Raw genomic sequence first — 72,089 nt, 5'->3', positions numbered from 1 at the left:
AAATTCCTAAGTATTCTCTAGTTGGAGAGTGAAAAAAATGTGTGAGTAGTCAAAAGTTTTGAGAGAGTGCTCTTGGGATTAGGGAGATAATTGTTCTGTGTGATTGTAACAAATTCTCACATAATGAATTTCTTTCTGGTGGGCCATGGTTTTTTTTTCGATTTCTTCAAGTTGGGAGTTTTCCATTGTGTTTCTAGTTTTATTGCTTTCTTTTAATTTTTCTGTTATTTTCTAATTATTTCTGCGGTAGAAGTAGGAGGTTTTTCCCAACAAATTTCCCCACCTCCTCTTACACCAAAATGATAAAGGAGTAATCATATCTATATATTTGAAAATATATAGTCAATTTTTAACCAATTTAATGTTGGATTTTGTCCTTTTGTGGAGACAACTCCTTTCAAAGAAATTAACCCTTATGCCTCATGTTGGATTTAATTAAATTTTATTTGTGAAAAGTTGTTGGCCGAAATCATTTCAAGCCCATTTACTTTTTAATTGACCATTGTAAGCAACCATTTTAACTGGTTAATTGAAGGCATTTTGGAAAGAGAAAAATCAAAAGCGGTGGAATTCATTTATAAAAGAACCAAATTTAGAAGGAAAAATTGAAGTCAGTCGTTAGGAGCAAACTGAGAGCATTAGAGTAATTTTTTTCTTCAGTATTTTAGAGTGACAATAAGCAAAAAAATACAGTGTGTATTTCTTGTTGGGTTGACGGTTTCTCTTATTATTTAATTTCAAGTTATCGAATTGTGATATTGAAATTTAAATAGTTCATATCAGGCTATTGGGAAGAGATTTATAAGCGAGTTCGAGAGTTCTTTGCAATCTCCATCATAGTAGAACCTGTAGTTATAGAAAGTTGGCCGTAGTCCTGAGTTTAGGGCAAACCCAGTATATTTTTCGGTGTTCTTCTTCTTTTTCCCTTTGCTTTATTATTTGTTATTTTATGATTTATTACTTATTTAGCTCTAACCCGTGAAGTGGGAGTTTGAGATATAATTTAGTTTATTCCGCATTTATTTATATCTCGCATAAATTTTCAACACGTAGTATCAGAGCTTTTGGTTCAAAAGTCATGAGATCATTAGAGCCAAGAGGTTTCAAGAGTATCATAAAATTTGATGGGAAAGATTTTGGGTATTGGAAGATGCAGGTTAAGAATTTCTTAACTTACAAGAAAATGCACAAAGCATTGAAGAAGATACCGAAGGGGATGTTACATAAAAATTGGGAGAACTTGAATGAAGAAGCAGTTGCAGTCATCAGAATGTGTTTGTCAATGAATGTCGTCAGTCTTGTAGCTACCGAGACTAGTGCAATCAAATTGATGGAAGTGCTTACAAACAGGTATGAGAAACCATATGCTAATAGTAAGGCCTATCCCCTTATGAAATATTTCAACATGCAAATGACTGAGGATGTTTCTATTAAGTTCTATATCAATGAGGTTACCACTTTAACTAATTATTTAAAGTATGTTAAGATAGAATTTACTAATGAAATATATGCTATTCAATTGTTAATGTCTTTACCTAAGAGGTGGAAAACCATGAAAACGATAGTATCCAATTCAATTGGAGATAATACTTTAAAGTTTTCAGGAGTGTGTGATTTGGCTATAACTGAAGAATGTAGGAAGGACAGTGGTAAAGAATCTACTATAGTTTCATGATTGATGTCAAAAAGTGCATGTTTTTACCATCTATTTTGGTACTTTTTTTTTATAGTAAAAAGATACTTTTTGTGATATTTTGACCCAATGATAACCTTAATTAGTTAAAATGAGTTTATGAGGCTTGATTGAGCTTAAAAGATATTATGATTTGGAGGTGATTTGGTGGGTTTTGGCAAGTGATTTTGGGTGGATTGCAAATTTCTGACTGATGCGGCTGCATCACTAGATTCATTGCAGCTGCATCACTGAGCTCTAATTTTCTAGAATTCAACCTAGTCAAAAGTGGTTGCGATTTTCATATTTTAATCAATTGAGCAGTCTTGATTTCACCTTGTAAACTCTTAGAACATAAATCTCGACCCTCATCAACCAATTTGGACCTTTAAAAGGAGGAGAAGCCTCCAATTTCAAGTAATAACTCTCTATCATCAAGATCTTCACATTCCTTCATCGTCTCTGCCATTCAATCAGCCCTTTGGGCTTGTTCTCAGCTTCTAGTAGCCTCAAGAGCGAAAGTTCTTCTGAGGTGTAGCGACTCTAGGTCATCTCATCCTGTAAAAGCATGTAGTGAAGAGCGGTTCTTCCTTGAAAAAGGGGAATCAACCTAAGGAAAGATTAGGAAATTAAGGATTTGTCCCAAGACCCCTTGAGTTGTATTTTTTCAGCATTTTATTCATTTATTTCTTGTTGTTCTTTTATTTTCTTTTCATCTGTTGAACATCATCTTCTAGCTATAATTTATGATTTAACGAAGGTCATTCTTTTATCATTAGTCATGAGCTAAATTCTCTAAGGGGTTCAGTTATATAGATACCCTAGGGTTTTATGGCTTGAGCAATGCTTATGCTTCATACCTCTTTGACTTACGCATTTCCTTAGTTGAGTTTATGAGAAAATATTGTTAAGTTAAATTGATCACTTAATTTAGAAATCTAGTGGAGTCCTAATGCTGAGAAGATTAGGATATAAACTGATGTCACAAAGGAATACTGGACTATAAGCCTAGAAATATAAGGGTCAGTCGCCTTAGAAATAAAGAACTGTTGGGTTGTATGTCCTAAAACTCGTGTTTTATAAACATTAAACATATTTTATTTTGCAATAAAGTTGTTATTGAGGTTTATTCAGTAAAGATGTCACTGAATACGTAAATTGCACCTTTTTACCCTAAATCCAATAAATTGCACCTTATTGAATACTAAATTGCACCTAATTCAGTAAAGATGTACTTAAACTTTATGTGGAGATATAAAAATGTTGGGGTTGATGTCCTAATTCTCCTGGTAGTCTCATAGTTTGCAAACACTTTGTGAATATATTGTTATTAAAATAAGTATTATTTTATAAGCATTTACTCAATCCAATAAACTAAGATTCATGGTTATTTTATGTAACTTAAACATGTATGTGGAGACATATAAGTAGATCATGCCTGAAGTAATAACCTAAATGGTCTGTTGTATAAGGATAAAGGAGAGATAATTTATCCTTGTGACACTACGGATACAACCCGCTTTGTAGATGTTACAAGTGTTGTAAAGTGCTACAAAGGGTCTGATCCTCACCATTCATGTGGAGACATGCGAGCGGGGGTATCTTATACAAAGAGTTTGTATAAGACCGAACCACGAGATGATTAGTCTCTTTATATAATGTTGTTGATAATTGAGACTTACATTTCATTAGGATGACCATAGGTGACATGACCTTAATCCTGAGTGAGTTGGAAACTCCTGCTCATGAGGGCGGTCCTTTGATTTGTATAGGTGAGAGTGGTCAGATTGCCAACTAAACAAGCTTACCATTTTGGGGATTCGTCTGATTGGGGAGCTAGGAACTCAGCTACATAAGATGAAATTCACTCCTTCCCCGAAGCAAGGGTAAGTAGATAAATTGCTCTCTTAAAGGCTGATTCTGAGTCTTGAACGTAGTGGCCACACTTTCTCTTTGAAAGAGAGGACTCAATCATAGTAGGACTATGACTTATTGTTCATTAGAGGAATCAGTGGTACTTAAGAAGTTAAATGTAACTACAGGGGCAAAATGGTAAATTGGCCCAACTGTACTTACGAGCGATTTGTGAAGGGCCATCATACTATTGATTGGTTATATCCAATGGACACAGAAATATATTTGTAGTACAAAGAATGCAACTGTCGGTCTTTAGTGGAGTGACCAACAGTTAACGGATGGTGGATCTCGTGATTAAAGAGTTTAGTCAGTTATTCACGTACCGTTAGAGCTTCAAGCTATAGGTCTATAAGGTCCTCTTGGTAGCTCAATGGGTTCAAGTTGAGAATCAGATGTTGGGTTAGTTTGAAGTGTTCAAATTAACAAGAGGAAATTTAATTATATGTGATATAATTAAATTGATTAGATTATATATGATATAATTGATTTGATGTATTAGATACATTAATTGGAGGAATTAATATAAATATGGTTTATATTAAACACCATAACATAGAAAAAGAACTATGGTTTATATGTTTCATATGATGAAATATTAAAACTATAGGTTATAAATATAATATGATAAGTTGGCTATCATATTTATTTATAATATATTAATTATATGATAATTATTCTTTTTCTTTAATAACCGATTGAGTGGAAGGTTATTTGAACAGTTATGGTAACTGTGAGATAAAAGGAAAATCGTTTTCCAAAAATATGATCATTCATTTGTGTCATTCGACAAAAGAAAGGACTATCGAATAAAAATGTTTTACTAAACGATAGTGTCTCATGGCCTACACGATCGAGTATCGAGTTTACTATACGATAGTTTTTTGTTTACTCATTGCTAAATGATCGAGTAGCAAATTCTATATGATAGGCTTCTTCATTTACTAAACGATTGAGTATCAAGTTTATACGATAGGTTTCATCCATCTCCCACTTACTTGATCATTTATCTCTTCCTTTCCTCTATTCAAAGTCACACAGAACCCACAACTCTTGGATTCTCACACCGAGAATACCAAGATAATACTTGTGGTGGTGTTCTTGCATTGTTCGAGGGTCGAGGATTGAGTTAGGCTCGATAGTAATCGAGGATTCATCTGTTCGTGTTGTTGGTTGTTTCGTTCGTTGAGATCGTGTTCTGATCGAGTCGCTGAACGATCGAGGGATACTTGAAGAAAGGTTCACTCTCCTCATTGTAAGAGTGGCCAGATTGCCAACTCAACATGCCTACCTTTTTGGAGACTTGTCTGATTTAGGAGCTGGAAACTCAATACACAAGATGGAATTCACTCCTTCCCTGAGCAGGGGTAAGTAGATAGATTGCTCTCTTAAGGGCTGATTCCGGGGCTTGAACATAGTGGCCACAGCTTCTCTTTGGAAGATAGGACTCAGACAAAGTAGGATTATAACTTATGTTCATTAAAGAGATCAGTGATACTTAAGGAGTTAGATATAACTACAGGGGCATAACGATTATTGGCCGAGCTGTACTTACGAGCGATCTGTGAAGGGTTTTCGCATTGTTGATTGGTTAAGATGGACACATAATATATCTGTAGTAAGAAGAGTTCAACTGTCGGTCTTTAGTGGAGTGTCTAGCAGTTAACGAATGGTGGATCCCGTAACTAAAGAGTTTAGTCAATTATTCACGTACCGTTGGAGCTTCGAGCTACAGGTCCACAAGGTACCCTTGGTAGCTCAATGGATTAAAGTTGAGGATCAGTTCTTGGTGTTGATTCGAAACGTTCAAATTGACAAGAGGTAATTAGATTATATTTGATAAGTTCGATATGGTGTATAAGATACATCAAGTGGAGGACTAATGTAAATGAGATTTACATTAAGTTCCATGGAATAGAAAAAGAGCTATGGTTTGTATGTTACATGAGATGAAATATTAAAACTATAGATTATAAATATATTATGGTAAGTTAGTTATCATTTATATTTATAATAATATTAATTATTGGATAATTATCTCTTTTTCTCTAATAACCAATTGAATGGAAGGTTATTGATAGTTTCATGGTAACCGTGAGATAAAAGGAAAAATATTTTCCTAATTTTAAAAGAAATTAAGTTTTGCGAAACTGTGAATTTGAGATTTCCTCTCTCGAAAATTACTCACGGATAGTTGTCAAGTAAATCAGATTCATTAAATGACATATTGCAGATTAGCTAAACAATCATGGAATTCTTACACGATAGACACTCAGATAGACGACAAGCTAAACGATCATATAGCTTTTGCTAAACAATCGCATAGCTTTTCCTAAACGATTGGGCATTAACCTATACGATAGGCTATTTTATCTCCTACTTGCTCAATCGTTTACATGACTGTTCTTCCTCCAGTTTTCTGCCTCTAACCAAGTCCACACAGAGCCCACCCTTTGGATATTCACACCGAGAATACCGAGGTAATCTTCTTGGTGGTGTCATACTCAACTCAACACAGTCAAGGTTCTGTGGAGGCCGTTCGCGGTGTTCGGGGTGTTCGTGACCTTGATGATCGCTTAGTTCGAGTTTGCTATGATCGTGTAGTGTAGCGGTCGTGTTGAACGAACGTTCTTGTGTTGTTGTGTTGCTATGATCGGGGTTCGTGATCAAGGAACTTGAAGATGAGTCTACAAAGTTTGTTGATTCTTCCCTTGATCTTTAGAGAAGCATGCTGTAATTTCTATTTTATGCATAACCGTATGTTTTCGTTTGTGATTGTAATTGTAATGTTCATATACGATTGAAATTTGGAAAGATCCTTCCACTGCTCATGGAAATCCTCATGTCCGATTTCCTTCAATTGGTATCAGAGCTAGGTTGTTCTGATATTCCAAATTTCAATTCTGTTTTGAACTTCTTTTACAGCCGTGATGGATTTTCTGCATTTGTGTTTAATTGTTAAATGCTTGTGTGGATGGAATTGATGAATGTTTTCGGGTTTCATTGCCTCTATTTAAAACTTTCTTTAAATTACAATTATAACAATTTATAACATAAATCCAATGCATGTAACATGCTTCCTATGGTGGGATTTTAAATCTACATGGCATACAATATGCATAAACATGTTTTCATTTAAATATAACATACATCACATGCATAAATAATTAAACAACATTGATATTGTTCAACTTTGGCATCCTAAGCAAGCAATAATAACTAAATTATTACAAAAAAAAGTAAAAAAAAAAAAAAAAAAACCTTCAAAACCATTATGAACCGCACGAATTGACCTGAACTGGACCCGAATCGCCCGAACCGAACCTCCAGACCTTCAAAAGATGTTGAACTGGTCCAAGGATGGTTGAACCGAACCGAAATAGTTGAAAATCGATCGAACTGGACCTCCTACGCGTACCAGATTACGAACGTGCACGTTGCTGGGCTTGGATGAGCAGTGTTGCAATGCTCATCCCAGTGTTGCGGCGCCTTGGGCTGCATATGAGCAACATTGCAATGCTGCCTAGCAGAAGCATCTTCTCCAGAATTCTGCTGTTGTGCTTGCTTACTTCAATCTTCAAATTATAACCTAATTTCGACTCTGTTGACTCCAATTAAGTTATAGACTCTAGAGCACACATATAAGTTCATCAATCAAGAGTCAATTACAAATTTAACTTAGGAATCAAAGAGAAATCTAATGCCAAAGCTGATTAAAGTACCATGCCAGTCCCCAAACATGTAATCATAGAAATTCACCCATCAAACTCAAATTAACGTTAATTGAGTTCTTAAATCATGATTTGATACCAACTGATGGAATGTATAAACATGCAACGGAAGCAATCATAATCAATAAGTACTCTAATTACATGGGTGCGAGTGGCTAGATGGCCGACTCAAACCTACCACTTTGGGGATTCGTTTGATTTGGGAGTTAGGAACTCATCTACACAAGATGGAATTCACTCCTTCCCTGAAGCAGAGGTAAATAGATAGATTTCTCCCTTAAGGGTTGATCCTGGGGCTTAAACGATGTAGTGCCACACTTCTTCTCATGGCCCGAGAGGTACCACACATAGTATGACTATGTTGTATTGTTCATTAGAGGGATCAGTGGTACTTAAGTAATTAGATGTAACTACAGGGACAAAATGGTAAATTGGCCCAGCTATACTTACGAGCATCTGTGAAGGGTTATGTACTGTTGATTGGTTATATCCAATGATCACATAAATATATTTGTGATGAGAAGAGTGCAGCTGTCTATCTTTAGTGGAATGCCTGACAGTTAACGGATGGTGGATCTCGTGGCTAAAGAGTTTAGTCAGCTATTCACGTACCGTTGAAGCTTCGAGCCATAGGTTCATAAGGTCCCCTTGGTAGCTCAATAGATTCAAGTTGAGAATCAGGTTTTAGGTCAGTTTGAAGTGTTCAAATTGACAAGAGGGGGTTCGATTATATATGATATGATTGAACTGGTTAATTATATATGATATGATTGACATTATGTATGAGATATATTATTTGGAGGAAAATGATATAAATATGATTTATATCTAGTGGAGGAGAGAAGGACTATGGTTAATGTAGTTCATATGATGTGATATTAAACCATAGGTTAATGAATATAATATGATTATATTTATTATTTTTAATTTGACAATTATAGGATAATTGTGCCGGCATTTTCTCCGTAACCGTGTGATAGTGGGAGATTTCATTCAGTTTTTGTAACTGAAGAATAAAATGAAAATCGTTTTCATTTTGCAAAAGGTCGGTCATTCGCTCACGTTGTGGTGTATACAGCCTATCGCATAGCGAACTGAGAGCCTACACGATAGCTCAATGTTTCTACACGATTGTATACAAGCGCGCAACTTACTAAACGATCGCATAGGATTTGCTAAACGATCATCTAGCTTTTTCCTAAACGATCGTGCGCCCGAGCGTTTATAAATGATCGTCTATACGATCGCGGCTATTTACTAAACGATCGTGTACTGCTTCCTAAACGATCAAGCATCGTGTATACAATAAACATCAGCCTTTTCCCACTTGTTTGGTCGTGGTATACGATTTTCTCCTCCTCTTTCCCTCTGCCAAATCCAACAGAGCCTACACCTCTTGGATTCTCACATCGAGAATATCGAGGGTTCTAAGTGGTGGTGTCCTCCCTGTTGTTGTGTTCGTGTGGAGGCTGTTCGTGGGTAGACGATCGTGATTTGGTGAACGACTGGAGTGGACATTCTCAGTGAGAGCGAGAGGAGCAGTCCTTGAAGAGAACGAGTTCTAAGACGAAGAAGGGTTCTTCAACTGGTATGTTTCTTGTACTCTTGTTATTTATTTTTAGAGCATGTCAGTAATTTATTGAATATTGCATATTTATTCTGTGTGATTATAAATGCGTTAATTCTTTATTCTGTGTGATTGTAAATGCGTTAATTCTACCATAATGTTTTTGGAACAATCTCGCTTCCGCTCAGAGGTACTCTTTGTATAAAAGTTCCTTCAATTGGTATCAAAGCCAGGTTCTGATATTCCAAATTCATTGATGCAAAGAATTCATTTTCTTTCTTGGTGGGTAAAGCATGTCTGCTCTCTGTTTAAGCGTTAAATAGTTTGTGGATGTGGGATTAATGGAGTTTCTAGGATGAAGCCTCTGGATTGTTTAAATTCTTTTACATTTGAAGTTAGTTGTAAGGGCCCTTGTGTTTTGGGCATATTAACTACTATCGAGTATGTAATTTCAAAGTTGTTTGAGTTTAGTCGTTCGATGAAGAAGCTTCGTAGGCAAGGGTTGTTGTTCTTCGAGGATGAAGACAACCAAGCGTTGTTCGTGTAAATTGTGGGATAGACGATCGTTGAGTATCGGATACTCGGGAGTAGGTTAACGCACGTGCACTAGACGATTGTGTAGCTCAGCAAGCTTCATCGCTTAGTTCCTGACTACACGAACGTGGAGTAAATCGTTTACTTAATCGCTTGTTAAGTGATCGTCTAGAGGATCGGGCTACATATGTTGGGCAACTTTAAATTCTAAAGTGACCTAAACTACCTATACGACTATTCCATAATTCCAACAGTGTTTTAGAAACACTTTTGGACGGAATAGAGTTCAAAATATAAACTGCAGTCATCACTACATAACCCCAAAATGAATTAGGTAAATGAGCATGAATCATAAAAAATTGAACCATGTCCAACAAAGTTCTATTTCTTCTTTCTGATACGCCATTCTCTGAGGTGTACCAAGTGCCAAGAGTTGGGATGTGATTCCATGTTCTATCATATAATCCTGGAATCCTAAATCTATATTCTCCATCTCGATCTGATCGAAGTGTTTTAATGGTTTTCAAGAGCTTCAAACTTATATTGCATTAGGTAAATATACTCATATCTTGAATAATCATCCATAAAAGAGATGAAATATTCAAACTCTCTTCTTGCCTTAACATTCATAGGACCACATAGGTCTGAATGTACAAGTTCCAAGGATTCTTTGGCTTTATGACGTTTTTCAGTAAAATGTCTTTTTGTCATTTTTCCTTTAAGTCATGACTCACATACCGGTAAAGAGTCTTCTTCTAAATCACTTAGAAATCCACTCTTAACCAACCTTTCAATCTTATTGAGATTTATGTGACCTAATCTTAGGTGTCAAAGTTGGGCATTTTCTTTAGGAGAAATCGTTTGTCTTTTATTTTGAGTTGTTGCAGTTCTGAACATTTCAGTATTTAGAAGCGCCTTAGTTGCTAATGACCTTAGCACATACAAATTACTTTCTAAGTTTGCAAAACTAATTTGAACATCATTCTTATAAATAAATACATTGTCTAGATTGAAAGAAGGAGAATAATGTTGTTCAAGCAAACATTTTATAGAAAACAAGTTTCTTTTTAAACTAGGACTACACAGATATTGTTCAATAACAAAAAAAGATTTATGTAAAAGTAATCTAACACCTCCCACTGCTACTCCTGAGACGACTTGCCCAGTTCTGACCCACGTCATCATCTCACTAGTCCTGAGCTACTCTAGGAACTAATTCCCTGAAAACAAGAACAAATATTATTAGTGGCCCCTGAATCAATTATCCAAACTGAATCATCATCCTCCACTAAAAGGTTTCTAGAACTATTAAATCATATTTACCTTGTTTGGCCTTCTTTTTCTCTGCCAAATACTTGGAAAAATTTTGTTTCCAGTGTCCTTCCTGGTTGTAGTGGAAACATTTTCCTTTGGCAACCTTGACCTTCATGCCCCTCTAAGCCGTAACAGGGTTAGCTTTATTTCCTTAACCTTCTTTCTTCTTCTTTTTAATACTAGATGAAGAAGACAGACTTTGTTCTAGAGGTCGGACCTCTGTAGAACTTCTCAGAGGAAGTGACAACATTTGCCTCTCCCTTCTGGTCCTTAACTTTCATCAAGGATTGGTGAGTCTGTAGTTCATTGAGGAGGGTGATCAGGTTGTAGCCTAGCTTGTTCATAACAACATTACTACAAAACTAAAGAAAACTCCCAGGTAGAGTCTCCAAAATAAAGCTAACTAGACCGACCTCATCGATGATAGCCCCATTCATTTCAGCCACATTAAAATGGACCATCATGTTGAGAATGTGTTCTTTAACAGATGTCCCTTCTTTCATATAGGCATTAAAGATGAACTTCAAAGCATCATGTTTGAACTTTAAGGACAATTGTCCAAACATCTCTTGCAGTGAATCCATAATCTCGCATGCAGTGGCCATGGATTCATGCTTCTTTACCAAAACTTCAGACAAGCTGGCAAGAATGTACGTTCGTGCCTTCTCATTTGCCTTTACCCATCTCTCATATGCATCCAAATATTTCGAGCTACATTTGAGTTGGGGCCTGAGGACACTTCTCAAGTAGCACAAACCTTAGGTCACCGATGATTAGCACAATATTGATTATGTTTTTCCAACTCATGAGTTCTCACGAGTTAACTTATTAGCACTTAAAAAGTTGATTGTAGCACTAGTCATATTTTAAGTTTGTTGAAACCATGAAAATTATTTATATTAGTTATATGCATTACCCATAAAAAACCAATCAAACTTAGCAAAATTCTAATGTACACTATATGACATCTATTTTATAATGATACTTCCGTGAGTTAGGATAAAAGCCACCATAGGGTGGACAGTCACCCTTTCACTAAATTAAGACATTCTTGACCAATCATTACACTAGAATAACTTTTATTCCTATAATGATTAGTAATTATTGTTCGATCAATAAATCATTAACTTGCTTAACAATTTTTTGTAAATGTAACCCTTCATTTTGTACTCTAGAGTTTCGCCCCAATGAGCCAACAGTAGGAAAAACCAATTGGGGCAAAAACTAAAGCAATCCTATCCATTACTCAAATTTGAGTAAAAATTTCATGCAAATACCTTCCTTAAGAGAGGACATAAGCAAATGGTGCTACGAAGCTAAGCATGAAACCTTACTGCAAACTAATGAAGGAGATCGTGGGATGTGTTGACACACGTCCCTCTCTCACTTACTATAAACACTTTCTCCATTCACCTAGATATTGATCTATGCAAACCCTTCCTTAGGAAGACACAAGCAAACAGTGCCACGAGGCTGAGCATAGATCTCATGGTGTGAACTTTTAGGAAGAATGTGAAAGGAAATTGACTTATCATATACATCATTTTTCCCTCACTAAGTGTTTTAAACTTATGATTCTTTACTTAGATATATCCGACCAATAATTTATCTAAGGGTATTGTTAAATTGGCCCAATATAGTTATTGTATTGGATAGTTTAATAATATATGATTTTGTTTGTTAAACACTTTCATAAACTAAATCATTTATTGCATACTTATAAAATACTTGTCTAATTCACCTTCCAAGTCAGTTCCCAGGTAAGGGTGTTCTGTTTCTATCAACTTAAATATCCCAGCCTTAGACAAAAGTCCCTTATAGATAATTATTTTATAAATTTAATCTTTTATTATTTCTAATGTAATCCTATTAGAAATAAAATAAAAGATCAACCTATTTCTAATCATATTAGAAATACTTTAACATAGGTCTGGGTGAAATCAATTTTAAACCATTTAAAATTAATTTAAACCTATATTTGCTTGTAACTTTTGATTATAGATCTTAATTCTAATCATCAAACTTATAACACTTATGAATTATTAAAATAATTAAGACCTATAATCATGCATCTAATGACATTAGTCAAATATAACACTTAATTTACTAATGAATGTCATGCTCAATACTATTCTATTTTCATTATATAATATAATATTTATATTATAAACTATGCAAATATAACATATCCATCATGCAAACCAAATAATATAACTTTTATACTATAGTACGATGCATGGACATGTTAGATATATATACAATCATATAATATAACATTTATACTCAATATGATGCATGAGCATGCTTATTATATCATGAAACTATATAATATAACGATTATATTAAATATGATACATAATAAAATGTTTATCCTATAGTGAGATTTTAAGCTATATGGCATACATTATGCAATATATAAAAATTAGTCATATATCATATATAAAATTAATTAAATAGCAAAATTAGACAAAAAAGTGGCACTCTTAAGATTTAACTAAATTGATATATTAAAAATAAAGAAAACTAAAAAAAAAATTACAAGTAAAAGAAATAGCTCCAAGCTTCGAAACTGCCTTGAACGCACTGTTGGGATTGGTGTTCTAATTCTCTTGGTAGTCTCGTAGATTGTAAACACTTTGTAAACATATTGTTATTAATAAAATAAGTGTTATTTTATAAGCATTTACTCAATCTAATAAACTAAGATCCGTGGTTATTTTATGTAACTTAAGTATGTATGTGAGACATATAAGTGGATCATGACTTAAGTAATAACCTAAATGGTCTGTAGTATAAAGATAAAGGAGGGATACCTTATCCTGATGACACTACAAATACAACACACTTTGTAAACATATTGTTATTAATAAAATAAGTGTTATTTTATAAGCATTTACTCAATCTAATAAACTAAGATCCGTGGTTATTTTATGTAACTTAAGTATGTATGTGAGACATATAAGTGGATCATGACTTATGTAATAACCTAAATGGTCTGTAGTATAAAGATAGGGGAGGGATACCTTATCCTGATGACACTACAGATACAACCCGCTTTGTAGATGCTACAAGTGTTATAAAGTGCTACAAATGGTCTGATCCTGACCATTCATGTGGAGAAATACAAGCGGGGGTATCCTATACAAAGAGTTTGTATAAGACCGGACCATGAGATGATTAGTTTCTTTATATAACGCCGTTGATAATTGAGACTTAATTCTCACTATGATGGCCATAGGTGACATGACCTTAATCCTAAGTGAGTTGGGAACTCCTGCTCATGAGGGTGGTTCTTTGATTTGTATGGGTGAGAGTGACTAGATTGCCAACTCAACAAGCCTACCATTTTAGGAATTCGTCTGATTGGGGAGCTGGAAAGTCAGCTACACAAGATGAAATTCACTCCTTCCCCGAAGCAGGGGTAAGTAGATAAATTGCTCCCTTAAAGGCTGATTCTGAGTCTTGAACATAGTGGCCACACCCTCTCTTTGGAAGAGAGGACTCAGTCATAGTAGGACTATGACTTATTATTCATTAGAGGAATCAGTGGAACTTAAGGAATTAGATGTAACTATAGGGGCAAAACGATAAATTGGCCCAGCTGTACTTACGAGCGATTTGTGAAGGGTCATTGCATTGTTGACTGGTTATATCCAATGGACACAGAAATATATCTGTAGTGCGAAGAGTGTAATTGTCAGTCTTTAGTGGAGTGACCAACAGTTAATGGATGGTGAATCTCGTGATTAAAGAGTTTAGTCAGTTATTCATGTACCGTTAGAGCTTCAAGTTACAGGTTCATAAGGTCCCCTTGGTAGCTCATTGGGTTCAAGTTGAGAATCAAATTTTGGGTTAGTTTGAAGTGTTCAAATTAACAAGAGAAAGTTTAATTATATATGATATAATTCAATTAATTCAATTATATATGATATAATTGATATGATGTATTAGATACATTATTGGAGGAATTAATATAAATATGATTTATATTAAATATCATAACATAGAAAAAACACTATGGTTTATATGTTTCATATGATGAAATATTAAAACTATAGGTTATAAATATAATATGATAAGTTGGTTATCATATTTATTTATAATATATTAATTATATGATAAATAATTCTTTTCTTTAATAACCGATTGAGTGGGAGGTTATTGCAGGTTATGGTAACTATGAGATAAAAGGAAAATCGTTTTCCAAAATCGGTGGTTGATTCATTTTATTGTATCGTTTCACGAAATGGAAACTATTATATAAAAGTGCTTTATTAAATGATAGTGTCTCATAGCCTAAACGATTAGGAATTCCAAGTTTACTATCCGATAGTGACTCGTTACGACACGATCGAGTAGTAAAGTCTATACGATAGGCTTCCGTTTACTAGACGATCGAGTATTTCTTCTATACGATAGACTTCATTCTTCTCCCACTTACTCGATCGTCTACCTTCTTCATTCCTCTAGCCAAAGTCACACAAAGCCTACGACTTCTGGATTCTCATACCGAGAATACCAAGGTAACACTTGTGGTGGTGTTCTAGTTCTGCTCGAGGTTCGAGGATCAATTTGGACTCGATAGTGATCGAGGTTTCATCAGTTCATGTTGTAGCTGTTCTGTTCGTTGCGATCGAGTGCTTCTTTGGACGTGTTGGAGATTGATTGAGGAATACTTAAAGAAAGGTTCTTCAAAGGTATGCATACTCTATCCCCTGTTCATTCTTTTCAGAAGCATGCTTGTAATTTACTGTTTATGCATAATATGTTTGTGTAGATTGTAATTGTTTGTGTTCATTCTCAATGGAATTTGGAACGATCCGCTTCTGCTCACTGGACATCTATGATTAGATTTCCTTCATGCACAACATCCAAACTGTTGGCGTGCACATGTGAATATCTCGAAGCGTTGCAATGCATGGCAAAAGTATAGCAATGCTGTTTTGTAAATTGTTTTAGTGTTATTACGTTTGGTTGGAGCGTTGCGATGCTAGTCTGAAGAAATTCCAGCGTAGCAATGCTCGGCTGAAGAGTTGCAACGTTGGCCTTTATGTGTTATAGCGTAAAGGACAACGCTCTGCCATTATGCTCTAGCACAGAATGCAAATTCTGCTTCAAAACCAACCCGTTCTTGGTCCAAAAAACTTCGAATCCAAGTCTCCTTCATGGCAAACTCTTCACCACGAACGACACAGACTTACAGACTCGATAGTAAGAATTTAATGCCTAAAACAACAGGCCCTTACAACTTTAAATGATTTAAAGCAGTAAATCTAAGTGCCAAATTTTTTAAAACATTCAATTTGCAAACCACAATCACAATGCAATGCAAAACCCATCATTTTTCTAATTTAAATTTCCAAGAAAAATTCAGAGACACAATTTGGCTCTGATACTAATTGAAGGAGTTAAATTCTTGATGCGGTAGCGATTGATAACCTATAGTTTATATTATATCATGTATAATATAAACTCATATAACCTATAGTTTTAATATGAATCATATTTATATTAATTTTAATCTAACATTTTTATATGAATCTCATTCATATAATTAATATTTGAATTATATTCAAATGTTTATCTCCCTCATTAAACTTTATATTATAATCTATCCATGTATTTTATATTAATTGCATCTCATACAATTAAATCCCTTTAATTAATTTGAACAATTCAAATTAATCAAAAATTAATTAATTCTCATTTAACCTTTATTGAGCTAGCAAGGAGACCTTATGGACCTACAGATTAAAAGCTCCAATGATACGAGATTAATTAATTAAACTCTTTAATTAAATTAATCAACATTCATTAATTGTTGGTAATTCCACTAAAGACCTATATAGCTGCACTTTTCGCACTATAAATATATTTATGTGTCCATTAGATATAACCAATCAATAGTAAGTTGACGCTTCACAAATTGTTCATAACTACAGTTGGGTTAAAATTACCATTTTACCTCTGTAATTACATCTAACTTCTTAAGTACCACTAATCCCTTTAATGGACAATTAGTTATAGTCTAACTATAAACTATACCTCTCTTTGGCTAGTGAAAGGGTGAGGCATCTCATTGTTCAAGATCTGGAATTAGTTCTTAATGGAGCAATTTATCTACTTACTCGAATCACAAGAATGAGTTAATTTCATCTTGTATAGTTGTGTTCCCAGATCCCTACTCGGATGAATCCCTAACATGGTAGGCATATTGAGTCCGTGAATCTGGCTACTCTCACTCATACAGATCAAAGGACCGCCCTGTAGGAATGTATCTACAACAGCGGAAGCAACAAGAATCATTTAAGCACTCTAATTCATTAATTTTGGCAAAATATAAAGCATGCTTTTGCAAAAACAAGTGAGTTTCATGATATACCTTTGTAAAACTTCTTCAAAGCTCGTTCTCCAACTGCAATCTTCTCCGAATCTTGTTGCAGACCACCTCAAGATTTTCTCCACTATTCTCTTGGTACTCTAGATTGAGTTGTGGGACTCAAAAGAAGCTTGAATCAAGGGATTGTGGAGAATTGCTCACAACAGCAATCTTGTTGAAGAACACATTCTTCAGCACGAATTTTCTCTAAAATTCTCTCTTGATTGCATGCCTCAAACTCACTCCAATCTCTTCAATATATTGCAGATCATCATGCAAGGAAGAGAGCTGCATGAGTTGTAGCTCATGCTTGGAGTTAACGAAGAAGAGGAAATGGAAAATGTGTGAGCATGAAGAAGATGAATAATGGAAAAACTTGTTTTTCCATTTGTATATATATTTTTTAAATTTTTCAATTTTATCTCAAAATCAAAACTTGATTTTTTAAAATCCATTTTGATTTTAAAACTGAAAATTTTAATTTTATAAAATTAATGTTTAAATAAAACTTAATTAATTTAATATCAAATATTCAATTAATTTTTACACACATCCATCTTTATATATTTAAATCATATTTAAATATAAATTCTCTTATTCCCTTTAATTCTCAAATTAAACACGTAATTATATCTCATATAATTACTAATTCCCTTAATTCTAATTTGAACGTTTCAAATTAACTTATCATGCTATTCTAGAGCTAGTCCAATTACGAGCTAGTAAGGGGACCTCGCGGACCTACAGATCATGGGTTCCAACGATCCGAGATTAATTGGCTAAACTCATTAGACCAAATTAACCCCCATTCGTTAACTAATGGGTCACTCCACTAAAGCCCATAGTTGCACTCCCCTCAATGTAGATATATTATGTCCACATGATTTAACCATAATCAACAACTCAACCCTTCACAGGTTGTTCGTAATAATGGTTGGGTCAAATATTTGTTTTACCTCCGAGATTATGTCTTATTCCTCAAGTTCCCACTGACCCTCTACGAACAACTGGTTTGTGATCGAATCACTAAACCAAACTCTCTCAGCCCAGTGAGAGGGTGGGGCCCCTTTTCAAGACCTGGATTCAGTACTTGAGAGAACAACTTTTCTCCTATCCCTAAATCGGGTAGGCACGAACTTCGTCTTGCACCCTATGTCCCCAGCTATCTATTAGGTCTTACCCCTGAAATGGGAGGCTTATTGAGCCTGCGCTATTGAGCCAACCCTCACCTATGCAAATCTAAGGATAATCCCACATAAACAGGAGTTCATAGTTAGCTCAAGATTAAGATCGAGTTACCTAGGTCATCTAGATGAAATAGTCAGTCTTATACAGTAAACAGCGTTATAAAGTAAGAGTGACATATTTCTTGGTCTAATCTTATGCAAACTCATTGCATAGGACGCCCCCACTCCTCATGTCATAACATGTACGAATTAGGATCACATCGTATGTAGCACTTTACAACTCTTTGTAATAACTACAGAGTAAGCCGCATCCAATGTGTCACCAGAATAAGGTACCCAACCTTATTCATGTACTATAGATCATTTTGACTATTTACTCGAATCTAATCCACTCTTATGTCTCCACATAAAGTTCAAGTACTCATATAATAGTCATGGGTCTTAGTTTATTAGATTTAGACTTTCATACAATTTATAAAATCAATAATAAGTTTATTGATTATAGAAAATGTTTATCATTTTACAAACTGCGAGTTTTAGGATATAAACCCAACAATACTCCCAATTGGACTAAAAACTCCAGTGGATCAATATATACAAATATATACAATATTGAATTTACATGGAGAGAATAAAATGTAAAAATACAATAAACTAGGGCATTACAATACCCATAAATTCTCCCACTTGTCCTAGTAATACAAAACTCGTAGACCTATTCCTACTAGGTGACCCTCGAATCTTTAGCCGAGAGGGCTTTTATAAATGGATCAACTAAGTTGTCTTGTGAAGCAATTTGGGTGATGATTACGTCTCCTCTATGTACAATCTCCCTGATGAGATGGTACTTTCGCTCGATATGCTTTCCTCTTTTATGGCTTCGTGATTTCTTTGAATTTGCAACTGCTCCAATATTGTCACAATAGAGAGTGACAGGCAGGTGTATATTTGGAACTACTTCCAGATCTGTCAGGAACTTTCTGAGCCATACTGCTTCTTTTGTTATTTCACTTGTAGCTACATATTTAGCTTTCATTGTGGAGTCAGCAATACAACTATGCTTGATGCTTCTCCACACAATTTCTCCTCCATTCAGAGTGAATACTGACCCCAAAGGTTATTTCCTCGAATCAATATCGGTCTGAAAGTCAGAATCAGTGTATCCAGTAAGGATCATATCCTTAGCACCATACACAAGCATATAATCTCTCGTTTTCCGAAGATACTTAAGAAAGTTCTTAACAACAGTCCAATGATCATATTCAGGATTGGACTGAAATCTGTTGACTATTCCTACGACATAGCATATATCAGGACGAGTACACAACATCGCATACATTAAACTCTCTACTGTTGATGCATATGGAATTCGATTCATCTCCTCAACCTCTTAAGATGTCTTAAGACTTTATTCCTTAAACAGGTGAATTCCATGTCTGAAAGGTAAAAATCCTTTCTTGGAATTTTGCATTTTATACCTAGACAACATCTCGTCTATATAAGATGCTTGAGATAATGCTAATGTTTTGTTCTTACGATTCCGAACTATTTGGATCCCAAGAACATACTGTGTTTCTCCCAAATCTTTCATTTGGAATTTTGAAGCCAGCCATCTCTTAATGTCAGCTAGATATTCTACCCCATTCCCAATGAGTAGAATATCATCAACATACAACACTAGAAAAGCGATAGTTTTGTTAACGATTTTCTTGTATACACAGGGTTCGTCAACATTTTGTTCAAAGCCATAAGATTTGATCGTAGTGTCAAATCTCATATTCCAGGATCTAGAAGCTTGTTTCAATCTATAAATGGATCGATTAAGTTTGCAAACTTTTTGCTCTTGATCTTGTTGTATAAACCCTTCTGGTTGAGACATATAGATACTCTCTTCAAGATAGCCATTCAGAAAATTTGTCTTACATCTATTTGCCATATTTCATAATCATAAAATGTGGCTATGGACAAAAGTATTCTAATTGACTTTATCATGGCAACTGGAGATAAGGTTTCTTCATAATCTACCCCCTCTCTTTAGGTAAATCCTTTTGCCACAAGTCTAGCTTTGTAGGTCTGTACCTTACCAACTTAGTCTCGTTTTCTCTTATAGATTTATTTGCAATCAATGGGTTTTACCCCTTCAGGTTGATCTACAAGATCCCAGACAGAATTGAAATACATAAATTCCATTTCAAGATCCATGGCTTTAATCCATTGGTCTTTATCTACATCATTCATTGCTTGGTTAAAAGATAATGAATCCTCTAAACCATCATCTGATATGATGACTTGAGTTTCAGTCAAGTCCATGTACCGGTTAGGCTGTTGCACAACCCTCCCACTACAACGAGGCATTCTCAACTCTTAAGAAGGATGTGAAGTCCCAGTTTCATCAACAACTCTTGTTGATGGACCTGTTCTATCATCTACTCTTGTCAAAGGACCTGCTCTATCAAGAACTCTTGTTGATACATTTGTCGTTTCTCTGGATATTTCATCTATTACTAGCTTACTACGAGTTTGATAATTCTTCACATGGTCTTCATCTAGGAAGGTTGCATTTATCGGTACAAATACTTTGTCTTCTTGAGGATCATAAAAGAAACCACCTTTTGTTTCTTTTGTGTAGCTTACAAATAGGCATACTTTTGAACGGTGTTCCAGTTTTTTAGGATTTTGCACTAACGCATGTGTTAGACAACTCCAAATCCTGAGAAGTGACGTAAATTTCCTTTACGTCCTCTCTAGAGCTCATAAGGCATTTCAGAAACACTTTTTGAGGGAACAATGTTCAAAATATACACTGCAGTTCCAAGTGCGTGTCCCCAAAAAGAATTGGGTAACTGAGCGTAACTCATCATGGAACGAACCATGTCCAACAAGGTTCTGTTTCTCCTTTCTATCACACCGTTTTGCTGAGGTGTGTCAGGGGCTGTGAGTTGAGACTGAATTCCATGTTCTAGAATTTCATGTCCATATACTCACCACCTCGATCCGATCGAAGTGTTTTAATCTTTTTACCTAATTGGTTTTCAACCTCAGCCTTATACTTTTTGAACTTTTCAAAAGATTCAGACTTTTGGTGCATTAGGTAAACATGCCCACACCTCGAATAATCATCTATAAAACTGAAGAAATATTCATACCCTCATCTCGCTCTAACATTTAGAGGCCCAGAAAGGTTTGAGTGAATCAACTCTAGGGGTTCTTTGGCTCTAAGACCTTTTCCAGAAAAAGAACTTTTTGTCACTTTACCCTCGACTCACATGGTGGTAATGAACTGTCTTCCAACTTATTTAGATGACCATTCTTAACCAATCTCTCAATCCTATTGAGATTTATGTGACCTAGTCTCAAGTGCCAAAGATAGGCATTTGGAGAAATCTTCCTTTTCTTATGAATCCCAACAGTTTTAAACATCTCTATGTTCAAAACGGCTTTGATCTCAATTGGTTTTAACATATACAAATTATTTTCTAATTTCGCAAAGCAAATCTCTTTACTTTCTATATTGATAAACACTTCATCATTTTCGAAATAAACTTTATAATTATGTTCTAGCAAACAAGAGATGAATATTAGATTCCTTTTCATAGAAGGAATATAATATACATTTTTCAAATCAATGTACGTATCTCCTATAAATAACTTCATATCTCCCATTGCTTTAACTGAAACAATCTCCCCGGTCCTTACCTTAAAGATTGTGTCACCTTCTGTCAATTGTCTCCAGGAACTTGTTTCCTGTGAGATAGTATGAACATGATTAGCGACACCTGAATCAATTATCCAGATTTTATCGTTTTCCACTAAACATGCTTCGATAACAAGTAAATTATATTTAACTTGTTGTTCGAAACATAATTCAAAATTTCAGATGAGTTGAGAGATAAAGGACAATCCTCTATTAAAACTCTTTTGCTGTAATCAACCGCTACTAATTTGTTTGTTGATTTGATTTTATTGTTATTTAATTCGGAAGTGAGTATTCTAGAAGAATTCGACATGTTGATAAAATTCAAACAAATTCTAATTAGAAAATTGTAACTAAATCCAAAATCCAATTTTAGCAAAAAGTAATAATGTACCCGTATCCATTATTTATTTGCAACGATACTTTAGTGAGTCAGAATATGTGCTATCGAGGGGCAGTCAGATACTCCTTCACTAAAGCAACCAATTTTGACCAAAAACTATCTCTGGAATAACTCTTATTCCTATTGTCTCCGGAATAACTCTTATTCCTATAGTCGTTTAGTTATCGTTTTCGGTTAAGATCTTTACTAACATTTAGTAATTCTTGTAAGTGTGATTCACCATTTTCAGATCTTATAGAACGGTATGAATATGCCTCTGAAATAGAAGACAATATCCAAAATGGAACTATAAGACCCTATTCATTTTACTGAAGCCTGGGTTGTTCCGAATCCTACTTTATAACCCTGCGTGGGGATCGCCGCGGTTAAACGACTAGCAAAGGCTGCCTAAAGCAAACCAGCAGGCACAACGTAGGAATCTCACGGTTCAAACTAATGGAGGAGACCGCATGATATATTGACACATATCCTTCACCCACTTACTATGAACTACTTTCTCTGTTTACTTTGTTATTGACTCATACAAAACACTTTCCGTATGGAGGTCACTCCCAGGGTGACACGAAGCGTCATATGAATCTCATGGTGTAAACTATGTGGAGACGTGGCAGTTGAAATCTATATATCGAATAATTGATTTATGTTTGAACAACTTTCTCTTATTCACCAAAATCTAGATTGAAGCGAAAAAATACTTTCCGTATGGAGGTCACTCCTAGGGTGACATGAAGTACCGCCTAAATCTGGATTGTGAACTCTTAGGGACGTGAGAGCTAAAAATAATGTATTGTATATGTTATTAATCTACCACTAAAGTTTTCTAATAACTCTATCATATAGAAGTTATTAAGCTGCCACTGAAGTGTTCTATTGGGTAGATTTATACTTAGGTTCTTTTCGGCTAATAAAACAACCCTAAGTCTATGTGGTTTATCCAAGTAACACTTATAATTGGATTTTAACCTACGATGTCTAGGTGATAAACTATTTTATTACCTCACATCGCTCACGTATGCTCATAAAACCATCACCAACGCTCAATAATTCGGCCATAATCCCCAGGTAGGAGATGTTCCATAAACCATCAACTTAAATACCCCCAGCCTTAGACAGGATTATATACCGATTGAGTTTGTAACTCAGGTTTTACAAGTTTTTAACTATTAAAATAGGTGGTTAACCTATGTAAACATGCAACTATTGTTTATGGATTTTAAATGTTTAACCCAATTTTATAACAACTTATAAAACTTTAGACATACTAAACATCCATAACATACATAAAGGCATTCAATATTTAATATAACACTTACATTAAATACTAGAAACCCTAACATGCATACTATATATTATAACAGATTATAACATACTTTCAATGCATGTAACATGCTTCCTATGGTGGGATTTTAAATCTAAATGGCATATTATATACACATACAAGATTTATTTAATTATAACATACATCAAATGCATAAATAATTAAACATAGACTAATATGATTTTAGTTTTGACATAAAAATGCAAATAGAAGCCTAACTATTACAAACAACATCAAAACCGTCTTTGAACCACTCAAACCGCTCCAAACCGAACCCAAGCATCTTTAACCGGACTGGTGTTTTGTAAAGATACACATTTTTTAATTCTAGCATTTACTCATATCCAATAAACAAAGCTCATTGGTTATCTTATATGAACTTAAGCATGTATATGTGATATACAAGTGGATCATGCCTTAAATGATAACCTAAATAGGTATATTGTATAAGGATTAAGGTGGGATACCTGATCCTTGTGACACTACGGATACGACCCGCTTTGTAAAGGTTTATAAGTGTTGTAAACTACTACAGATGGTAGATGCTGACCATTCATGTAGAGACGTGCGAACGAGGTTGTCCTATACAAAGAGTTTGTATAAGATCTGGACCACGAGATGACTAGACTCTGTATATAACGCCGTTGGTACTAGAGACTTATATCTCACCTAAACGACCATAGGTGACACGACCTCAATCTTGAGTGTTTTGGGAACCCCTACCTTTGAGGGCAGACCTTTGATTAGTATGGGTGAGAGTGGCCAAATTGCCAACTCAACATGCCTACCTTTTTAGGGACTTGTTTGATCTGGGAGCTGGGAACTCAATCCACAAGATGGAATTCACTTCTTTCTTGAAGCAGGGATAAATAGAGAGATTGCTCCCTTAAGGGCTGATTTCGGGACTTGAACATAGTGGCCACAACTTCTCTTTGGAAGAGAAGACTCAGTCATAGTAGGACTATGATTTATGTTCATTAGAGGGATCAGTGGTACTTAAGGAGACAGATGTAGCTATAGGGGCATAACAGTTATTGGCCCAACTATACTTACGAGTGATCTGTGAAGGGTTGTCGCACTGCTGATTGGTTAAGATGGACACATAATATATCTGTGGTAAGGAGAGTTCAACTGTCGATCTTTAGTGAAGTGCCTGATAGTTAACGGATGGTGGATCCCGTGACTAAAAGTTTAGTCAGTTATTCACGTACCGTTGGAGCTTCGAGCTACAGGTTCATAAGGTCCCCTTGGTAGCTCAATAGGTTCAGTTGAGGATCAGTTCTTGGTGTTGATTTGAAATGTTCAAATTGACAAGAGGTATTTTGATTATATATGATATAATCAGTATGATGTATAAGATACATCTATGATATAATCAATATGATGTATAAGATACATCTAGTGGAGGATTGATGTAAATGAGATTTACATTAAGTACTATGGAATAGAAAAAGAACTATGGTTTATATGTTTCATGAGATGAAATATTAAAACTATAGGTTATAAATATAGTATGATAATTTAGTTATCATTTATATTTATAATAATATTAATTATTTTTCTTTAATAACCAAGTGAGTGGATGGTTATTGAATTCATGGTAACCGTGAGTTTAAAAGGAAAGTGGTTTTCCTATTTTGAAAAGAAGGATTTACAAAACGAATGAAAAAGTTTTTTGAGTTTTCTCTCTCGTGCAAAAGAATCTCATGGTAGTCGTCAAGTAAATATGGATTTACTAAACGACGGCTGAGCGAGCTAAACGATCGTACAGTGGCGAGCTAAATGATCGTGCAGTATTTACTAAACGATCGCATAGTTTTGCTAGACGATCGCTTGCCCTAAGTAAACGATTGTGTAGAGTCTGTAGGCGACAAACCGAGCTAAACGATCACATAGCTTTTGCTAGACGATCGCTTAGCTTTATCTAAACGATTGGGCATCGACCTATACGATAGGTCTCCGCCATCTCCCACTTACCCAGTCGTGTACACGATCGGTGTTTTCTCCTTTGTCTGCCTCATTCCAAGTTCGAACAGAGCCCACCTTCTGGATTCTCACACCGAGAATACCAAGGTAGCCTTGTTGGTGGTGTCAGACTCAACTCGACACCGTCAAGGTTTTCTAGAGGCCATTCGTGGTGCTGTGGAGGCCATTCGTGTTGCTGAGGAGTTCGTGACCAAGGCGATCGTTGAAGACGAATGCAAAGTGTTCGTGCGGTGTTGCGATCGTGTAGATCGAGCATTCAAGGTTGCTGTTGTTCGAGCGGTCATGCGCAACAGAGCATGGAGACGCTTCTTCAAATGTGTGTAGAGTTTGCTCTCTGTTCATTTGAGTTTTTTCATGCTGTAATTTCTGTAAGAATTGTATAACCGCTTGTTTGAAGTCGATTGTAAATGCATTGTTCATTCATGATTGTGATTTGGAATTATGTTTCTTCCGATGTTCATGGAAATCTCATTTCCGATTTCCTTCAACTGGGTGAGTCTGAACCGGACCAACAAATTCTGAATCGGACCAGCCAAAAACCATTTTTGCTGAACCGGATTGGACCTCGAGAAAACTAATCAAACCGGCTGCTCTCGATCCAATCTCAAAGTTTTGCTAAGGTCGATCGTGTAGCGCTGAAGACAATCGTCTAACACTATTGCCTTGTGTTGAGAAGAGGTACACGATTGCTTAGTGTCATCTGTCTATCGTATAGAGCAATCGTTTAGCTCTCAGGTAGAACTAAACGATCGCTTAACACCATGACCTAGCACTTCATGTCATCGTTTAGTGTCCGCTGTAGCTAAACGATCACTTAGCCCTATCACATAGAACATCATCGCATCGTTCAGCGTCGTAGCTACACGATCTTTTAGTTCCATCGCATAGAACTTGAACGCATCGCTTAGTGTCGCAGCTAAATGATCACTTAGCGCTATCGCATAGCACTTCATCACATCGCTTAGTGTGCACCGCAGCTACACGATCGTGTAGTGCCATCGTATAGCACCTCCAATGCATTGTTTAGATCCCACACAAGAAAAACTAAACGATCGCGTAGTGTTATTGCATAGCATATCAACGCATCGTCTAGCTCCTGTAGGTACACAATTACTTAGTGTCCATCATCACAACGACCAACACTCATTGCTATAAGATCGTCTAGTTTTTCTTTACATCACGTAATGCCTGGAACTCGACGATCACTTAGCAACTGAACCTTAACAACGATTTTGAGCAGAAGCTAAAAAACTGGAATAGCAGCTCGACTTTCTTCACTTGTTTCTTCAATTACATCTTAATTTCAACTCTAATGACTCCAAATAAATTACAGACTCTTGCTAACACATAAAATCTCATCAAACAAGAGCCAATTACAAATTTAAGTGATAAACTAAAGAGAATTAAAATGTAAAATCTCAGAAAACCATATCAGTGCATCAGTTTCATATAACTCATACAAAACACCCACCACACAAAAATGAAACCAAATTGAATGCTTATATAATGCTCTGATACCAATTGTAGGAATGTATCAGCAACAACGGAAGCAACAAGGATCATTTAAGTACTCTAATTCATTAATTTTGACAAAATATAAAGCATGCGTTTGCAGAAACAAGTGAGTTTCATGACATACTTTTGTAGAACTTCTTCAAAGCTCGTTCTCCTGTTGCAATCTTCTTTGAATCTTGTTGCAGACCACCTCAAGATATTCCCCACTATTCTCTTGGTGCTCTAGATTGAGTTGTGGGACTCAAAAGAAGCTTGAATCAAGGGATTATGGAGAATTGCTCACAGCAACAATCTTGTTGAAGAACACATTCTTTAGCACGAATTTTCTCTAAAACTCTCTCTTGACTGCATGCCTCAAATTCACTCCAATGTCTTCAATATATTGTAGATCATCATGCAAGGAAGAGAGCTGCATGAGTTGTAGCTCATGCTTGAAGTTAATGAAGAAGAGGAAATGGAAAATGTGTGAGCATGAAGAAGATGGATAATGGAAAAACTTGTTTTTCCATTTATATATTATTTTTTTCCAATTTTCCAACTTTATCTCAAAATCAAAACTTGATTTTTTAAAATCCATTTTGATTTTTAAACTAAAAAATTTAATTTTATAAAATTAATTTTTAAATAAAACTCAATTAATTTAATATCAAATATTAAATTAATTTTTACACACATCCATCTTTATATATTTAAATCATATTTAAATATAAATTCTCCTATTCCGTTTAATTCTCAAATTAAACACATAATTATATCTCATATAATTACTAATTCCCTTAATTCTAATTTGAGCGTTTCAAATTAACTTATCATGCTATTCTAGAGCTAGTCCAATTACGAGCTAGTAGAGGGACCTTGCGGACCTACAGATCATGGGTTCCAACGATCCGAGATTAATTGGCTAAACTCATTAGACCAAATTAACCCCCATTCGTTAACTAATGGGTCACTCCACTAAAGCCCATAGTTGCACTCCCCTCACTGTAGATATATTATATCCATATGATTTAACCATAATCAGCAAGTCGACCCTTCACAGGTTGTTTGTAATAACAGCTGGGTCAAATATCTGTTTTACCCCTGAGATTACGTCTTGTTCCTCAAGTTCCCACTAATCATCTAATGAACAACTGATTTGTGATCCAATTACTAAACCAAACTCTCTCAGCCTAGTGAGAGGGTGGGCCCCTTGTTCAAGACCTGAATTCAGTACTTGAGAGAAAAACCTTTCTCCTATCCTTAAATCAGGTAGGTGTGAACTCCGTCTTGCATCATATGTCCCCAGCTATCTATTAGGTCTTACCCCTGAAATGAGAGGTTTATTGAGCTGACGTTGTTGAGCTAACCCTCACCTATGCAAATCTAAGGATAATCCCGAATAAACATGAGTTCATAGTTAGCTCAGGATTAAGATCGAGTTATCTAGGTCATCTAGATGAAATAGTCAGTCTTATACAGTAAACAACGTTATAAAGTAAGAGTGACTTATTTCTTGGTCCGATCTTATGCAAACTCATTGCACAGGATGCCCCCACTCCTCATGCCATAACATGTACGAATTAGGATCACATCGTATGTAGCACTTTACAACTCTTTGTAACAACTACAGAGTAGGCCGCATCCAATAGTGTTACCAGAATAAGGTACCCAAACTTATTCATGTACTATAGATCATTTTAACTATTTACTTGAATTTGATCCACTCTTATGTCTTCACATAAAGTTCAAGTACTCATGTAATAGTCATGAGTCTTAGTTTATTGGATTTAGACTTTCATACAATTTATAAAATCAATAATAAGTTTATTGATTATAGAAAATGTTTATCATTTTACAAACTGCGAGTTTTAGGACATAAAACCTAGCATGCCCTTATAGCCAGGTGTTCACAACTCATTCAGGTAACGATGTTATAAAGAGAGACTAATCATTTCATGGTCTACTCTTATACAAACTCTTTGTAAAGATACTCCCACTCTCATGTTTCTACATGAACGATCAGGATCAGATTATTTGTAACATTTTACAATAATTGTAACAATTACAAAGTAGGTCGTATCCGTAGTGTCACCAATCCAAGGTTCCCAGCCTTATCCATCTACTACAGACCATTCAGGTTATTACTTAAACATGATCCACTTATATGTCACCACATACATGTTGAAGTTACATTAAATAACCTATGATCTTAGTTTATTGGATTTGGGTTAATACAAACTAAATGTAAAATAAAATAACACTTTATTTTATTAAATAGATAATTTACAAACTATGAAATCACGAGATTTCGGGCATCAACCCAACAACAATAATAAAAAGTGAAAAAATTGGAATAAGAAGATAGAATGTTTTTACTGTCACAAAAAGGGCCACTTCAAAAGTCAGTGTAGGAAATTAGAAGAGAATCTTAAAAGAAAGCAGCAGTAAATATAGTTAAAATTGATAAAGAAATAGATGACGTCTATGTCTGTATTAAGAGTAACACAGAAAGTAGTAGCCATTCATTGGAATGGACGATTGATAGTGCAACTTAAGTACACATGGCTTCATATAGAAGTCTATTTACATCTTTCACATCAGGACATCATGGTCTAATGAAGATGGAGAATGGTAGAGTTTCCAAGATATTTGGAATTGGAGATATTAATCTGAACACAGAGTGTGGAGAAAAGTTAGTACTACACAATGTCAAGTTTGTGCCTAGAATGAAGATAAATCTCATCTCTATTGGAAAATTAGATGATGAGGGTTACAATTGTGAGTTCGGTAGTCGTCAATATAACCTCATATTAGGATCCTAGGTAGTGGCAATTAGCCACAAATATTCTACATCGTACAAATGTTGATTTGATGTTGCCAAAAGATCAACGAAACGGTGGATGCTACAAATGGCAGATGCAGAGGTGTAGTTGCGCCAACAGCAAAGGTAGCCAATTTTGATAAATCAGATTAAGATCCATCGATTAAAAAATAATTGGAAAGTTTGATAGAGAAAATTGATGGCTATCATGAACCCCTAATTGTCAGACAATCGAATGAATTAATGAAGTCGCCAAGGAGTGTAAGGGCATCATATTGGAAGATCAAAGCAGTTGCTAAGGTTAAAGACAAAGTCTCCAACTTGGCAGTATGCTTGAAGGAAGAAGTCAAACCACTTACAGAATATGTTTTCTTCAAGAACAAGTGTTCAAGATTGGAGAAGATGTCGGTTGGTACCACTTAGCTGAAGTGGGAGTATGTGGTTGTTCTTTATGTCTAGGGGACAGTTCTAGTAGCTTGTTCATACCTCAAAGTAAGCACAGATGAACTACAGTTATTTTCTTATTGTTCCTGTTTTGTTACTTTGTTGATTTTACATATTTTTTTCCTTTTTTGTTGAGCTTTGAAGTGTGCCAAGAATATCATAGATAATAGTTGTAGTGGGAGTAAAGTCTTAGAGTTTACCAAGATTATAAAGTTTTGTTATAATGAGAGGCAAGATCGTCGTTTTTTTCTTCAAGTGGGAGATTGTTGGGATTTGTTCTTTTGTGGAGATAAAACTCCTTTAAGAAGAAATTAACCCTTGGATTTAATTAAATTTTTTTTGGTAAAGTTGTTGGCCGACAATCATTTCAAGCCCATTTCCTTTCTGATTGACCATTGTAAGCAACCATTTTAATTGGTTAATTTTGAAGGCATTTTGGAAAGAGGGAAATCAAAGGGCAATGGAATTCATTTAGAAAATAACCAAATTTAGAAGGAAAAATTGAAATGGGTTGTGAGAAGCAAACCAAGAGCATTGGAGTAATTTTTTTCTTCAGTATTTTAGAGTGACAGTAAGTCATTGAGGATTTCTCTTATTGTTTAATTCTAAGTTATCCGAGTTGTGGTACTGGAAATTAAATAGTTTGTGTTGGACTATTGGAAGAGAGTTTGGTGAACGAGTTCGAGGGTTTTTTGGAATCTCCATCATAGTAGAACTTGTAGTTGTAAAAGATTGGACGTAATCCCGAGTGTAGGGTGAATCAGTATATTTTCCGGTGTTGTTCTCCTTTTTCCCTTCATTTTATTATTTATTATTTTTTGATCGATTACTTATTTGGCTCGAACATGTGAAGTGGGAGTTTGAGATATAATTTAGTTTATTCCACATTTATTTATCTCTCGTATATATTCCCAACAGTTAACCATAACTCAACTAACATAATGTACTTTCGAACAAGATGTTAGAGTTCGAATTCCACCTCAAATTATTATACTAGAAAAAACCAATTTTTGGAAACTAAAGAATATAGTTTTTAAATTTTGGTTTTGTTTTTTAAATTTAATTAAGAATTCAAATGTTTATTTAAAAAATGTAAAAATCATAGTAAGAGAATTGAAAGAAAACAAACATCTATTTATCAAATGGGACTATATTAGCATTTTAGATTTTGAAATTGTTTATTGTATTTACCAAGTGATTTTAAACTTGAAAAGTTTCTCGTGTTTATTTAGTTCAACAGTACAATTTAAACTCAAATATTTCAAAATGTGCAAATATGTAACTATTAACCAATAAGCTTTATGTCTAGAATGTTAAGTATATTGTTGGTGTAAGAATTTGACTTGCATAGTAGGATAAGGGTGAGTAGTCTCATGTCGAGTTGACTGGTAGAGAAGAAAGTTTGCACTAAGGTGATGCTCATTTAAGCCACACACTTTGATAATTAAGTCAGTGAAAATAATTGAGTGATGATAAGAGGAGCCCGAAGTAAGTTTGTGTACTATTAATTTAAAAAAAGAATTAGATTCTTGAATTTAGAATGAGGTTTGCATGGTAATGGCATTAGAGTCGTATGCCTATTTTGTCGAGTTGGTTGCCCAAGTATTTTCCTTTTAGGTACTCGGCTCGACAACCATGGTGTCGAGGTGCTTCTTTTCCTCTTTCCAAATATGGTTGTGTGGGCCTTTTGAAAGTCTTGTGTGGGCTAGTTTGGGAGTGTCCCCTGAGCCTCAAGTGAACTTTGCCCATAATATACGTTTTTTGATCACGATTCGATATAACATTCTTATTAACCCTATTAAAGATATGAATTTTTCGTTTATGTATTCTCTATATTTGTCAATCTGTCAAAGGTAATTAGTAGAGTGAACAGACAAGTACTATCATAATACAGATTTTACCATTAAAATGATCATATGCATATTTGGGAGTGATTTTGAATTTTTTTTAAAATTACTTTTTGTCATGTCCAAAATAATTTTAGAACACGCTTTGAATAACTCAAATTTAATTTATTATTTAATTTTATATTTTTAACAATTATCAAATTATCAAATTTAGTTTTGAATGATTAAAAATATGTTTAAGAGTTATTTTGAAAATGATAAAAGTAATTTTAGTCATTCTCATATGTTTTTAAAAGAATTTATAGATATTAAAAGGAAAAATTGTAAAAACCACTCCTCAGGTATGATGGTGGTAGTAATTTCACCCCTAAACTTTCAATGGCAAGAATTAAACTCTCAAACTTTTAAAATTGTAAAAATTATACCGCTAGTCAGAAAACTGAAATTGAAGCTGGTTTTTGTACTACAAAGTTTCGATGGACTGAAATCGATGCTTTCACTAAGAATTTCTATCATCAATTTTGTTGGCTATTGGGAGAGGTGTAAGGTGGGGAGAGATCGAGGAAAATGAATTTAATTTTTAGATTGAGGGTTTGATTTTCAATTTAATGAAAGTTTGAAGGTTTAATTCCTACCATTGAAAGTTTATTGGTTAAATTGCTACCACCATCGTACTATTTTTACAATTTGACTTTTGTTTACTATTTAGTATTTATTTATTACAACATATTATCACGATATATTTCAAAAAAGTTTTAACTAAAATTTCACATGCCTGCTTACTGGAGGTGTATATCAATTCCTTTACCTCTCACATTCTGAAAATAACAACGTATCTCTTGCCTCTAAGCAAGCACTCTACCATATTGTAGTAAAATTTGTATTATAGTATTACTTTTATTATAAAATTACAAAATTTTCTATATAGTTTTATTTTTAAAATATAAAAAAATAAAAATAAAAAATGACGGTATTGAAGATGCAGAGTATCAATCCCCGTACCTCTCACATGCTGAGCAAGTGTTCTACCATCCGAACTACATCCCCTCTATTTGCATTTAAATGTTTATTTTAGTGATATAAGAAATGATTTTATTAATTCACGTGCGAATATCAACGTTATATCTTTGTCTGCCACGTGTCCTTTCCTTTTATGAATTAAAGACGTTCCAACCAGACGCTGCCACGTCAGAATACCGCAAATGGGTCAAAAACCCTACTCCAAAATACTATAAATGAAATTTCTCTGGCTGGCTCTTCCCAAAAACCAAAACCTAACTTTTCTTTTTCTTCCATTCGATTCCCATGGCACCGAAGCGGCTCGTCGATGATCTACCGTCCGCTCATGCCTTTTCAGATGCTGAAGAAGAATCCGATTACGAGACTCATGAAGATCCAGAAATCGATAATCTAATGCAAAACTCTGAGGATGAAAACGAAGAACACGCCCAAGAAGATGAAGAAGAAGAACACGAAGAACGAGAGCATGAACAAGAAATCCGTTCTCCTATTATCTCCAAATGTGAAAATTCTCTTGAAAAGAATTCTGGGTTTGTCTCGGATTCCGATTCTGAAAAAACCCAATCATCCCCAAGTGCTTCTGCTTTCACTATCAAACCGATTCTTCGAAAATTGGCTTGTGAATCTTCTAAACCTAAGAAGGGTTCTCACAAATCGAGCATAGATTGTGCCACTGTGAAGCCTGTTAGTTCAGGTTCAAAGCGTCCGATTGAAAATTACTTTCAAGGGAATGAGTCGAATAAGAAGAAGATCAAGAGACTAATGAATGGCGAAGATATTGAAGAAGGGAAAAAGGTCTCTGGCTCTGGCATGAACAGGCTTTGGAGTGTAGATGATGAGATTTCCATATTACAGGGCATGATTGATTTTCGATTAGCAAAGGGGTCCGACCCTTATACTGATATGAGCCTATTTCTTGATTTCATAAAGGAAAATCTAAGTGTTGATGTGTCAAAGAATCAATTGATTGATAAAGTGAGAAGGCTGAAACAGAAGTATAAGACCAACTTGGAGAAAGGTAGGAATGGGGATGACCCTGTATTTTTGAAACAACATGAGCACAAATCCTTTGTACTTGCGAAGAAAATTTGGGGCAATGAAGCAAAGAAGAAGCCAAGGAAGCAGAGTGTGAAAGCTAGCAATTCAGTGTCTATAAGCTCGCCGAGAGTGGATGTGGAAGCAGGGAAGAAAGAGATTGTAAACAATAATAATGTTGAGAGTAAGATTTTGCCAGAGGAGTTTCTATCTGAATATCCATGGCTGAAAGCTTCTTTCATGGTGGAGAATGATAAGTTCTGTTCAGAAGGGTTAATGCGTCTTGTTAGAGAAAGAATGCCATCAATTGGGAGTGAAAAAGCAAAGGAATTGGATGATAAATGGAGGAAGTTGGGAGAAAGTGAACTGGAATTGTATGTGAAGAAGATTGATTTAGTTAGGGAACAATGTAAACTAATATTGGATTCAATGGGGAAGGCAAAGAAAGCTACCTAAACTAATCAAGGTAACTAATAGTTTCTTGGGGAAGTTTTTTTTTCCTTTTTCTTTCCTCTCTTTTTGGGTCTGAAATTCTTTTAATTATGAGCATTTTGGAGTGTACTTGTCCACAATATGCAAAGAAACTTGTACACTCTTAAAAGGGGGTAGCTAGAAATAGTTGCTTTCTGTATTTTTCTGAATTATAATATATAATAGATGATATTCCTTTTTAGTGTTGTTACACAATACTCTTTGTTTCTTCAGCTTTTCTGTCTGGTTTATTCTGACCATTCCAAGTATTTGGCTCATTGGCAGCATTAGAATGGAAAATTAAAGTAGCCAACACCCTTTAACTACATAGAGTGTATTCATATTATATTTGAGATATTTGTCTTAGGTTAATAATTTCATTATTTAATTTCACAATCTCAGGAGAAAGATTTGAAGTTTTTGCTGATATGCATTCCAAATGGTTTGGAGAAAATTAAGAACTTTGAACTTATCAGATCCCATCTATGTTTGTGTAGTAATACATATATTTGCTTGCTTACTGTTTATCTTTTTTACATATGCAATTTACCTCAAACCCTGTTTTTAGAATCCACCAATAGCATAGACCTCATTTTATCTCCAATTCATAGAAAAATAATGAGATTGATGATTACTTTTACATTATCTTGCTTTGGGTACATTGCCTCTTCATCTAGGATTTAAGAAAGTATTCATGGGATCTAAATATTGCAGGATCAAGTGGATTATCATGTAAGATTAGTCGAAGTGTGGGCAAACTGGTCAGGACTGTTCATTGTTCATTACAAACTGAATTGTTATGATCATGGGTTAAATCACTATATGATGAAGCTTCACGATCAGTTAAACAAAATATGCAAATATTATTATTTTCCAATGATATGTTCCCAATGCTGTAGCTTCCTATCATATATCTGCAGTTTCAACATAACCATGCCTTGAAATATCCAGCAAATTAATGATTGAAACGAGTTCCAATAGACAAAGTGCAAAGAAAAATGACAAATAAGTTTCAAATGCTGATCAAGAAATATTTTTCATAATTTATCCTTTACAAGTTATTATTTTAATTGGGCAACAAAACTGAGTTTGAATGTCACTTTCAACAAAATTCTGGGCACAAGGACTCACTCAGAATGGAAAAGCAATTAATGGTAGGCAGAAAATGGGGTGCTTCTGAAAAGGAACTGCATTCTTTACTGAAATTTGTGTACCTAATTTTCTGGATCACTAAAACTAAGGTAGCTGTTCCATTGTACTTTCACCCAAAAAAACATTTCCCAGCATTTTAAATTGTGACTACATGAACCAAAAACGAAGAGAAATGAATGGATATTCTAATACTAACATATGCTTTGTAATAACCTAACATCTAAACACATAAAGAGAACTTGTGATACCGGACGCGCCGCCTTGCCTTTTTGTTGGTCTGAACCACAAACGGTGGCCGGAACGTCATCGGAAACTAGGGTTTGGGACGGAATGTCGACATTTGCTGCAGTAGAACTCTTTTCTCTGCTATCTTCTGGATAAGCCCCAACTGCTCCGCCGAGAAAACGCAACAACTCTGCGAACAAAGCATTGTCTGAGCCACCGGCGAGTTAACCAAAACTTGCAACAGTTGGTTTCGATTCAGCCTCTCCAATCCACCAAACACACCGGTAATGTAATGATTACTCGAATAAGTAGAAATGGCCGATTCACAGGGCATGGATTGAAGTGCGACGAGTTGCGCTTGAAGGAACTTGACGTATTTGCACGCTTCTTCAAGCATTGTAGCGATATCCATCTTTTTGTCCCACGGAAGTAGTTTCTGCAAGCAACGCGTCTTGTCGCTCAATTTCTGACGACGCTGTCGAGCCAATGCGCTGCGAGGGATTTGAACAGTGGGAGACACAGTAGCAGAAGTTGTTATTAAATCCGACGAAGGTTTGTACTGATACGGCATAAAAAATTTCTGGAAACCCTCACACCCTCGCACCATCGGCTCCACCATCTGCGACGGATTCAACATAGAATAATCGACTCGAGCACGCTTGTTAAACGACGACGAACATTGCTCCAACGAACGGAGATCCGGCAAGTGAGGAAACGACATCGAATCATGAAGACCGAACGCAGTTTCTTCAGTCTCTGTGTTTCCATACACATTCATCGGCTCGGATTTAGGCAACTTGAGGAAATAGCCATCGGAAGAAGCGGTACATTCAGCAACGAAGTTAGAGCTCGGTTGAGGATAGAACGACGTAGTACCGTCAGGGAAAGCAAGAGCATCGGCAGTGTATCCTCCTCCGAACAGAGACGGCAAAAATGTGTGACTCTGACTACCACCGGCGAGAAATGACTGGAGACTGACGCCGGAAAACATGGCGTTGAAGCAAGTATCATCCCAAACAGTGGAGGAAGCATCGTCGCCGGCAGAGCTCTCCATAACCAAAGGTGAAACGAGAGAAGAAGAGAACAAGGGATTGTGTTGTGTGTAATGTGTGTATATATATAGAGAATTGAGATGCAGTCTGCAAATTTAACAGAATGGCGTAATGGTTTTTTGGGTAATGGTGAGGAAGAAGAAGACAAAAGGAAACAGAGGGGAGGGAATGATGATGGTGATTGGGGCCTTACAAGGAGGAGGTAACCGACAGGTGTAGGTGGCGGGGGGGACTGTACAGCTTCTTCCGGTACACTTTTTTGTCGACGATTATTTGTCTTTATCTTCCGCGCCGTTTCAAATAATCGGATCGGGAGACAAACCAATTTCTTTCTAAATAAATTTGAGAAAAATATCAATTTTTACGTTACCCCTACGGTTTTGGAATGTCAACAACATATTAAGAAAGTGTAAATTAATTTGTGAATTTATACAAAGTTCAACATCGGGTGAAACGTACAATGCATGGGTAAATATAGGGTTTTATTTTGATTAAATTAAAACTTTAAAGTAAAAATTCATCAATAAATTAGACTATGTTTGATAAATTCTTAGTTTTCTACCTTTGAAATTTATGATTGCTTGCAATAATTTTTACTCTTTTTAAAAAATATATAATTTTCCAGTCAAATTTTATAAATAAAAATATCTTTTGAAAACGACCTTTTAGTAACAAAACTGGTTGGGAGACCATGTGATACACGCGAATTATTTTTTTTTTTGACATAAATTTATATATTAAATTTTAAATTGCGATTTAATTATTATTTAACATAAAATTTTGACTCAACTTTAATTGTTAAATATTTAACATGACATGAATTAATTTTAAAATAGTGTTAAAAGATATATATCTTTTTGTTTCAAGTTATTTTACAATGGGTATGAGACATTTTTAATATAGTTAAAATTTATGACACGATTTTTAAAGGAAAATATTTTTTTTTGAAAATACTTATAATTGAATTTAAAATTTAAATAATTGGTATAAAATTTAGAACTATAAAAAATAAAATATATAAAATTAAAATATGATGCTAATAAAATTTTTGAAATAAAATTAATATAAAAGTGACATGATAACATATCTTAATTATTATTTAATAAGATAATTCTTTTATGTTTTTCACTTTAAGAGGGGAAAGCCAAAGAAGGCAACTTTTTACATAATTTTTTAAATGAACATTCTTGTTTAAAGGAACAAATTTGTTGATTATTTATTTATTTATATTTATAAAAACTATTTTTATCTTCTAATCTCTAATCCACAAAATGGTTAAAAATGTATAATTAAAATAGAAGAAAATCTACCTTATATTAGAGAATAATCATAAACTTATTTTATTTTATTAATTAAAGAAAATGGAAAAAGAGTTCAGTAACATATATTGTATTAGTTAAAGTCATAAATTTATTCTTTTAGTAACAAGTAAGAGAAAATTTAGATTATTGAATGAGATTTTGAAAAACAAAGAAATAAGATTAAATTAATATTAATAATCTCTCCTTAAATATTTTCTAACTTCTCCCACTATATGTCAATTTTTCCTTAATCATCTTGTCCATATCATTATATTAAAAAAATATATATTTTCATGTTGCCAAAAAGTAAGAAACAGGGAAGAGAGAATTTACAGCAAATATAGAGAAATTGTATGAAAGGTTCTTAATATTCTACCTTTCCAATGTGCATTGCATTATCATATCTTCCCACCATGGGTTCCTCCAATCTCTCAATCCTCACCTCTTTACCGATCAAAGTAGCAAAAGGGAGAAAAAAATAATAAACAATCTCAATCTCAACATCTATATTTTGGATACATCCATAATTGAAGTCTCCTTACCATAGAGGCACAAATAGAGCAAATTTGAAAGCAACCATCATGAACATATGTGGTATTGCACCAAATATATCAAAATTCCTAAAAGCAAACAAGTGCAAAAATTGGTGATTACCTTGATTATTGGAAGAGATATAGCCCCCTTTATAGATTTGCACGAATGTATATTTTGTTGAAAATGATTTGATTCGTGAATGATTTTTTATAAGGAGGTAGTTTTTTCTCCAAAGATTGCAATATGAAAATATCTAAAATTTCAAAAAATTTAGGTTAAAAATGAACGTAAAATTAAAGGATGAAAGATATCTCATTATATGATTAGGATTTTGCCATGAAGTGTGAGTGCAAGGCACATTCTTACTAGGTGTGGATGTGAGGGTAAAATGGATATTAATTAAAAAAAAAGTAGGGGCAAGAGGGATGTGAAAAATTCTCCCCTCTTAGCCCCTTTTAATATAATATTGATAGATAACATAATAAAGATATTGGGAAAAAAAAATAGTGTTCATCAAGTAATTTTCGAAAGGATAATTTTGATATAGTTTATCACTGGTTAAATCTAAGAACTTGATCTGAATTATATTTGAAAAATATCTTACATTATACTATATCTACAAATATTTCTATATTTACAACGGTCATTTTCAAAAAACGGACCAAAATTTTTATTTTTCTAAATAAATATTGAGGGTCAAATTCTTGAATAATGCAGTTTTTGAAAGAAAATAACATATTTAGAATAATTCAAAAATTATTTTAACAAATAACGTAAATATAAAAAGAAATTTCAGATATAAGATAGAAACACAAACTATGCAAAAAAATATGGTAGTTGAACACGAGTTTCAATCCTCCAAATCAGCATCCACATGTCACTAGTAAAGGTAAAACGTGTACCCCTTAAATCGTAAACTCGTATACGAGTTTTCTTAGTTAATAGATTTTTTTTAGAGAAATTTTCGAAAATAAAAAAAGGGAAACTATTATTTAAAATGACAAAATTTAATCGTTTTAGACTTCTATCAGTTTCTATCCTGGATAGACGCTGATAGAAGTCTATCAATATCTACCAGTATTTTTTTTTTTGCTATTTCTGTAAATAATTTGACATTTTTCCTATGAGATGTATTATTGTTATTAATTGAGGAAATTAAGGAGAGAATTGCACTAAATTCATTTAAGGTAATTATTTTTTTTTTTAAAAAAAACTAATTTGTGGAAAATTTTCAAATCTAGACTTTAAAATTCAATTGAAATTATTTTTTTTCCAAATTATTTATCCTTCTTTTTTAGTACTATTCTCCCTTTTATTAGGTTATTTTGTTTCCTTTCTAATTGACTAAATTCATTTAAGGGTAATTAATTTAGATATTTACTGAGTTAAATTCATATTTAGTTAAAATTTTGATTCCATTTCTAAACGAATTTACTATATCCTTATTGTGATATTTTTATTTAACATTAGAAAATATAATATTTTTAATAAATTAAACGTGAAATTAAAATGTGGAATAAAAATCTATTTTTGAATTATCAACAAAAAAAAAATCTCAAAATCAAATAGAAATATGCACATAAATTTTAGACTATTTACACGATTTTCTTAGTGCATAGGGTATCATGTGCTATTAGTTGCATCCAATTATCAAATCTATTTTCCATGTAAGATAATTCGTGTACCGGTACACGATTTACCCTTAAATCGTGGACATGATACACGATTTATCCTAAATCATGGACATGGTACATTATTTACCAAACTCTTGTATCTCGTTCATGATTTAGCAATTCTATTTTTTTTTTGGAATAGTTTCTTTTTAATTCTATTTTGTAAGTAATTATTTAAATCACATTATTTATTAAAAAAAATCTAAATTTTGATGGGGATAGGGCGTGTGCTTACCACGTGGTTGGAATCTTTTCAAGTACATTACGGTTGCGATGGATAGGCATAAATGCGGGACAAGTTCGGAAATTTGGGTGCAATGACGGGTTTAGCCTCGTAGGAGGGGTTTGGGTTGAGGACTGTGGAAGGGTAATGGTGTAGTTTCACAAGCAGACAACTCTGAGAAACGGAATGTTGGAAATGGACTGCATGTGCCACGCGTTATGTAATGGTTGGTAGAGCAAACATATATATACTTTTGACTTTTAAAGTTTTTTTAAAAAAATTATAGTTTTAAACTCAATTAAATATTATGAAATCAACATTTTGTTTAAATTTTCTTGGACATGAAGTCAATCAAGCTAATAATAAAAGAACAAGTGCATGTAATTTTTAACACACAAAGGCAATTTTAAAATAAAAATCATTTTTTTAAAAACCAAAAACTAACATATGTCATATTTTTATTGGACAACTCTACATAGATAGGTGCAGTCCAGAACATCTAAATAGTTTTCAAAATAAAAGTTTAACTTTGAAAAATTATGGGCAAAAATTAATTTTGTAAATGTATGTGCAACTTCCACTTTCTTCAATAAGGTACAACATCAAACTTCATCTTTTATTCCAGTGGAATAATATTAAAGTGTAAAGTTAAAATAAAACTTTTCAAAAGTCTAATAATATAATTGAAATTCATCCAAAGGTTTACGGATATTTTGCTAATACAACCATAAAAAAAAATTAAAGGGACAAAAACTTTAGAGAGGGACAAAAATGAGAACATTCACAAAATAAATTTGTGAAAGGGAAAGTTTAGGAAGGGGAAAGAAAAAAAAAAAAAAAACAAGATATCATGCGAAAATGTTGAGAAAAAAATGTTAGAAAGATAGTAAAAAGAGTTAAAATATAAACAAAGTTAGCGCTATTATAAATATTATAATATAGATGGCGGCTTAGTGTCCTAAAAATCATGTCATTCTTCATGTTGTTCATGTATCTTGTAGTTATTCATGCTTGTTGTCTATGTAAGACCACATCCTACTTGTCATTTTGCCTATAAATAATGACATTTAGTAGATCTTGAAAAAATATCGACATTGGTGATAAATTCCAAAATCCCATTTTGAATTTCCATATTATCCTATTTTCATAATTTTCGTTATTTTATTTTATTATTATATTATCATATTATATTTTTCTTCATATCTATGTTCTCGCTGTACTTCTCAACTTCATAACACGTTATCAACACGAGCTCCTGTCTCTTCCCTCGTTGAAGGTAGGTCCTAAAGGTAATGTTGCCATGAAAAATCTTAAGAAATTAGGATTCGTAGCCCTTGACATTAATGACAATAATTATTTGTCATGGGTGCTCAATGTCGAAATCTACTTGTATGCTTATGGATCTCGGGGAAATAGTTAAAGAAGGAAATACGCCATTCAGTTAGGACAAAACAAAAACTATGATTTTCCTTCGTCATCATCTCCAAAAAGGATTGAAAATGGAGTATTTTATAATAAAAGATCCTCGTATCTTGTGGAAAAATTTCAAAGAAATATATGATCATAAAAAAAAGTTATTTTTCTTAAAGCTCGTTACGAATGGATGCATTTGAGGCTACAAGAATTTAAATCAATAAGTGATTACAATTCCACATTATTTAAAATCAATTCAAAATTATTGTTATGTGGAAGAAAAATTATTGATGTTGATATGTTAAAGAATACATTTTCTACATTTCATGTCTCGAATATGTTCCTACAATAACATTATCAAGAGAAAGGTTTTAAACTATATTCTAAACTAATTTCATGTCTTCTTGTGACAAAACAACACAACGAGCTATTAATGAAGAACTACGAATCTCAGTCAACTGGAACAACACAATTCTCTAAAGTGAATGTTGTGAATATTAACAATCGTAGTTGAGGTCGTGGTCATGATTGAGGTCGTGACCGTGGCATAGGAAGAAATAGTTATTATTTTCGTAGTGGTCATTCTACTCATTCAAATTTCAAAAGAACCACACTGATGATCACAAAGGAAAAATTCCACAAGATAAGTCAAAAAGTGTTGAAAATAAATGCTCATGATGCGGAATGACTGGACATTGGTCACTATTTGTCGTACGTCAAAACACTTAGTTAATCTCTATCAAACCTCCTTGAAAGAAAAATGGAAAAATGTGGAAGCAAATTTTGCATACCAGGATAATGACATATTTGACTTATCCCATATGAAAAATTTGAATGTGGTGGACTTATTTGTATATTCCAAGTGTTGTTTTTCTTATTGTAATTATTTTCTTTTAATGAAGAAACATAGATCATTTCACATGTGAGGTGATTCAAAAATGAGCAAACAAGATATATCTCTGGCAGACAGTGTAATTACGCACACAATACTTATAAATATTTTTCAAATTGACAATACTGAAAGCAAAAGTCAATACAATATCAGGTTCTACAAATTTAATTTAAGGATTTGAAAAATAAATATTATTTTTCCTAGAGGAACAAAATTTACCATTGACAATACATTGTTCTCTAACCAATCAAAGAGAAATCTTCTAAGTTTTAAAGATATATATTGCAACGGTTATCATATTGAGACAAATAGTAAAAATTATGTGGAACATTTATATATTATCTCTACTGCCTCAAATTAAAAATGTATATTGGAAAAGTTGTCTGCTCTATCTTCTGGATTATATTATACTCATATACGAGTAATTGAAACATATGCAACAATGAAACTAAAGTTCATGAATCCAGATATATTTGCTATTTGGCATGACAGATTGGATCATCTAGGGTCCATAATGATGAGAAGAATTATTGAGAATTCAAACGGACATCCATTGAAGAGCCAAAAGATTCTTCAATCTAATGCCTGAACAGCAGTAGGCCCTTCTTGGAGGTGGCTTAGGACACGTCTTTAGACTAAGTGACTCCATGCCTAAACGACAGTAGGTCCCTCTTGGAGTCCTGCATCGAGCACTTGAGCAACATCTTGTCAATGTACGATGCCTGAGACAGTGCTGACACTTTGTTCTTATGATCCCAAAAGATCTGTATACCCAGAACAAACTGAGTCTCTCCCAAATCTTTCATTTGGAATTGGGTCGCTAGTCAGTTCTTAACTGCAGTCAGTAGACCTACATCATTCCCAATGAGTAGTATATTGTCTACATACAACACTAAGAAGACTACTGAAGCGTTGATGATCTTCTTGTAGACACAAGGTTCATCAACGTTCTAGTCAAAGCCATACGACTTGATCGCAGTATCAAACCGCATGTTCCAAGATCTAGACACCTGTTTCAGCCCATAAATAGACCGATTCAGCTTGCAAACCTTTTTCTCTTGACCTTGGACTATAAATCCCTCGGGTTGCACCATGTAAATGGTCTCCTCAAGATTGTCATTCAGAAAGGCCGTCTTGACGTCCATTTTCCAGATCTCATAATTATAATAAGCTACAATGGACAGGAGGGCAGATAGACTTTAACATGGCAACAGGTGAGAAAGTCTCCTCATAGTCGACTCTCTCTACCTGGGTATAACCCTTTGCCACAAGTTGAGCCTTGAAGATTTGCACCTTTCCATCAGCACCCCGTTTGCGCTTGTAGATCCATTTATAACCTATAGGTCTTACCCCATCAGGCTGATCTACAAGATCCCATTCTGAGTTGAAGTACATTGGCTCCATCTCGAGATCCATGGCCTTGACCCATTCATCCCGGTCAACATTCTCCATTGCCTTCTGATAAGACAACGGATCCTCAACATCGCCATCTACTATCATAGCAAGAATTTTAGTAAAACCTAGATAGTGAACGGGTGAGTTCGTAACCCTCCCACTGTGTCGAGGTTCCCTCAACTCTTGAAATGGAACCAACCTACTAGATGAACTTCCATCAATAACTCTTGCTGATGTAGCAGACTCTTCAAAAACTCTTGTTGAAGTTTTTGTAGTTTCATTGGAAAGCTCACGCAGCACGACTTTACTGTTGGATCAACACCATCATGAGGCATGATGAAATCAGGATCCATAAGCATTCTAATTCATTAATTTTGGTTGAAAAGAAACATGCTAAAAACAGAGTATAATGGGTTTCATGAACATACCTTGGCCGAACCAACGAAATCTCCATTTTCAACTACAAAATCCTCTAAATCCTTGTGTAAACCACCACAAGATCTTCTCTTCTATCCTCTTGGTGCTCTAGATTGAGTCGTGGGACTCAAAATAAGCTGGAATCAAAGGGAATATGGAGAAAACTCACTGAACCAACTCATTGAAGAACACCTTCTTCATCCGAATTTTTCAGCAAAAATCCAGTCAGTTCTTCACCCCTTTCTTCACTCCAATCTCTTCAATATATTGCAGACTATCATGCAAAGAGATGTGCTGCATGAGATGCAACTCATGCTTGAAGTAAACCAAAGGAGAAGGTGGGTTCCTTGTAAGCTAGTTGAAGACGAAAAACTCATTTTCAATTTTGTGTAATTTTTCAAGTTTCAAAAATCCATTTTGATTTAAAATCATATTTTTTTTCTAAAATCAAAATTTATTAATTTTTTAAATTAATTTTCTAATAAAATTAATAAATAATTATTCAAACAATTTAAATAATTATAATTAATTTAATATCCAATATTAAATTAATTTTTACACAAATTCATCTTCATATATTTAAATCATATTTAAATATATTTTCTGCAATTCCGTTTGATTCTAATTTGAACGTTTCAAATTAACTTATCATGTTATTCTAGAGCTAATCCATTTTCGAGCTAGTAGGGGGACATCATGGACCTACAGATCATGGGCTCCAACGATTCGAGATTAATCGGCTAAACTCATTAGACCGATCTAACCCTCATTCGTTAACTAATGGGTCACTCCACTAAAGCCCATAGTTGAACTCCCCTCACTATAAATATATTATGTCCACTCGATATAACCATGATTAGCAAGTTAACCCTTCACAGGTTGTTCGTAATAACGGCTGGGTCAAATCTCTGTTTTACCCCTGAAATTACCTCTTATTTTTTAAGTCCCCACCGATCCCTTGATGAACAATTGTTTTGTGATCCAATCACAAAACTGAGTCCCTCTCATGCCAAATGAGAGGGCAGGATCCCTTGTTCAAGCCCTAGAATCAGCACTTAAGGGAACAATCGCTCTACTATCCCTAAAGCGGGTAAGAGTGAATTCCCTCTTCACCTTATGTCCTCGACTATCCATCTAGTCTCACCCCTGAAATGGCAGTCATATTGAGTTGGCGCTGTTGAGCCAACTCTCACTTATGCAAATCTAAGGGCAATCCCAGATAAACAGAAGTTCATAGTTAGCTCAGGATTAAGGTCAAGTTACCTAGGTCATCGCTTTGAAATAGTCAGTCTTAAACAGTAAATAGTGTTATAAAGTAAGAGTACTCATTTCGTGGTCCAATCTTGTACAAACTCTTTACCACAAGGACATCCCCACTCCTCATGTTCAATATGAACGAATTAGGATCACTTCGTTTGTAGCACTTTACAACTCCATGTAACAACTACAGAGCAGGCCGTATCCAATAGTGTTACCAGAATAAGGTACCCAACCTTATCCATGTACTATAGATCATTTTGACTATTTACTCGAACCTGATCCACCTTTATGTCTCCACATAGAGTTCAAGTACTCATCCAAGAGTCAAGAGACTTTTAGGTTTATTGGATTTCTATTCAAGCAATAGATCTATTCAATAACACCTTTATTGAATTTTCAGAATAAGCTTCATTGTTTACATACCACGAGTTTTAGGACATAAAACCCAACAAACTCCCACTTGGACTAAAACTCCAATGATAACTTATACATCCGATATATAAGACTGAGTTTATGAGTTTTATAGAGAAATACAATAAACTAGGGCATCTCATACCCATCTTTTACCATTCGGTATCTCTATACTCGATATTTCTCCCACTTGCCCTAAGTTATCTGGTATTCCTAGTCCTACTAGGTAATTCTCAAACACTTTAGCCGAGAGAATTATTGTAAACATTTTTAGGTATACAATAGGCTTTTGATAAGACTATAAGGGGATTGCATCTTAACCTAAAAAATGGCCAGGAAGCACACTTTCCTCCCACTACATTGAGGTACTCTCAACTCTTTGAGCAAGATGCATCTGGCCTATCTCAACAACTCTTTGTTAACAGTCAGATCTAGAAATATTTAAACTTTCTATATTTTGATCTAGCCATTTAGATATCTGAATATCTATAAATGGATTTTAACAATTTGATTCTCAACAGAGGTTGCAAGAACAAACATTGTTTTTTAAAATGAACATTTCATTTATCCCAAAAATATATACAATTTATTCTATACAAGTTTTAACAATTAAAAACAAGTAACAACTTCTCCCACTAGGTGAGCTGAGCAAATAGTCCCAGGGTCAAGTTACCTTTTCTCTGCTTTGTTCTCGACAAGATATTGAGGGCAGTGTCTCCTCCAGTGTCCTTCATCGTTGCAATGGAAACATTTCCCTTTGCAGCGCTATCCTTGCCTTTCAATCTAGTAGGCTTCTTCTTCCCTTTTCCTTTGCCTTTCTTCACAATAATACTTTTATTCTTTGAAGAGGAAGCAACTTCAGGCTTGGAGGACATTCCTTATTTCTTGGCAGAAGTAACATTTACTTCTGGCATCAGACCCTTTGTTCTCAATATTGTTTGGTAAGCATGTAGCTCATTGAGTAGAGTAGTCAAATTTTATTCATTAATGCATTCAAAATTGCAGAAAACTCTTCAAAAGAGATTCTAGAATAAAACCAACTTGACTTCTCTCGTCCATGACAGCACCGTTTAGTTTTGCCATATGAAAGTGGACCATCATGTCCAGGACATGTTCACAAACATTGGTCCCCACTTTGATGCAACTGTTGAAAACGGGCTTAATGACATCCCTCGCAGAGATTCCATAATCTCTTTGGCAGTACTCATATCCTTATGCTTCTTTTGTCCACACATCAGATAAGTTGGCGAGAATATAAGCACAGGCTATATCATTAGCCTTGACCCATCTGTCATATACATCCCGTATATTTCGGTTTGTGTTAGAGCTAGGAATGGGAGGACAGTCCTCAGTTAAGACAAACTGCAAATTGTCTATCACAAGTATCGTGTTCAAATTTGATTTCTAATTCACATAATTATCCCCAATAAATTTATCTGACACCAACACTTCTATTATTGAACTTGTCATTATGAAATTAAATATCTAATCAAGTTTTAACAATTTTAATAATGTACCCAAGATTATTCTTTTGCAACGATACTACATCAAGACATTTTTGACTAAATCCTACCTCCAGAATAACTCATATTTCGATAGTCATTTAGGTACCGCTTTTGGTCAGACATTATTAACAATCAATAATTCTGTAAGTGTAGACCCGCCATTTTCGGACGTTAGAGACCACTAATGACCAAAGAAATCCTATCCATGTTTGGAGCTTGAGTTGTTCCGAATCCTATGTTACAACCCTCCGAAAGGATAGCCGTTGTTAAAAGACTAGAAAAAGGCCACTTAAAGCTAACCAGCAGGCACAACATAGGAATCTCACGGTCCAAACTAATGGAGGAGACCACAGGATATGTTGACATATTTCCTTCACTCACTTATTATGAACTACTTCCTCTGTTCACCTTGGTATTGACTCATACAAAACACTTTCCGAAGGGAGGTCACTTCCAGGGTGACATGAAGCGTCATATGAATCTCATGATGTGAACTATATGAAGATGTGGCAATTGAAATCATACCCTTGATCTCTGATCGAACAACTTCCCTTTATTCACCCCAATCTAAATTTAAGCTAAAAAATACTTTCCGAAGGGAGGTCACTTCCAAGATGACACGAAGTACCACTTAAATCTAGACTATGAACTCTTAGGGACGCGAGAACTAAGAATAACATACCGAGTAGGTTATTAATCTCCCACTGAATTTTTCTAATAACTCTATCATATAGAAGTTATTCACTACCACTAAAGTGTTCTAATATTTGGGTAACTACATACTTAGGTTCTTTTCTGGCTAAATAAAAATAACCCTAAGTCTATGTGGTTTATCCAAGTATAACTCCTATAAATGGACTTAAACCTACAATGTCTAGGTGATAAACGCTTTTATTACCTCACATCACTCACGAATACTCATAAAACTGGTTACCAATGCTCAATTATTTGGCCATAATCCCTAGGTAGGAGGTGTTTGATAACGGGCAGAAATGCACGTTATTACAATGCTAAGTTATTAAACAATGAAGGTTTGCGTTGATAAAATATGTTAGATTACGTCCAAAAAGCATTAAGTTCATAACATTGCGGTTGCATGCGTCCATCACATAGAAACAGTTAACTTTTGTATTTTTATGCAGAATATGCGTTGACGCAAGGCGAAAAGCACGATCACAAGAAATCAATGGTCAAGCGCAGCATTACCGCAAGGATTTGCGGTGATCTGTGCTCGCAAACATCTACTCAAGAAGGATTGCCACATAGAGCCGGCGCAACTTGGTGAGCGCATCTGAGTGAAAAGCATAATTAATCACGATGGGACAGAAAGCTGATGACGGTCAAATCCGAATTAAGTTGATAAGTCGCTAACGATAACAAGTACACTCAGCTTTTTGGTAACAAATATTCGGCGCATCAGTCAGAGAATTAAAGCCATCCCATCTGTGCAATCATAAGAGAGAAGCCGCCTTTCACCCAGAAGCTCTATAAATAACGAAGGCATCCTTTAGAAAAGAGGTGCAGCTGGTTCAGCAAGTTTGGATACTTAGAGAATTTCCCTTAGAATAGTCTTTCCATAGTTTTCCTTTTTATTTAGAAGGCGGAGCGAGAAAAGGGAAGAGACGTCGGAAGATCGCTCAGGGAAACTCGAGAGAGGACTCGGAGGCATGGAAAGCAGAGAGCGGGCCGACCCTCGCGAGAGTGAGACTATCTTTTGAACAGAGTAGAAAAGACAGTGTAAAAGCCTGGGAAGCAAGAGATTGCTACCAGGCTCTTTACTCTCTTATTGCATTGTTATTCTGTATTTCAACTCTATATTTATACAATGAAAGTTCTTATTCTACATCTGTTCACTCTCTTGAAAGCATGCATGAGTAGCTAAACTTATCGAATGGGTTGAGAAGAACTAAGCTAACATGACATAGGATCTTCATTGCATGTGATTATCTTGTTTTATGTTGTGCCCAACTGTCAACCCCGTACTTCATTTTTCCTACAAAAATGAGTAACAAGCGTGTTAAGTAAAATTATGAAATGAGGTCAAGAAAGTAGGAAGATGGAGGAAGAAAATTCTAAGTGTTAGAAATACTTAGTTGGGTAAAGTTTTAGATAATATAACAAGTAAAAATTTGGCTAAGTATGGAAGCAAAGTGTAGGCATACGTTGATGGAGATGTGTGGACGCATGAGGTTGCGTGTGAAGCAACCAAGGCCTGTAGAGGCTAAGTGTTGAAGGCAGGGATAAGCTATGCATTTGTGCTAAGGGCGAACACATGAGTGAAAGCTATGGTGCGTTGATAAGGTATGCGGCCGAAGGAATGTGTTGGTAGGATGCGGCGATGGAGGCAGGCGACGAGAGAGGCATGTGACGATGGACATGATGGATTCGATGGCATACAGTGAAGCAACACTATGCGATGGCGCTATGCGGCCATGCTATGCATTGGTGCTATGCGGCCTATACGTTGGTGCTATGCGGCGGCAGTACTAGACGACGAGCTAGACGATGGAGTATGTGATGCACGTTAAAGTTATGCTATGAAACAAGGAAGGCTTAATGCATGGTTGATATGATAAGAAAGCTATGCGTGGGCTAGGACATGCGTTGGCTTAGAAGTATGCATTTAAAGGAGGGACGCAAAAGGCTCTAAGTGAGCTATGCATTAGCCAGATTGGGCGATGTGTTGAGAATGAGGTATGTGGCCATGTAGTTGCAAGCGTTGGCTTGGGAGCTAACCCTTGCGTTGATAGCCAAGAGGGATCTTGGTGATTGATCAGCTAAGCCAGCTGTCATACTCAGGTTTGACATTATCCTCTAAGGATGAGGTGGAAGTTTGATGTTAAAAGGAGAGCATACAACTGTTAGTTTAAAAAAGAAGCTCGACTTCAAGCAGAGGTTTGGAGAAATTCGCTTGAGCAAATGAAGTAATTCCAAAGCCATTCAAACCCTGAGTATGTCTAGTTATTAAAGTCGATATGCCGGAGGGAGATTCTAGCAGAATCGAGCTGGAGTATGAAGAATCCGGCTGGAGGTCGAATTCTCGAGTAAGTTGAGCCAGTCTTGATAATTTGAGGATTCCAGCATAATCACAAGGAATTCTGAGCTGAAATTTTAAGTTAAGCTTGCTAAGGAAATTTAGAGAATGTTTGTAGAAGGAAATTGCTTGAGAAAATGCTTGAAAAATTAGTTATTAAAATTGTAAGTTAAATCTGGAATCTTGAGCAAGCAGGCAGCTGCTTGGGTTGAACAAGCAAGCAGCTTTAAGGGCTTGACGATGATGATGAGCCCATGTGTTAGAGGTTGAATTGGCACAAGGATGCGCTGAGAAGTATTAGACCATGCAGCGCATATTGAAGCCATAAACGCAAGGTTGCGTTGGAGTTTATAGCCGCAACCGGACGAACGCATGGGGCATGCGTCGATGTGCCACAAGACGGGCGCATAAGCCAAATGATGGGCGCAATCGGACAAATGCATGGGGCATGAATCGATGTGCCACAAGATAGGCGCATGAGCTGAACGATGGGCGAAAAGGTTGCTATGCGATGGGCAATGGGCGTGAGCTGAAGGCTTAGACGCATAGGAGGCTTGAACGCCTAACGCAATGCATGGACGCAAGGCATGGACGCATGGTAATAAAGTTGCTGCCTAGTCAAGTTAAGGCCTGAGAATTTGGCTAAGTATTCAATGCACAGTAAGCATATACATGAAGAAAATTGCCAAAGACTGTGAGTGACTCTAAATGCTTTAAATGTTTTAAGTAAATTGCTAAGGCTTATGAATGTTTAGCAATGCATGTTTACTGAAAGCTATTTATGACAACTATTCTCAAATGATTACCAAACAATGCATCTCACATTAATGCTATACTTATGCTATGCTTTTCAATGACCATGAGGATGCGTTAATATAGAATGCCTTTTGGGCAACTAAGTTGTTAAGAGACAAGAATATGCAAGTTGAATGTGAGTAGCTCAGTACGAAGTACACGGAGAAGGTACTGAAGCTCAGTCTTAGAAATTGTGTAGCTCAGTACTAAAGTACACGGAGAAGGTACTGAAGCTTGGTCTTAGAATGTGAATAGCTCAGTACTGAAGTACATGGAGAAGGTACTGAAGCTTTGTATTAGAAATGGAATAGCTCGATACTGAAGTACACGGAGAAGGTATCCGATCAGCTCGAAATAGTTCGATACTAAAGTACACGGAGAAGGTATCCGAGTAGCTCGATACTGAAGTACACAGAGAAGATATCTGAACAGTAGTACCCAAGGTATGATGGTACTTAAACTAGAATTACATGAATAAACGAAAAGTTGTTATTGGTAGTGTTGAGATCACTCCACTTTAGCTATGAATTGATGTTGAGGGATTGAGTAAAGGTTCTCTCTCAACTAAGGATGCAAATTATGATTGTAGAAAGTGAACAAAAAGGGTTCCTTCCTAGTTAAGTAGAAATGTCGTAAAGAATGATAAGGAGTGATCAAAAAGGGCCACTCTAGACAAATAGACTAAGGCATAGTCTAACAAAGTAAGAAAAATGCTATGTGATGTTGATGATAACATGAATAATAGTTGCTAAGTTTATGTTTATAGTGAAAGCTTCCAGTTTTAATACGAAATTTATGTATGAACGTAATGCTTTAAATGTTAGTCACTCATTGGGCTTCTAGCTCATGTTTTCAAATGTTTTCCTTTCAGGTAGCGATCAGTTCCCAAAAGAGTTCACTGCTGCTGCTCTGCCACTTAAAGAGTCAGGTTGTAGGAAGCTTAATTGAAGACCTGTATTAGTTAGTACACATGTGTCTGTCTAGTGACTAGTATTCTAGTTGGGGCTCACTAAGTTGTAGTATTCATGTATGAACAATGCTGCGAAACCCTGTAATGTAAATGTGTTAAATTCTGAGTTAATATGTTCGTATATTGATGATATGTATGTATTCAAGGTTTGAGCGAAATTTAACAGGTTAGATAGGCAGTAGGTGCCAGCAAAAGGGTTGGTAACTGCTGTAGTCACCACTCCATCCAGATTAAGAGGGTAATCTGGGGCGGGGTATGACACCAACACCCCTTTAGAGCTACTCGAGAGAGAGTCTAAAGAAAGACCCTAAGACTTGAGAGAGCTAGGTTAGAATCCAGACTCGAGAGAGCAAGATTAGATCTTCATAAATAAGAAATAGGGACTTAGAGATAAGTTATGTTTGTCAACCTGCATCGCATGCACCCTAGAGATAGGTTATGATATTATGTGGTCACCTTATTTGTGTATGTGTCATTTTGTCAGCGCATGGATAAGAATAAAGGCTTATGTGTAGGTTCTATAGACTCATCGCATATCGCATGCGTTCTAGTATTAGAAGCCGTAGCATTCGCATCGAGAGATGGTTTGCTATTGTATGTGTGTTGCATGGTCGCATAACATGAACGCATCCTAGGAAGTGTTAGCCGAAACCCTTCTCAACCCATTCACCGCATACTCATCGCATCTTCTGTATTATCAACTCTTTTTGTAACTCTACCGCATTTGTTTATTTTTATTACCGCAAACAACAATCCAAACAACTATTTGATTTTTTTAGTTACTGCAAAGTCTTCTAAGAAATTACCACCGCATACCGTTTTCCCAAGTCCCTGAGTTCGACCCTGGACTTGCCAGGAAACTCAGTGGAATTTATACTTGGATTCCACTGAGAAAGCTTGTTGCTCAACGCATTTCCATCACCGCATTTCATCCATAATTCCACCTCATAAAATAACGCATCAGTGTTCCGTAGACCGCCAACTTAAATACCCCCAACCTTCGACAGGATTATATACCGGTTGAGTTTGTAACCCTAGTTTTAGAAGTTTAACAACCTATTTTAACTAATTAAAATAAGTAGATAACCTACGTAAGCATGCAGCTGTTCTTCGTTATGGATTTTAAATGTCTACCCAAGTTTATAACAGTTTATAAAACTTTAGACATACTAAACATCCACAACATATAAACATTCAATATCTAATATAACATTTATATTAAATACAAGAAACCCTAACATGCATATTATATATTATAACAAATTTTAACATACTTTCAATGCGTGTTGCATGCTTCCTATGGTGGGATTTTAAATCTAAATGGCATACTATATGCACATACAAGATTTATTTAATTATAACATGCATCCAATGCATAAATAGTCCTGGAATGCCGAGTCTAAAAATTCTCTCCGCTACATCATTCTGCTGAGGTGTACCCGACGCTGAGAGTTGAGAAAAGATTCCATATTCTATTAAATAGTCCTGGAATGACGAGTCCAAAAACTCTCCACCTCGATCCAATCGAAGTGTTTTAATCCGTCTATCCAATGCGTTTTCAACTTCTACCACAGATATATTTCTGTGTCCAAAAGAGAACACGAAGGTGTTCACACATTGTTGAATTATGTTGTATTGTTCATTAAAGGAATCAGTGATACTTAAGGAGTGAGATGTAACTACACGGGCAAAAAAGTAAATTGGCCCAGTTGTACTTACGAGCATCTATGAAGGGTCATCGTATTCATGATTTGTTATATCCAATGGACACAGAAATATATATGTGGTAAGAAGAGTTCAGCTGCCGGTCTTTAGTGGAATGCAGTTAACGGATGGTGGATCTCGTGGCTAAAGAGTTTAGTCAACTATTCACGTACCGTTGCAGCTTCGAGCCATAGGTCCATAAGGTCCCCTTGGTAGTTTGGATAAAGTTGAAAATCAATCTTTGGGTCAGTTTGAAATGTTCAAATTGATAAGAGGGAGTTCAACCAGTAATTGAACGGTTGGTTATGATATAATTGACTAAATGTATGAGATACATTATTTTGGAGGAAATTGGATATAAATATGATTTATATCAAGTAAAGAAGAAAACACTATAGTTGATATATGATATTAAACTATAGGTTAAGAATATAATATGATTATATTCATTATTTAATTTGGCAGTTATGAGATAATTGGCCGAGTATTTCTCCGGATTCGTGCGAAAGTGGGAAGTTCGAATTCATTTCTTGTAACTGAAGAATAAAATGATTTTTTTTTTTAATTTTGCAATAGTGACAAGAGATATCCGAAAATTCGCTCACAGTGTGAAAGTAAACGATCACTTAGCGTTGAGAGTCTATGCGATAGTGCCCATCTTCTTAAACGATCGCACACATGCGCACTAAACGATCGCCCACGATTTCTAAATGATCGCTTACGTTTACTACATGATCGTTTAGCATGCCGAGCAGAACTAAACGATCGCTTACCTTTTGATAGGCGATCTCTTAGTGTTTACGAGATAATCGTGTACCCTGACCTAAACGACAAGCACCCAACTATACAATAGTCATCCCTTTCTCCCACTTGCTTGTTCGTTCTACACGATTGCTTTTCCTCCTCTCCTCTACCAATTCCATCAAAGTCCACCCTTTGGATTCTCACTCCGAGAATACTGAGGGCTTTGAGTGGTGGTGTCATCCCTGGTTGCTATTTTTTCGTGCACTGTTAATCATGTATACGACTGTGGTGTTGTTAGGCGACTACTTTCTTGACGATAAGAAGCGTGAGTAGTTCGCTTCCGCTAGACCGAGTTCGATTGAAGAAAGTCTTCAACTGGTAAGTCTCTTGACCTTTTGTATTTTATTTGTTAAAGCATGCCAGTAATTAGTCATACAATGCATATTTGTATGATAGAATGTATGTGTGGTAATTTTGTCACAATGAAATCGGAAAGATCCGCTTCCACTCATGGATACTCTTGTTTAAGAGTTCCTTCAGAAAATGCATTGGATAGACGGATTAAAACACTTTGATTAGATCGAGGTGGAGAGTTTTTGGATTTGGGGTTCCAAGATTATTTGATAGAACATGGAATCATTTTCCAACTCTCAGCACCGGGTACACCTCAGCAGAATGCTGAAAGGGAGAGGAGAAATAGAACCTTGTTGGACATGGTTCGTTTTATGATGAGTTATACTTCCTTACCAGACTCGTTTTGGGGTTTTGCAGTGGAGGTTGCGATATACATACTCAACTGTGTTCCTTCCAAGAATGTTACAAGAACACCTTTGAAGTTCTGGAACGAGCGTAAAGCTAGTTTATGTCACTTCCACATATGGGCTTGCCCAACACATGTGCTTGAGGCAAATCCCAAAAAGTTAAAACCATGGTTGAGGTTATGCCTCTTTGTAGGCTACCCTAAAGGTACACGAGGGGGTTACTTTTATGATCTATCAGAAAATAGGGTGTTTATTTCAATGAATGCTACTTTCCTGGAAGAGGATCATATTAGGGAGCACAATCCACATAGTAAAGTCGTGTTACATGAGCTTTCCAATGAAACTACTGAAACTTCAACAAGAGTTGTTGAAAGGCCTCTTCATTAGCAAAAGTTGTTGATGATAGTTCATCTAGTAGGCCAGTTCCACGCCAAGAGTTGAGGGAACCTTGACGCAATGGGAGGGTTGCGAACCCACCCATTCGCTATCTGGGTTTCACGAAAATCCTAGTTATGGTAGCAGATGACGACGTTGAGGATCTGTTGTCTTATCATGGAGGATGTTGACCGGGATGAATGGATCAAAGCCATAGATCTCGAGATGGAGTCGATGTACTTTAACTCAGTATAGGATCTTGTAGATCAGCCTGATAGGGTAAGACCTATAGGTTGTAAATGGATATACAAGAGGAAACGGGGTGCGGATAGAAAGGTGCAAACCTTCCAGGCTTGACTTGTGGCAAAGGATTATACCCAAGTAGAGGGAGTCAACTATGAGGAGACTTTCTCACATGTTGCCATGTTAAAGTTGATCCGCATCCTCCTGTCCATTGCCGCTTATTATAATTATGAGATCTGGCAAATGGACATCAAGACGACCTTTCTGGATGGCAATCTTGAAGAGACCATTTACATGGTGCAGCCCGAGGGATTTATTGCCCAAGTTCAAAAGTAAAAAGTTTGCAAACTGAATCGGTCCATTTATGGTCTGAAACAGGCGTCTCGATCTTGAAACATTTGGCTTGATACTATGATCAAATCATATGGCTTTCACCAAAACGTTGATGAACCTTGTGTCTACAAGAAGATCGTCAACGGTTCAGTAGTTTTCTTAGTGTTGTATATAGACGATATCCTACTCATTGGGAATGATGTAAGTCTACTGACTGCAATTAAGAATTGGCTAGCGACCCAATTCCAAATGAAATATTTGGGAGAGGCTTAGTTTGTTCTGGGTATACAAATCTTTCGGGATCAGAAGAACAAAGTGCTAGCACTGTCTCAGGCATCGTACATTAACAAAATGTTGCTCAAGTACTCGATGCAGGACTCCAAAAGGGGCCTATTGTCGTTCAGGCATGGAGTCATTTTGTCTAAGGACATATGTCTTAAGACGCCTCAAGAAGTTGAGGAGATGAGACGGGTCCCATATACATCTGTCGTTGGTAGTTTGTTGTATGCGATACTCTGTACTAGGTCAGACATCTGCTATCCTGTGGGAATAGTCAGTAGGTATCAATCTAACCCAGGCCAGGGTCACTAGACCGTAGTTAAGAATATCCTCAAGTATCTTCGGAGAACGAGGGACTACATGCTCGTGTATGGATCTAAGGATTTGATCCTTATTGGATACACGAATTTTGACTTTCAGACTGATAAGAACTCTTGCAGGTCTACTTCAGGGTCAATTTTTACTCTTAACGTAGTTGTAGTGCGGCGAAGCATTTAACACAGGTGCATCGCTGACTCCACGATGGAGGCTGAGTACGTAACGGCTTGCGAAGCTGCTAAGGAAGTCGTCTAACTCAGAAAGTTCCTGACAGAGTTGGAAGTTGTTCTAGATATGTCTAGACCCATCACCCTCTATTGTGACAATAGTGGTGCTGTGGTGAACTCCAAGGAGCCCAGAAGTCACATGCGTGGCAAACAAATAGAGCGGAAGTATCACCTGATCCGCGAGATAGTGCATCGAGGGGACGTGATCATCATAAAGATCGCTTCGAAGCACAACCTTGTTGACCCAATTACAAAGGCTCTCACAGCTACAGTGTTTGAGAGTCACCTGCAAAGCATGGGTTTACAGGACCGCCCGCGACTGAACTAGGGCAAATGGGAGATTTTATTGTACTGGACCTTAGTGCCCTAGTTTATTGTTTTGTACTAGTTTTTGTACACCCCACTCACTTTAGGACAAGTGGGAGATTGTTGAGGATGATGTCCTAAAGTCTCGTGTCCTGTAGTTTGTAAACACATTTTGTACAAACGCTTGTGATGTATAATATATGATATTTTCTTCACTACTTGACTTTGCACATTAGATGTTTTATTTGCTTTGCCACAAACCAATAAACTAAAATCCCTGATTGTCATTATGTAACTTAAGCATGTATGTGGTGACATACAAGTGGATCATGTCTTAAGTGATAACCAAATGGTCTGTAGTATATGGATATAGGAGGGAAACCTTATCTTGATAACGCTATGGATGCGGCCCGCTTTGTGGAATAGTTACAAGTGTTGTGACTTGCTACAGATGGTCTGATCCTGATCATTCGTGTGGAAACATGTGAAAGGGGGCGTCTTATACAAAGAGTTTGTATAAGACCTAACCACGAAGTGTTAACGTCTCATTATATAATGTCGTTCATGAAAGAGACTTCACTTCACTAGGATAACAATAGGTAACATGACCTCAATCCTGAGTGAGTTGGGAACTCCTGCCATTGAAGGCGGTCCTTTGATTTGCATGGGTGCGAATGGCCATGTCACTGACTCAAACCTACCACTTTTGGGATTCGTCTGATTTGGGAGTTGGGAACTCGGCTACAGAAGATGGAATTCACTTCTTCCCTAAAGCGCACACTTTCTCATGGCTGAGAAGTGTTCACACATAGTGGGACTATGTTGTATTGTTCATTAAAGGGATCAACGGTACTTAAGGAGTTAGATGTAACTACAGGGGAAAAATGGTAAATTGGTCTAGGTGTACTTACGAGCATCTATGAAGGGTTATTGTACTGTTAATTGGTTATATCCAATGGATACGAAAATATATCTGTGGTAAGAAAAGTTCAGCTTTCAGACTTTAGTGGAATGCCTGGCAGTTAACGGATAGTGGATCTTGTGGCTAAAGAGTTTAGTTAGCTATTCACGTACCGTTGGAGCTTCAAGCCATAGGTCCATAAGGTCCCCTTTGAAGGAACTCTTATTCAAGAGTACCTACGAGCGGAAGCGGATCTTTCCAATTAATTGTGACAAAATTACCGCATATATATTCAAAACATACTAATATGCATTCATAATACTAAAGAGATCAAGAGATCATACCAGATGAGGAGTTCTCCTTCACAGCGAGCCTAAAACCCAACTGTTTACCTTGAACAATCACCACCAGAGCAGAAGGAAATGGAGAAGACAACATCACTCAGAGCCCTCAATATTTTTGGAGTGAGAATCCAAAGTGTGAGCTTTGTTCGGATTTGGTAGAGGCAAGAAGGAAGAGAGACTGTACACAACGATCAAGAAAGTGGGAGATGAGGTCATCTATCACATAGACAAGATGCTTGATCGTTTAGGTGAAGTATACGATCATGTAGGAAAAAGTAAGAGATCGTCTAAATGATCGTGCAGGAAAAGGTAAGCAATCGTATAAACGATCATGAAGGAAAAGGGTGAGCGATCGTCCAAACGATCGCATAGGAAAAACTAAGTGATTGTCTATACGATGGTTTAGTAAATACTGGGAGCTAAACATTCACTTAGGAAAAAGGTAAACGATTGTTTAGATAATAGCACACAACGGTGTAATCGGTAAGCGATCGCTTAGCAATATCGTATATGTAAGCGATCATGCAGTCACTATCATATGGGCATTGATTTTCTAAACGATGACATTATCTTTTTCACAATGTCCGCGCCTTTGTTTTCAACACATCGTCAGCTATATATAATGCACTCATCCGTTATTTTGAATAGAAGAGACGCCGTCCCATTTCCTTTATAACTGTTCAATGAATGTGATCTTATCATTTTGATAACATATAAATTAATATCATATATTAATTATAATATTTTCTTCTACTAGATATAAATTATATTTATATTCAATTTCCTCCAAATTAATGTATCTCATACATAAAGTTATTTATATCATATTTAATTAACTCGTTCAATTATATCATATATAATCGAACTCCCTCTTGTCAATTTGAACATTTCAAACTGCCTAAAAACTGATTCTCAACTTGTATCCAAGCTACCAAGGAGGCCTTATGGACCTATGGCTCGAAGCTCCAACGGTATGTGAATAGCTAACTAAACTCTTTAGTCACGATATCCACCATCCGTTAACTGCCAGGCATTCCATTAAAGACTGAAAGTTGAACTCTTCTTTCCATAGATATATTTCTATGTCCATTGGATATAACCAATCATCAGTACGATGATCCCTCAAAGATGTTCGTAATTACAGTAGGCCAATTTACCGTTTTGCCCCTGTAATTACATCTTCCTTCTTAAGTACTACTGATCCCTCTAATGAACAATACAACATAGTCCTACTATGTGTGAACACCTCTCGGGCCATGAGAAGGTGCATGGCGCCACATCGTTCAAGTCCCGAGATCAACCTTTAAGAGAGCAATCTATCTACTTACCCCTATTTTGGGGAAAGAGTGAACTCCATCTTGTGAAGCTGAGTTCCCACCTCCCAAATGAGAAGAATCCCAAAAATGTTAGGTTTGAGTTGGCATTCTGGCCACTCGCACCCATGCAAATCAAAGGACCGCCCTCAATGGCAGGAGTTCCCAACTCACTCAGGATTAAGGTCATGTTACCTATGGTCATCTTAGTGAAGTGAAGTCTCAGTCATGAATGGAGTTATATGACAAGACATTAACACTTCAAGGTCAAGTCTTATACAAACTCTTTGTATAGAACACCCCCACTCGTATGTCCACTACACAAATAATCAAGATTAGACCATCTGTGACAAGTCACAACATTTATAACAATTCCACAAAGTGGGCCGCGTCTATAGTGTTACCAGGATATGGTTTCCCTCCTATATCCATATACTACAGACTATTTTTGTTGTCACTTAAGACATGATCCACTTATATGTCACTACATACATGCTTAAGTTACATAAAGAAAACCAGGGATATTAAGTTTATTGGTTTGTGGTAAAATAAAAAACATCTAAATGTGCAAAGTCAAGTAGTGAAATAAATATCATTTGTATCATACATCACAAGTGTTCGTACAAAGTTGTTTACAAGCTATAGGACACGAGACTTTAGGGCACAAACCCCAACCCTTGTAGCTTAGATTCAAGTTGAGAATCAGATTTTGGGTCAGTTTGAAATGTTCAAATTGACAAGAGGGAGTTTGATTATATATGATATGATTGAACTGGTTAATTATATATGATATGATTGACTTTATGTACGAGATACATTAATTGGAGAAAATTGGATATAAATATGATTTATATCTAGTAGAGGAGAAAACACTATGGTTGATATATGATATTAAACTATAGGTTAATGAATATAATATGATTATATTTATTATTATTAATTGGATAGTTATGGGATAATTGGCCGCCGTTTTCTCCGTTACCATCTGTTTGTTTTAATGTAAATGTGGTAATTCTGTCACAATGCTTTTGGAAAGATCCGCTTCCACTCAGAGGTACTCTTGTATAAGAGTTTCTTTAGATTGCAGCTTACATTTTGAACCGTGTTCCGTCCAAAAGTGTTACTAGAACACCATTGGAATTATGGAATGGTCGTAAAGGTAATAAACTGAAGGAACCCAAATTGAAGGGAACCTTGAGCAGAAGCAGGATCGTCTCAATTTCCATTTCTCATAGAATGTAATTTTTACAGAAAAGAAAGAACAACTTATGCATTTACATAAATTATAGCATGCTTAATTAAAAAGAAACTTAAGGTTTCAGAACCCCTTACCTTTGGAGACCTTCTTCAAGTATCCCCCCATCAAGAAACGAACACTACCACGAAGGCGATCTTGGTATTCTCAGGTAGAGAACCCAGGAGTGGCGAGCTCTGACTATTTTGGATTGAAGGAAAAAAGAGAGTAGAGAGAAGGATGAAGAATTGTGATTGATCTCTAAGAACAACAACTCTCCCACAATGTTTCTGTCTTACACATATAATTAAAATAACTTAATTATATCATATATAATTAAATCCCTCAATTAATTTGAACAATTCAAATTAATAAAAAAAAACTTATTCTCTTTTAATCATATTGAGCTACAAAGGGGACCTCATAGACCTGTAGCTTGAAGCTCAAACGATACATGAATAATCAAACTCTTTAATTAAATTATTCACCATTTGTTAACTGTCGGGCACTCCACTAAAGACCGATAGTTGCACTCTTCGTACTACAGATATATTTCTGTGTCCATTGGATATAATCAACAATACGACGACCCTTCACAAATTGCTCGTAAGTATAGCTGAGCCAAAATTACTGTTTTGTCTCTATAGTTACATATAACTCCTTAAGTACCACTGATCCCTCTAATGAATAATAGATCATAATCTTGCTATGACGAAACCCCTCTCTGGTGAGGAGAGGGTGTGAAGCCACATTGTTCAAGCCCCATAATCAGTCTTTAAAAGAGTAATTTATCTACTTACCCCGACCTCGGGGAAGGAATGATTTTTTTTTTTTGTGTAGCTATGTTCCCCACTCCTCAATCAGACGAATCCCCAAAGTGGTAGGCTTTTTTAGCCAGTGATCTAGCCACTCTCACCCATACAAATCAAAGGACTGTCCTCATAGGCAGGAGTTCACAATTCACTCAGGACTCAGGTCATGTTACCTATGATTATCCTGGTGAAATGAAAATCTCTATTATGAACGACGTTATATAATGAGACTAAACATTTCGTGCTCCGGTCTTGTACAAACTCCTTTGTATAGAATATCCTCGCTCACATGTCTATATATGAATGATCAGGATCATATCACTTGTAGCACTTTACAATAATTACAATGTCACACCCTCTCCCAGATTACCCTTTCAAAACTAGAAGGGGATATGACTGCGGTAGTTACTAGCCTTGCTGCCAATACCCACCGCCTTAGCCCTCTAATCTAAATGCCAACTGGTTAAACATTAATAATGTATGAATAAGATATGCCTCCTTAAGGTTCTACAAATATCATATAACACATGCATGCAACCATGATATAACATCTAAGAGATGAAACGTTCACAGATGGCCCAAACAACTCTAATAAAGTCCTAGTCCCTCTCAAAACATGTGTACATAGACAAATCAATAACCTAAATTTTCTAAATAAGCCGAGTCTTTTAGTGGCAAGCAGCAGCAAGATCAACCCCAAGGAATCTGTCCGCTACCTGAAAAGGGAAAACACAGGAACTTGGTGAGCTAAAAACCCAGTGAGTGACTATAGAATTGTAAAGCAATAAGCATAGCATTACTATAAACATGTAAATACATAAACGAGTAAACTCAAGCAATTGTCTCTAAATGTAGCTTTAAACCATTCTCAGACATCATTAAACATTATTATTCCCTAGTTTAGAACGAGCCTAAACGCTCAAGCCCCCAAATGTTTATTACCGGCTAAGAGACCCATACTTCGGTCTCTCATTCATAACTGCCTACGTGCACGTGGCCATACTAAGTACCATCATAACTTAGGTACTTCTGCTCAGATACCTTTTCAAATTTGTCCTTCAATATCGAGCTACTAAGATACCTTTTCAAACGTCCTTCGGTATCAAATTGGCCAGATACCTTCTCAAATGTCCTTTGGTATCAAATTGGCCAGGTACCTTCTCAAATGTCCTTCGGTACCAAATTGGTTAAATACCTTCTCAAATGTCTTTCAGTACCAAATGTGTATTTTGTAACATCAAATTAAGTTCCATTGCCTAGTATTTACACAAGAACTGTTCCATTGGCACTCATTTACACAAGAACTCATTTTCCCATAGCCTTCCTTTAGGAAGCATATATCAAAACCAGAAACATAGCTTTTATAATGGTTACACGACATACCTTGGCCTGTGTTACACACATACAAGCCAGGAAACATGCATTAAGTTATTCTCCAACCATTTGTTGCTTGAGGAAGTATAATTTCATCATTAATGTCACTGTGCTTTACTTGATCATATATGCATGAGTATTGGAAACCTTAAGTTTACTTAGTCACTCACTGTTCGTCAGGCTCTTAATGGTTTATACGCTTCCCCTAGTTCTTCTTGACCTGAAAAGATATAATTTCTGATTAAACTACTTAGAATTCCTAGTAAAATACCTCAAATAATTCATTTATTAAAGGAACTTCCATCAACACAGACATTCTTTACTAGTGAGATCCCCCTGAGCGAGGTCAGCGAGATCCTCTAGAGCGATGCTAGCGAGATCCTCTAGAGCGATTCCAGCGAGATCCTCTAGAGCGATACCAGCGAGATCCTCTAGAGCGATACCAGCGAGATCCTCTAGAGCGAGATCAAGCTTTTCTTGTCAAATTTTCATCTTAGCGATACTCACCTTACCAGCGATACTCAGCCAAATTCTTAGTGAGATTTCCCCCTAGAGCGAGATCCTCCTCACAAAATCAGCGAGATTTTCTTTATAAGCGAGATACTCATGCCCAAATCTCGCTATAATTCTCTACGATGAACTGCTTGCTTGTTCATCACAAGCAGCTATCTGCTTATGTACCAATTCCCTGTTATAAATTCAAAATTTCATAACTCATAATCTAGAGCTCTTTTCAAGAAACTTCCTTCTACAACTTATTTAGAATTGAGTTAACTTCCTTACCTTAAAATTTCAACCCAGAATTCCTTATAGTTTGGCTTGGAACTTTCAATCTTCACCTCAGCCCTGCTTAAATATGAGGTTTTGCCTTCTCTTTATTTTCTTCACTCCTTGTTCTTCTCCTCCTGAAATCTTCCTCCGGCAAGACAATTTCACAACCTAGATTCTCTCAGTTTTCAAATGGCACTGAATTCACTAAAATCTTCATGTCTGCTGCCGAAACCAAGCTTTTGAAGTTCTTCTTCCAAAACACTTCCCACCGCCTCCCAAGTTCAAGGATTAACCGCCACTTTACCCCCACTTAGTTTTTCCTTCCCTTCCATCATAATTCCTATGAATAACCAGGAATTACTTTAATAAAAAAAATAAGAAAAGAAAAAAATATATATATATTATAACATTCCTTTGGCTAAACTTGCTTATCTAGGAACCTAGAGTTCGGGGTTTACATACAACACGTATAAAGCAGGCCATACTCGTAGTGTTACCAGGATAAGGTACCCAACTTTGGATGTTATCACTTATGTTATCACTTAAACATGATCCACACGTGTGTCTCTACATATATGTTTAAGCTACAAGATAACATTGGATGTTAGTTTATGAGCTTGTGGTTAATGCAACATTTATGGAATAAAATATCATATATTTTATTAAATAAAAAATAGTTTGTTCAAAACATTTACAAACTATAGAACCCTACAAGATTTAGGGCATCAACCCCAACATTTATGACATTCCAGGATCTGAGGTTGCCCAGCATACGTGCTTGAGGAAAATCCTAAGAAATTGAAACCTTGTTCAAAATTGTGCCTATTTGTAGGTTACCCTAATGGAACGAGAGGTGGTTACTTCTACGATCCTAAGGATAAGGTGTTTGTGTCGACAAATGCTACCTTTATAGAAGATACCACATAAATGAACATAAACCCCGCAGTAAGATTGTGTTAGGTGAACTTTACAATGAAACAATTGAACCTTCAACAAGAGTTGTTGAAGAGCCCAATACCTAATAAAAGTTGTTGAAGTTGGATCTGAAGTAACTCTTTAACAAGAGCATGAGCGCGTTCGGATCTTTCCTATTTCATTGTGACCAAATTACCACACACACACATTGTAACAAACAGGTATGCAATTTAACACTAATTGTGGTTATGCTTTAACAATTAAATAACAACAGATTGAGTAAACGTACCAGTTGAAGACTGTCTTCACTTCGAACCCAATCCAGCGGAAGCAACCTTCTACGGTCTTTACCGCCCAGCAAATAGTCACCTAGCAGCACGATCGTCTACACAAACGACAGCACATGAACAAGCAAAACCTGAGGATGACACCACCACTTGAAGCCCTTGGTATTCTCGGAGTGAGAATCCAAAGAGTGGACTTTGATGGAATTGGTAGAGGAAGAAGGAAAGGACGATCGTGTAAAAGGACAAGCAAGTGGGAGATAGCTATCGTATAGCCGGAAGCTTATCGTTTAGGAAAAGGTACACGATCGTGTAGGTTTTACTAAGCGATCGTTTAGTAAAGAGTAAACGATCGTTTAGAAAACTCGGCATGCTAAGCGATCGTTTAGAGAACGTGTGTAATCGTTTAGTACGCAAGGTGTTCGATCATTTGGCGATAAGGCGATATCATATAGACTCTCAGCTAAGCGATCGTGATGTTTCCACACCTTGTGCGAGTTTTTCGAACTCTTTGCAAAAAGAAACCAATTATCATTTTATTCTTCAGTTACAATAACTGAAATTAATCATCCCACTAACGCACGATTCAGGAGAAATTTCTGGTCAATTATCACATAACCAACCAATTAATTAATAAATGAATATAATCATATTATATTCTTAACCTATAGTTTGATATCATATATCTACTATAGTAATTTCTCCTCTACTTGATGTAAATCATATTTATATCTAATTTTCTCCAAAATAATGTATCTCATATATTTAGTCAATCACATTATATATAATTAACCAGTTCAATTATATCATATATAATCGAACTCCCTCTTGTCAATTTGAACATTTCAAACTGACCCAAAAACTGATTCTCGACTTTATCCTAGCTACCTAGGGGATCTTATGGACCTATGGCTCGAAGCTCCAACGATACATGAATAGCTAACTAAACTCTTTAGCCACGAGATCAACCATTCGTTAATTGTCAGGCATTCCACTAAAGATCAATAGTTGAACTCTTCTTACCACAGATATATTTCTGTGTCCATCGGATATAACCAATCATGAGTATGATGACCCTTCACAGATGCTCGTAAGTACAGCTGGGAAAATTTACCATTTTGCCCCTGTAGTTACATCTCACTCTTTAAGTACCACTGACTCCTCTAATGAACAATACAACATAGTCCAATTATGTGCGAACACCTCTCAGACCAAGAGAATGTGTGTGGTGCTACATCGTTCAAGCCTTGGAATCAGCCCTTAAGGGAGCTATCTGTCTACTTGACCCTACTTCGGGGAAGGAGTGAATTCCATCTTGTGTAGCTGAGTTCCCAACTCCCAAATTAGACGAATCCTCAAAATGATAGGTTTGAGTCGGCGACCTAGCTACTCGCACCCATACAAATCAAAGGACCGCCCTCAATGGCAGAAGTTCCCAACTCACTCAGGATTGAGGTCATGTTACCTATGGTCATCCTAATGAAGTGAAGTCTCTGTCATGAACGGTGTTTATAACGAGATGTTAACACTTCGTGGTCAGGTCTTATACAAACTCTTTGTATTGGACGCCCCCACTCGCATGTCCCCTGCACAAATGATAAGGATCAGACCATCTGTGACAAGTCACAACACTTGTGACCATTCCACAAAGCGGGTCGCATCCATGGTGTTACCAGGATAAGGCTTTCCTTCTATATCCATATACTACAGACCATTTTGGTTATCACTTAAGACATGATCCACTTGTATGTAACCACATACATGCTTAAGTTACATACTGATAACCAGGGATTTTATGTTTATTGGTTTGTGTAAAACAAATAAAACAAACAACTGAGCAAAATCAAGAAGTAAAGTAAAATATCATATATTATACATCACAAGCGTTCGTACAAACTATTTACAAACTACAGGACACGAGACTTTAAGGCATCAACCCCAACATGATCATCTAGTAGGTCAAATCCACCTCAACTGTTGAGGGAGCCTCAACGTAGTGGAAGGGTTGCGAACCCACTTGTTAGTTATATGGGTTTAACAACAACCCTAGCTATCGTCTAAGGAACAGTGTCCTAAGACACCTCAAGAAGTTGAGGAAATGAGATTGTTATTATCAGTCTAACCCAGGATTTTATCACTAGACTACCGTTAATAACATCCTCAAGTATCTATGGAAAACGAGATACTACATGCTTGTGTATGGTTCTAAAGATCTGATCCTTACAGGATGCACGGACTCTGATTTTGAGACTGATAAGGATTCTAGGAAATCCACATCAGGATCAATGTTCACTCTTAACGTAGGAGTAGTAGTCTAGAGGAGCATTAAACAGGGGCACATTGCTGAATTCACTATGGAGGCTGTACGTAGCAGCTCGTGAAGTTGCTAAGGAAGCTGTATGGATCAGGAAATTCCTGACTGATCTGGAAGTGGTTCCAGACATGTCAAAACCCATGTCAAAGCAGGGGTACATTGCTGAATTCACTATGAAGGCTGTACGTAGCAGCTCGTGAAGTTGCTAAGGAAGCTGTGTGGCTCAGGAAATTCCTAACTGATCTGGAAGTGGTTCCAGACATATCAAAACCCATCACCCTTTATTGTGATAATAGTGGTGTTGTGGCTAATTCCCGAGAGTCTAGGAGTCATGAGTGCGGGAAGCACATAGAGCAGAAGTATCATCTCATCTGAGAGATTGTACATAGAAGGGACGTGATCGTCACGCAGATAACTTAGGAACACAACGTTGTTGATCCATTTACAAAGGTCCTCATGGCTAAGGTCTTTGAGGGTCACTTGCAGAGTATGGGTCTGCGAGACAGGCCACATTAAGTCTAGGGCAAGTGAGAGATTTTATACTCGACGTGTTTTTATGTCCTAGTCTATTGTTTAATGTGTACTTTTATATTAGTATGACTTTTATATTGTACACCCGACTAGCTTTAGGAAGAGTGAGAGATTATCGAGTTTGATGCTCTAAAACTTGTGGGTCTTGTAGTTTGTAATTGTAATGTACAAACATTTTATTTATTTAATAAAATATGAGATATTTTATTTGACATTTAGTAGCATTAACTCACAAAACCAATAAACTAGCATCCAAGGTTATCTTCTATAGCTTAAACATGTATATAGAGACGTACAGGTGGATCATGGTTAAGTGATAATCTAAATGGTCTGTAGTAGATGGATAAGGTTGGGTACCTTATCCTGGTGACACTACGAATACAATCCGCTTTGTAGATGTTACAATTGTTGTAAAGAGCTACAAATGATTTGATCCTAATCATCCGTGTAGAGACATGTGAGCGGGAGTTTTATATACAAAGGAGTTTGTATAAGAACGAATGACGAAATGACCTATTTTATTGTATAACACCTACACCATTTATAATAGAGACTTACATTTCACCAGGATGACCATAGGTGACATGATCTAAATCCTGAGTGAGTTGTGAACTTCTATCCATAAAGGTAGTCTTTTGATTTGTATGGATAAGAGTGGCCGAATCGTTGACTCAATAAGCCTACCATCTTGGAGATTCGTCTGATTAGGGAGTTGGGAAGACAACTTATTCACTCTTTCCCTAACGTCTGGGTAAATAGATAAATTCCTCTCTTAAGGGCTGATTCTGGGGCTTGAACAATGTGGCGCCACACCCTCTCTTGGCCCGAGAGGGATTTGGTCATAGTTGGACTATGACTTATTGTTCATTAGAGGGATCAGTGGTACTTAAGAAGTTAGATGTTGTTGGGGTTGATGCACTAAATCTCATAAGGTCCTATAGTTTGTAATTGTAATGTACAAACACTTTATTTATGTAATAAAATATGTGTTTTTTATTTCAAAATTAGTTGCATTAACCACAAACCAATAAACTAAAATCCAGGGTGAAAATTTTTTTTGGAAAGATCCTTTGAGCGGAAGCAAAGATCGTTCCAAATTCCATTTTTATTGAACATAAAGTTTTACAATAAAACAACGAGCAAATATGCATTTACTTAAAATTACAGCATGCTTAAAAACAAATACAAAGGGTTTCAGAAACCCTTACCTTTGAAGAACTCTTTCTTCAAGGAATCCCTCATACAAGCCACAATGGAACTCCTTCCTTACGGATCTCCTTCTTCACGCACAAACACCACCACTCGAGAATCCTCTATATTCTCTTTGGGATTAAAGGATTCAAGCATGAGTTGTGGGCTTTGCTTGAATTCTTGAAAAAGGGAAGGAGATGGAGAGGATGAGAAGGATATTTCTATAGAGAACTTTTCTCTTAGAGAAAACACTTCTTCTTTCTATGAGAATTAAGGAAGTATAATCCTCTGCAGCCAACTTGAATCCCACGTACATCTTGAGAGAATAGAGGGAGGGAGTTATAACTCCTTCCCTTTTTACTAATTGCAATTAAATTAATAAAATAGAATATATATATATATATAATAACTACTTTATTATATATATACATTATATTTTATATCAAATATAACATATAGTCTATAGTTTTATATTGCATCAAATACAACATAAACTATAGATTTTATTCTTTCTCAACTATACATGGCATTTAATATAAATCATTTATATTAAATCACATTTATATTAAATCCACTTATATGAATCTCATCCATATAAATGATATTTGGATCATATCCAAATATTTAATTCCTCACAATATAAATCATATTTATATTTAATTATATGAATCTTATTCATATAATTGGTATTTGAATCATATTCAAATGCCTCTCATATATAATGTATCAAATACATTATAATTAATTATGTCATATATAATTAATTCCCTCAATTAATTTGAACATTTCAAATTAATCAAAAGATTAAATCCCTGTTGAGCTACAGTGTGGACCTTATGGACCTATAGATTGAAGCTCTAATGATACTCGAATAATTAATTAAACTCTTTAATTAAATTATCGAACATCCGTTAACTGTCGGTCATTCCACTAAAGACCAACAATTGCACTCTTCGCACTACAGATAAATTTTTGTGCAAATTGGATATAACCAATCAACAGTGCGATGGCCCTTTACAAATTGCTCGTAAGTATAGCTGGGTCAAAATACCGTTTTGCCCCTGTAGTTACATTTAACTCCTTAAGTACCACTAATCCCTCTAATGAACAATAAGTCATAGTCCTTCTATGACCAAGTTCCTCTCGAGCCAGGAGAGGGTGTGGCCACTATGTTCAAGACCTAGAATCAGCCCTTAAGGGAGCAATTTATCAACTTGCCCCTGCATTAGGGAAAGAGTGAATTCTGTTTGTGTAGCTATATTCCCAACTCCCCAGTCAAACGAATCCCTAAAATGGTAGGCTTGTTGAGTTGGCAATCTAACCACTCTCACCCATACAAATCAAAGGAACGCCTTCATAAGCAAGAGTTTACAACTCACTCAGGATTCAGGTCATGTCACCTATGATCATCCTAGTGAGATGTAAGTCTCTATTATTAACGGCGTTATATAAAGAGACTAATCATTTCGTAATCCAGTCTTATACAAACTCTTTGTATAGGATTTGTATAGGATAACCCCGCTCGCATGTCTCCACATGAATGATCAAGATCAGATCATTTGTAGCACTTTACAACACTTGTAACATCTACAAAGCAGATCATATCTGTAGTGTCACAAGGATAAGACACCTAGCCTTATCCATCTACTACAGACCATTTAGGTTATTATTTAAACAAGATCCACTTGTAGTCTCTACATGCTTGTTTAAATTATATGAAATAACCTCGGAT

General features: G+C 35.8%; 2 protein-coding genes across 2 annotated transcripts; one reads left to right on the top strand and one right to left on the bottom strand.

The window, feature by feature from the left end:
• The first annotated feature begins 33,551 nt into the window (after positions 1 to 33,551).
• LOC120078806 (STOREKEEPER protein-like) lies at positions 33,552 to 35,740 on the top strand. Its single transcript, XM_039033132.2, has 2 exons — positions 33,552 to 34,826; positions 35,546 to 35,740. The coding sequence occupies exon 1, from the start codon at positions 33,611 to 33,613 to the stop codon at positions 34,814 to 34,816; it is 1,206 nt and encodes a 401-aa protein (XP_038889060.1). The 5' UTR covers positions 33,552 to 33,610; the 3' UTR covers positions 34,817 to 34,826; positions 35,546 to 35,740.
• Positions 35,741 to 36,026: 286 nt separating this feature from the next.
• Positions 36,027 to 37,413, bottom strand: LOC120078807 (basic helix-loop-helix (bHLH) DNA-binding superfamily protein). The gene has a single exon (XM_039033134.2). It carries the CDS (start codon positions 37,260 to 37,262, stop codon positions 36,297 to 36,299), a length of 966 nt encoding a protein of 321 aa, XP_038889062.1. The 5' UTR covers positions 37,263 to 37,413; the 3' UTR covers positions 36,027 to 36,296.
• Positions 37,414 to 72,089: the final 34,676 nt, after the last annotated feature.

Source organism: Benincasa hispida, chromosome 5 (assembly GCF_027475165.1).
Source record: "Benincasa hispida cultivar pf3 chromosome 5, pf3_genome.v1.1, whole genome shotgun sequence".
Taxonomy (NCBI): Eukaryota; Viridiplantae; Streptophyta; class Magnoliopsida; order Cucurbitales; family Cucurbitaceae; genus Benincasa; species Benincasa hispida.
Note: the sequence above shows the minus strand (reverse complement) of the source record. Positions and strands in the feature narration are given on the sequence as shown.

Bases quoted from the DNA above. Each gene is read 5' to 3' on its own strand.
- LOC120078806 (XM_039033132.2), top strand. From the start codon at position 33,611: ATGGCACCGAAGCGGCTCGTCGATGATCTACCGTCCGCTCATGCCTTT.
- LOC120078807 (XM_039033134.2), bottom strand. From the start codon at position 37,262: ATGGAGAGCTCTGCCGGCGACGATGCTTCCTCCACTGTTTGGGATGAT.